This window comes from Myodes glareolus, chromosome 10, assembly GCF_982192425.1.
Source record: "Myodes glareolus chromosome 10, mMyoGla1.1, whole genome shotgun sequence".
Classification (NCBI taxonomy): Eukaryota; Metazoa; Chordata; class Mammalia; order Rodentia; family Cricetidae; genus Myodes; species Myodes glareolus.
Window position 1 is genome coordinate 30,367,206 of NC_142035.1, and position 72,089 is coordinate 30,439,294.

General features: G+C 43.3%; 1 long non-coding RNA gene across 1 annotated transcript; it reads right to left on the reverse strand.

Moving 5' to 3' along the window:
* Positions 1 to 33,783: 33,783 nt before the first annotated feature.
* LOC148120605 (uncharacterized) lies at positions 33,784 to 56,969 on the reverse strand. Its single transcript, XR_015739051.1, has 3 exons — positions 55,847 to 56,969; positions 35,274 to 35,473; positions 33,784 to 34,188 (listed from the first exon to the last, which is right to left on the reverse strand). It is a non-coding gene; the product is annotated as an uncharacterized LOC148120605 (long non-coding RNA).
* Between the last annotated feature and the right edge of the window lie 15,120 nt (positions 56,970 to 72,089).

Consider the following 72,089-nt stretch of genomic DNA (forward strand, 5'->3'; position numbering starts at 1 on the left):
AGTTGCTGAGGTCCCATGAAGGCAATATGACTTCTCAAAAAACCGTTTTGTTTTTTTTTAAAATAAAATATTTGAACGGTGTGTTTCTTTGTTGAATTTCAGGCACCCTCTCCTCCCTGAGTGATGATGGAAGTGGTAGTCAAGGGAGACAGTGACATCTGGACCAGCAGTAGGATTGTCAGAAGTGGTGCTCATGGCCCAAGCATGGGAGCTCAGGATAGGTTAATGCTGATGAGATGGCCAGGAAGGACATAGATGCAGAACTGTCCTCTAAAAGGCAAAATAGTCAAATACTTGGCCAATTTTCATGTGTCTACATGCTGTAGACCAGTCAAGGTCAAAGGTGGTTTCAGTGCTATCACTTTCCAAATGTGGTCACCTCACGATGGCTTCTGCACTCCCTCAAGCCTCTGCCTGATTTTCACCTCTCTGAGTCTTTCTTTCCGTGTGTCAGTGATACCCACACTTACTATTGAGTTTTAAAAGCATTCACTACTCAGGCTCCTATTGCTGTTTAATGGGCATCCGAGCGACTCTGAAATGATCTCATCCCTCTCAGCTATCAGCAATTCCTATTCTTATTTCCCCTACCCTGAGGACACAGATGGGTGCTGTGAAAATCCTCACACCCCAAACTCTGTTAAGATTATTAAACTGTGAAAACATAAGGGTAATGCCACTGTCACTTCAAATATATTTAGGCCACAAGCTTAGAGTGCATTCAGGTTAATCCCTATTCTTGGAGTGAATCTTAATATTTTCTCTCTGCTTTCACCCACATACTTCAACTTTATACCATGGTATGATTATCAGATAAAATATGATAAATTTGAGGCATAAAATTTTATAATCTGATTCACACATGCATGACAAGGTGATTTGTAGCGGGGCTAATGTATTCATGGACAACATACTTGATATAGCCAAGGAAGGAGCTGGGGAGGGAAGGAGCTAGGTACACTTAAAAATTACCTTATTAGGAAATGGTGAAATTATTATTTATAGTCATAACCCTGCACATTAGGAATCCAGTATGTGTCCGTCTTGTATTCTTTGACCGTATCTCCTATTTTTCTTCACCCTCAACTTCTGGTGACCACTATTGCAGTCTTTTTTTCTAAATACTTCCACTTTGTTCAAGGCTCTACATACAAGGGAGAACATATCCTATTAGCTTTCCTGGGTCTCCTTTGTTTTAACTATAACACGTCCTCCAAGTTCATTGATGGTGCCCCAAGAGACACAATTTTCATCTTTTAAAAAACTTACTGACACCTCTTGCACATGTCCGTGTGTGTACGTGTGCGTGTGTGTGCGTGTGTGTGTGTGTGCGTGCGCACACACACACACACACACACACACACACACACTCCTACACTGCATTGCTTTTATGTTCTCTACTGCTGATGGGCACATTCTGACCTCTGTAAACAATGCCCTAATGAATGGGAGAGTGCATTAATTCCTGACATACTGACTTTGCTTCCTTAAGTATATAACCAGATGTGGGGTTGCTGGATGAGATGAAAGTTCTGTTTTGAATTTTCTGAGGAATCACTGAACTGATTTCCATAATGGTTGAACTATGTTACATTTCCACTGAAGTGGGGAGGGCGGTCACTTTCCTCAGCATCCCTGCCAACATCTGTTACTCTTTGACTCTGTAATGATAACCCTCCTAAGAAGTGTGATGTGGTATCTCCTTGTGGTTTTGATTTGTACTTCTTGAATGATTCCATTAAACTTCTTTTTACAACTCAGTGACCATTTATACCCTCCTCTAGCAGAAAAAAAAATTTAGTCAGAGTTCTTTAACCATGTTTCAATTGTGTGTGAAAGTCTAATATTCAGTTTTATAAATTCTTTATATATTACTGACAGTAATCCCTTGTTTAATATGTTTCACAAATGTGTTTTCCAATCTGTAGATTAAATTTTCATTTCTCTGATATTTTCCTTTGCTACAGCTCTACTTCCTTGCTTTTCTCTCCCTAAACGTTTTACTTAAGAGCCAAGAATAAAAATCACTGCCAAAACCAGTGTATGGACAGAAGATTTTCCTTCTGTTTTGTTAGGTGTTTTGTAATTTTAAGAGTTAATGTTTAACACACTGGTCAGGTTTTCCTTGAGTTTTGTGTGTTCCACGAGACCAGGATACACTTTCATCATTTTGCAAGTAAATGTCCAGCTGCCCCAGTGTCATTTCCTGTTGTATGTTCCTGACGCCTTTGCCGCTAACTAGGTCAGCCTGTGTGTAGGAGTTCATTTGGGGTTCTTCATTTCGTTCATTTGGTCATCACATCCATGCCATGCTAGTTCTAAACTGTACTCATTCCATAGAGTTCTACTATGGAATTCGAAATCTCAAAGTTTGATGCCCCTTCCCTTTTTTCTTTGCTCTAAATTTCTTGGCTATTTGAGGTCTTTTGTGGTTTTGCATGAATTTTAGGATTGCTGTTTTTCTAGTTCTGTAAAAAAAAAAAATGTCATTGAAAATTTTATATAGATTACATTTAGCCTACAGTCTGATTTATGGGAATTTTGTGAACGTTAATTATTCTGATCCACAAACACAGAATATATTTAGATTTATTTGTGTCTTCTCCAAGGCTTTAGAGTTCTGTATTTATATTTCATGTCTCTGATTAACTTCATTCCCAAGGGGTTTTATGCAACTGTAAATAGGATTCTTTTCTTGATGTCTTCTTTGAGAAGTTTATCAATTCTTTCAATTTTGTACGTAGACGTTGTGTCATGAAACTTCATCTATTAGTTCTAAGTTTCCTGGTAGAGTTTTTAGAATTTTTTTGTATAAAGCCGTATGTAGCATGATTTCTAATTGGCCTTAATAATAAAAACCTAGAGTCACATATTAAGGGGTGACAGCTGAGAGATCAGAGAAGATCAGCAAACCACTAGTTCTTAGCTCTACAAAATCCTTAGACCAAATCGAGTATCCTGTCCTCAGACTGAATGGGGTCTCTAAAAAAATCTCATACTGAATGCAGTGAGCTCCTGTCTCCTCCCACCTTATATGTCTCTCTCCACCCAGTCATATCTCTTCCTGACTCCACCTTCCTGGTTCTGGGATTAAAGGCATGTGACCCCCAAGTACTGTGATTAAAAGTGTGAGCCACCACCATCTGGCTTTGACTCTCTTTTAGGCTGGATAGATCTTGTGTAGCCCAGGGTAGCCTTGACCTCGCAGAGATTCATCTGCCTGTGCCTCCCAACTGCTGGGACTAAAGGTGTGTGCCACCACTGCCTAGTCTCTACGGCTAACTAATGGCTAGTTCTGTACTCTGATCTTCAGACATCCTTTATTTGTTAAAGCACAAACAAAATATCGCCACAGTCATATTATCTAAAAACATACACAGATTCGCTTCTTTATGAATTTGGTTTCTTTTTTCATGTTTTAAAAATAGTTATTACAGCAGAAGTATACTTCTCATGACCAAAATTCACACTGTTCTAGGAAAACAAAATACCAGATTAGGAAGTATAAACATTTGTGAGAGTTGTCTTTCTCACAACCCTGTAGCCTGAAAGTCCAAGCAAGGACCAGCTACTGGGCCAACTTCTCCTACATGCCTTGCATGCAGATGGCTGTCCCTCTGTGTCTTCATGTGGTCTTCCATCTATATGTCTGTGTCATAAACATTCTCTCACAATTGCTAGTCATATTGCATTAAGACCCTCTACAATCCCTTATTTTAACTGAATTACTTCTGCCTAAATAGGTCACAGTTTGAGTTACTGCACACTCAGGTTTCAAAATGAGAATTTTTCCAAGTGTAGTCCAGGCCGTAACAAATCTCCATAAGTTAGCTCTGATTTATTTTCACAATCTTATAAAATTAGCCTTTGTTCCCTTTGCATTCACATTGGCTTGGATTTCTTCTATTTCTTTTTCTTGTGAATCTATGCTAGCGAATGTTTCCAGTATCATGCTGAACAGAAAAGACGAAAAGTGAGACTCTTTGCCATATTCTCTGTTGGTGTGATGGCATCTTCGTTCCTGCCACAGATGGGTTTTATGATGAGGTGTTTTCCTTCTTACTGTCTTAAACGTTGCAGGAGAGTTAAATGATAAGGTACCCCAGCCAAGCTCCTGTGTTTTTTTGCCTCTATGTCACTCCAAAACGGTCATAGGTTAACTAGTAAGGCTTACTTCTTTTCTGTCTTCTAGACCTGTCAATGACTGATGGATGAGTATTCAAGTCTCTACCTATGATGTTGGATCTGTTTCTCTTCGAATTTTTTTAATATTTTTTTTTACCTTCCATGCTTTAATGTCCCATTGTTAGTAGCTTGCATTTCAAGGACTTTAGTATCTCTTTGGACATCTTCTAAGGAATAAGAAATAAATGAGGCAATGCTTGAAGTTGACCTGTACCAGAATTCTCCCCATTTCTATAGCACAGTACTAAATACCCATATTCCCAGGTCAAAGTACAGATGTTGTGTTTGTGGACTTTAACACATCCTATTCAGTATCAACTAAGACATAGCTATATATTTCCCATCTCTATAAATAAAGGAACATGCAGTCATGGCTCTGTTGATGTCAAAAAACTTGTTCTGTTACATCTGCTGGTCCAGAATCAAAGTCCTGTCACTAAAGACAGATTCTACCACCATAGAATATGTGTGCTTTTTTAATTTAAATTTTTATTTTTTGGGAATTTCATATGTGAGTACTGCATTTACATAATTTCCATCCCTCTCTATCCCCTTTCCAATTCTTCTCTTATCCCTTACTCATTCTCAAATCCATTACTTCTTTTTCTATAATTATTATTGTTACACACACACACACAACCTACAAGATCTATTCAGTGAGGCTTGTATGCAGATGTGTTTAGGGCTGAGGACTTGAAATTAGATAACATATCAGGGAGCTCATTCCTGGAAGAAAATTATTTCTGCAACCATTGATTACCTGAGACATTTTATCCAGGGGTGGGAACTTGTGTATATTAATACAGAATACTAATACTTTAACTTCTCTTTTGTAACTCTAGATGTCAAGTGCACTTTGATTGACAGGCACCACATAGATTCTGAAGGAAATGAATGATACTGGGAAGAATTGAGACTGTTAAATGCCTGTTGGTCTCATTCAGATGAGAGTTTAATACCAAAATCTAAAATATACCTCAAATCCTTTTGATTACATATGCCTACATATATCAAAATAAAAAAATGTAACTTCATAAATCACAAAATGGATATTGCATGTTGTCTCTCTGTGGACTTCTCTACTGACAGGTGTCTTTTAGTTTTAAAAATTACATTGTTAGTACTTACTAAATGCTGGTGAAATTGTGAGTATATAGCTATGTGTAATCACACCCATACTTGTTTACACTCTAAACAGAACGCTCTTTCACATAGCTCACTAATCCTCCTATGGCTTGCATTGATTAGAGAGGTGATGTACTGTTGCCTAGGTTACACATTGTGCAAGGAACTCTGGCTGAGCGCTTTTCACTGGAAATTGGTGCTCATTGTGTTAAGCAGAGCTGCTTCTCTTAAAGAATGACAATGCTAGTTTCATATACATAATATAATTCAAATCTCAAATCAAACCGCAAAGGTCATTTCTTCTACTTAGGAAAGAAAAGCCATCCCAGAGGTAGTGTGTCTATTCCCTTTGGTACCATAGCTCATAAAGGGTGGCTTTAGGGTTTGATGACAGTCTTCTGACTCTGATCTCTCTCTCTCTCTCTCTCGCTCGCTCTCCCTCTTTTCCACCTTCCCTCCTTCCCTCCCTCCCTTCCTCTCTCCCTCTCTCTTTCTCTGTGAATACAAATCCCACAAATATTTCAGGAAATCACTTCAAAACATATCAACTAATATAAGCACAAGAAGCTAGGATGTATGCTATTGGATAAGCACCACCCTGTAAGGGCAGAGATGGCACCTAGCAGGTGTGTTTATGTGTGCATCAAGTTTCTTCCTGAGTCTACCTGCTGTCTTCTTGATTCCTGACCTGCCTCAGGACACCTTGCTGGCCTCTTTGTGGTCTTCTGAATGCCTGCTCATGTCTTTCTCGTGAATGTCTATGTTGAATAGCACTGCCTACCTAAACATAGGCTAAGCCTAGCTGCTGATCATACCCATCATTGTCACCAGCCATGTTCTACCCTACTGTAGTACATAGTATTGGCATGCATGTGGCACACCATTGAACTTGATAAAAGTCTGCTCTCAAAGGCCAGAAACGATGAGGCTTTGTCCCAAGGTTCTGTAGTGTAGCCATTCCTTTAAAAATTCATTGTTATTTTTGTTGTTTTAAATCATATATACTTATGTGTGTCTCTGTATGAGTGTGTGCACTTGGGAGTAGGTATCATGGATATCAGAAGTACTGAATACCCCTGATGCTAGAATTATAGACACTTGTGAGACAGCTCCTTTGGGTGCTCGCAACCTAATTCAGGTTCTCTTCAAGAGAACCTCTTCGCTATCTCTCCAGCCCTTAGATTAGCAAGTTCTGATATGTAGCTTAATCAAACCCTGCAATCGTGTTCATTCTCTGATTTGATTTTCCTTCTTGTGCAGGTGCATCAGGGGTGGGATGCTCTGAGGCTGTCCTGTGTTTGCTCTACACACAGTAGGCACCGACCCTAAGTCATGCCCAGTGCCGAGGCAACACTGCAGGAGCCACACCCTCAGCTATGCTTTGAATGAGAGACTAGATTCCTAAGTCCGAAGCCGTCTAGCTACCTGGGTCTTGCACCTCCATCATAGCAAGTGTGGTTAGTGATTGCAGTACTTTGACTTCTCTGCAACTCTCCTATACCATCTCATAACATTTTATCTTTCTTGATAATGCCCTCAGAGTCTGAATTAGAGAGAGAGAGAGAGAGCCAAGATGGCTAACTCTCGTATCTGGCTATTTTTGAATGGTGTTTACCACTTACCCCTGAGAAGTCTATGCTGCTTTGATCACGGTCTGTGACAACATCATCCCTGCTGAACTGTTCAGGGCATCACCATCATACCGTAGGGTGGCATCAGCCTTTGTCTTCAGTCCAAGCTCCTGACATCTAGTCTGTTTTGAGCTCTTGGTCCTGGCTCAGAGTCACACAGGGGTCATCTGAAGCTCCGAGGTGGTGGTTCTGCATCTGACCTCCTCTTCCAGACCTGTGGACATGCAAAAAAGATGCTCACCGGTCCTTGGGCATCATCACTGCTACATAGGCTGATACAATCTCTCCTTCCCTGAGCCGGGTAGGGTGGAGTGGGAGAGAATAAAGGGACAGATTGAGGGGGAAAAAAGACAAGAGGAGAATGGGACAGGATTCAGGAATGCAAGGGCTTAATGTGGGGAGTGAAACCTGGGGTGGGAAGGGTTGTCTTGGAGAGGGAGAACCTTTCAGCCGACTCTGTGTCTTCCGCCTCCAAAAGCCCAGCACCACTGCTTGTCAGAGGGCTCCTTGGGGAACTTTCAAGCATGTGTATTTAGCTATTTTAGGGGTACTGGTGTATTTAGTTATTTCCCTGGTGCTGAAATTATCTCCCAGCATCCTTTACTCATCTGCGAATCAGGCTGCAGGTGGCGTCCCCTTACTCACATGTAAACGCTGACATGGACTGGAAAGAATTTTGATGGAAAGGAGTGTCCAACGCAGATCACATCTCCATATTTACAAGGCAGAACTTTCCATTTCTGGGTAATTCGCAATAAGCAACGACTCTCTGTCCACCCTGCCTCTTCTGGGTGTGTTGGTAACTTGGTAAACGGATAATGTGCTAGGCTTGTTGTGGAAAGGGCATTTTCCATTATCTCATGAAGGCTTCGAAGAGATGGTGAGCAAGCAACCATGTTACCCTGGGTAACGGAGCAAGGATGGCTTCCCTTTGCAGGTCCATAGCACAGCCTCTTAAAGTAAAACAAAATAAAATTCTGGCCCTTCCATGTGTAGCTTCTAGCTTTTGCAAATTACTTATTTGGCTTTTAGGGGCCATTCCAATGATAAGGAGACACCCTTTCGCTGCATTTTCTCAAAAGAAAATAATCTTCCAGTTTTTAGTGTGTGGTTCTTCTCTGTAGTCTTGTCTTACTGTACATGGAATGAGACTAAGTAGGTGTGTGGCTTGGTTTGCCCACAGGAAAAGCAGGGCCAAGCCACAGGAATAAACTCACAGCAGCCAGCCAAAGGACGAAAAAAATCTCACCCACTAGCTTGAGGGTGGGGAAAACCTTCTATGTAAACAGAGTCCTGGTGATTCTTAGAATGCAGCTCTCCCTCCCTCGCTACTGCAAGGAACAAGCCAAATTTATCTACCTGGGAAGTTATGCTGTGAGACCTTAAGTTTTCCACCAATTAAGACTGAAATCGTGTCAGGTAGGATTGTCCATGTCTTCATTATTGACCTTGACATTGGTTAGAGAATCGTTATTATTCGTTCTCTGTTGTGTGTGTGATAGTCAGAGAAGGAATTTTCCTCTCTAAGGGAATTCAAGCAAAAGGCCCATGCTTGTTTCTTTAAGGAATGTCAGTGTCTCTAGCATGCAGAGTCAGAGAATGGTCTTGGATTCCTGTGCTGCCTATCACAATCAGGGCTGACTGATGCTGAGATTTTGGACCTTAACCTGGGGAGAAAACGGATTTGCGATACCCTAAAGGGAGAGCATGGCTGCTGTGGGCATTTCACCAGCGTCAACCTCAGCCTTCTGCGCATAGGATGGAAAGCTTTTCTTGTTTAGCTGTGTTAACAAACACTGACAAAAAATGAGTCTTTTTCTAATACTAAGTACACAGACACTATTTGTAAAATACTGATGGGCGTTTTTGCCTTTGTGTAGATTCTAGAAGCCTTTGGGCTGATTAAGCCAGATGTTTGCAGAATGTAGCTTGGGCATGGGCTATAGTACAGACCACTTAATTTCTTGGTTATATTGTTTTGCAGTTGAATGGATGGCTTCACAGTTTCCATAATTACTGAGAGCTTGACACGGCTCTCTTCTGATGCTCTAGAACAGGACGAAATGTGAGCAGTTTCTTCTCCACGGTTCTCTATGCTATAGGAGCAAGGAGAGTTTCTGAATTTCATAGGGTTTCTTTGAAGCTCTAGATCCTGACCAAAGAAAATAAACTTAGCAGAAGGACAGACATTCCGAACCAGAAGGGCAGACAACACTGGACCAGACGAACAGCCAACACTGGATTCAATGAGAAAGAAACTGGCTGGTCTGGCTGAGCAGATGGTTTTCAGACAGAAACCACTGAATGTGTCCAGTCCCATAAATCCCAGCCTTCTGTCATTACTTTCACCAGTCTGGTGAGATGGTGGCTTTCTGCTGGTTCAGACTCCTGCTTTTGTTAAAATTAATTATTATTTCTTTACTTCTCACTATAATTGTATAACTTCTTTATTCTTTCAAAATCAGCTGATATGTTTGGGCAGCATAAACTAATAAGTTTCTTCAGTTTTCCTTTATTCCATATTTTACTGAAAATTATCATAATGGTAGGATGGTATCTCCTGTAGGTTTTGAAAAATATTCAATTCATCTTTCAATTTTCATGTACATGGATATTTTGCCTGCATACTGGTATGTGTAGCACATGCATGCCTGGTGTCCTACGACGCCTGAAGAGGGCATCAGATCACCCTGAAACTGGAGTTAGGGATTGTTTTGAGCTACCATGTTGTTCCTGCAACTCAAACCTTAGTCCTCTGCAAGACCAACAGTGTTCTTAACTGTTGAGCTATCTCTCCAGCAACAGCTATTGAAAAATCTTAAAAGCAGAACAAAATAGCTATATTCAGTTTTAGGCCAATCTGTGACTCAGTAGGCACATCCGGAGCAGGTGACTGAGACAACGTCCCTAAACCCAGCCATCCTTCTTGTCTGACGTCATCTATAAGCTTGATATCTCATTTTCATTTCCTTCCTTTCTTTTTTCTTTCTTTCTCTATTTATTTATTTATTTATTAGTTTTTTTTTTCAAGACAAAGTTTCTCTCTGTAGCCCAGGTTAACCAAGAATTCAGAGATAATCCTGCCTCTGCCTCCTGAATGCTAGAATTAAATTGGTGTGCATCACCAATCAATACCAGGTTTTTAATTGCTGCTATTAGGATAAAATTAAGATGAGTTTACTGAGCACTTGGTAGAGCAGGTTGTTGGTCTTCTTTATTATTATTTAAAGAAATGTTCATACATTATACATTTTCTTTGCCCTTCTCCAAACTTCTCCCAGATCTCTCCACCTCTCTTCCCACCCAACTTCAATCCCCCACATTTAAAACAAAACAAAACCAATATGACCAAACACTCAGACGCACATGCTCTCTCTCTCTCTCTCTCACACACACACACACACACACACACACACACACACACACACACACACGGGATCTGTTTTGGATTGAGTTGGCCAACTACGTATGAGTACAGGGCCTGCCCAGAGTGTGGTTGATGCACCCAATGAGGCTCCACTGAAGACAACTGATTTTCTCTTCACAGCAGGCACCAATTGCAAATAGCTTCTTTGTTAGGGCGGAGCTTTGTGTTCCCTTCTACTTCTCAGTGCTGGGATTCTGTCTGCTGTCAACTGGTGCAGCCTTGTGCATGCTGTCACAGTCTCTGTGAGTTCACGTGTGTATCACTCCTGTAGTGTCTGGAAGACTTAGAGCGGGCTTTTCGGTCACCATCTCACTTAATTCTCAGAATTGGCTACTCTTGGCCTGGTGACTATGTTTTCCAGGTCTGTTATTAGACTCAGAGGTCGCCATCTGTGTTGAAAGCCACACAAACTTGTTGCAGAAGAATCCCTTCTGCTATGGGATAACCTTTAGACACAGAGAAAATTACAACTGTGTGATATTTAGTATTTTGTCAACCTGACACAAACGAAGGTGAGTCGTCAGAGAAAAGAAAACTTCAATTGAGAAAATATCTCCATATTGGCCAGTGGGTAAGTCTGCAAGACATTTTCTTCATTAATGACTGATATAGAAGGGTCCAGCCCACCTTGGCAAGTGGTCCTAGCAGTGGACAAGTCTCTGGCGGCATTTTCTTTATTGATGGTTGATATGGAAGGGTCCAGCCCACCTGGGCATGTGGTCCTTGGTGGTGTAAGAAAGGACAGTGAATGTGAATAAGGGGAACAAGCCAGTAACCAGTGTTCCTCCATACCTCTGCTTTGATTCCCATCTCTAGGTTCCGGCCTTGGGCTTCTGCTCTGCCTTCCCTGCATGATGTTTGATGCCCTGTATGTAGGATAAGACAGTAGCTGAAACAAATCCTTTCCTCTCCAATTTTATTTTGGTAACAGAAACCAAACTAGGATGTTGTGCTTTGAATAAAATTTTAGGTATAAAAACCTCCATCAGTCATGAGCCCTCGGAGATGGCAGAATGCCACAAGATGCCAACTTTGCTTAGGGCTTGTCCTGACTGCTCTAAAAGGCCATATTGCCAGATGTGAGACTGGAGTCTTCTTGCTCTCTCGCTCTCTCTCTCTCTCTCTCTCTCTCTCTCTCTCTCTCTCTCTCACACACACACACACACACACACACACACACACACTCATATAGTGGCGTACACATGCCTGTGTGTCCTCATGAAGAAAAAAAATCCTCTCAGTCTAAGTGTCAAGAATACATTACGATTGTATTGCAATATGGGAATGGGTTACATGAATGCCTGATGCACAGTTATTTCATTGAATCAATATGATTGGGCATGGTGTGGACTCTACTATGAAAACAGGTGGTTTCCTTAACAATTTCCCGTGTTCAATTTCTGTCCTCTGCCCCCATATACTGTTGTGTCTATCGACTTGATACAATCATCAGGAGAGCCTTACTCTTCTGTTACTGTATCTGTGGTTATTGTGGGCATCCCTCCTGCACCATATTATAGATCTGAAGGATGAGTGTAAGGGGAGAGACTTGAGAAAATACCAATGCAGGGCCTAGGAGACTCGGCCAGGGTACCACTGCAAACATGTCTTCTGTGGTTTCCAGGAAAAGCATGGTGTAAAAGGCTGTCAGCTAATGGAAAATTGCTGGAAAGTTCATTGCCCATCCATCATCCAGTAAGTAATTACAAGCAGCTCCTTCCTTAGCCTGTGGCTCTCTGTTATCCTGGGATTTGCAAACAGTCCTTGGGACCTTTCTGTCTGAATTTTAAAGCATCAGTCACCACGTAGCTATCCAGTGGCCATGGCTGGATTCCATGGTATGCATTCCCACAGTCAGCCTGCGCTATGGCCCATACCCTGAAGGAGAAACAAGTTTAAATTGGGGGCGGGAGGAGGGCAGCCAATAAGTAAATGCTTCATGAGAATTTAGTGGCTATGGATAAACAAATGGTCAGGCAGGAGACAGGCCAGGGTAGATCTATGACGTCAGTGTCTGTAGTGGATATTGGATTCATTATGTAGTTTCTTTTTAAAATGTTCATTGCTAGGATTGCTAGAAATAACCTTCTACCTTTGTCGCTACCTGCCCCCCCTCCACCCTGGCTTCAAGGGCATACCTCTTGCAGGCACACTCCCACCCAATGTCTGGTGAACACGGCGATCAGCGCTTTTCCTCAGCCTCAGGACAGCTTTGAAGGGTTCTTTGGGATCCAGAGATCACTATGTGGTGAACTGAGCTTGCCCTTAAGGCCATCCCCTGGCTCAGCTCCATCCTCCACCTGGTTCTGCTTCTCGTGTTGCTGTCCTTGTCTGTGTGTGTTTATGTTAAGTTTTCAAGAATCTGAATCTAAGTAAACTTCCTGAATGCATTCTCCATCTGGGAACCTGCTTTTCAGCAATTTAGTTTATGGTGATATTACTGCAAAGCACACATATGATAGAAGATGCCCTCGCTTAAACCTATGCCTTTCCATACCACTTCATTATCAAGACACTACGGAGGGACACCCAGTATTGCCAAGATGTCACGATAAGTCTCCCTCTCTAGCCATGTTGTGCACTCGTTTGCATTTTACTTGCCTACACTCCATCACACCAACCTTGCCTCCAGCCCATATCATTCCTGAAGTCTGATGATGTTTAAATGACTACATGGGTGAACATACTGAAGACATGGGATTGTCACTTTTCAAGGACTTCTCTTCAAGCATGTAACTTCTACATGCCTTCTAGATCCTGGATGAACCTCCATTCTTCAAGTAAATTGTCCATGACCCTCAGGTCAGATCAGGATTTATGATCTCATATGACTTGTTTATTCTCCTCTATTTCAATGGCCACTATGAACTCTGCATTTCTCCATGGTGTAAGAACTGAATATGAAACTAGACTTCACTCCATTTCTAGTTGAAATGCTGGAGATTCCCAAGGGAAGGACTCATGCAGCCTCATCTCATAACTCCCCATATGCCCAGCACAGTGCTTGGCCATGGGGTCTTAAACCAGTGTGCACTGAAAGTGGCTAGAAGGACAGAGTGAAGGGAAACAAGAAAAGCCACAGACTAATGATTAACCATGACTCGTTTGGGCAGATTTCATATAGAAAGTGTCCTTGGAAGGACTTTATCTGGTGGTTGGCAGTTGCATCGAACTTTCTAAATAAGAGGTAAGGAATCTTGGAAGGGTACCCCATTGTTCTAGCACCATTTGCTGAAAGGACTACGGTTCTTTTATCAGGATGCTCTTGTTCCTCAGAGATTCAGTTTGCTCTACTTAGAGGATCACTCACCTGTCCCATTGTTCTTTCTCTACTACTACGGTCTTACACTTTTACAGTCCTCCAAGCATGAAGGACATGCTGCCCTTGTCCTTCACTATTGTGTTGATATTGTGGTGTTTTGCCTCTCTATATAAACTTTAGAGTCAATTTTCCAGTATCTATGAAATAACTTGAGGAGTTTTTTAATTAGCATTCATAAGATCTATGGATCAGATTGGGGAAAACTGACATCTTGGCAATGTTGAGTGTTCCTCGGCAGGCATATAGAATATCAATGCATGACTTATTTCTTTGCTTACTTTGATCAAAAATTTGAATTATCCTCACACAGTTATATATATTTCCTCAGATTTAGACCTAATTATTTCACTCCAGAGTAGAAAATACTTTGTGTGATTTTCTGGTTGCTTGCTTTATGGTTACTTGGCATGGTGGTTAGTCTTGTTTGGCAATTTGATTGGATCTAGAGTCATTTAAGAGACACTCTTCTGGTCAGATCTGAGAAGGTCTTTTATGGAAGGATTAACTAAGCAGAGACTACCCAAATGGACAACACTCACTAGTGATGTTCTAGATATAAAGAGATTTGAGCAGAAAGCAGGGATACCATTCCTGCCTGCCTTCATTCCTTGTTGCCTTGCTGGAGCGTGTGCCCACTCTGCTGCCGTTACTGTTTCTGCTGCTTCCATTTTCCACTGACATCAGAGCTCTCTAACCTTCCAAAATAGATTAGGGACCAGTGGCTCTACCGGAATTCTCCAGGCCTTCATCATTAGATTGAGGTATCCAGCCTCATGTATGGAGCAAGACGTGAGTTCTCTATGTCTCCAGTATGGAGAAAACTATCAAACCAGCTAATCCATACAATATAAACCAATAATGAATTCCCTTTGCAATATATATTTATTCAATAAGTTTTCTTCTTTTACAGAACTCATGTAGGTCTGGCTAGTCTTAAACTTAGGACCCCTGATCTTTTAGCCTCCACTTCCCCTTTGCTGGGATTACAGGCACGCACCACCAGTTGTGTGTCGGCATGTAAGAAAGCTATTGACTTGCAGACATTACCTTAAATCCTGCAACTCTGCTATAACTGCTTTCATTCTCAGAACTTTTTGTCAGTTTCAGTTTAATAGAACTGAAAATAGAAAATCAAGTCATCTGCAAGCAAAGCTAATTTTCCTTATTAATCCCTAGTGTATATGCTTTTTGTTTCATTTTCTAATATCACTGTGTTAGTTAAGGTTTCTGTTCAGATGTTTTCAAGGATAGTGGGAGGTGACATCCTTGCCTTGTCCCTGATCTTATTGATAAAGTTTCTCATCATTAATTCTGATGTTGGCTAAAGATTAAATAGCCCTTCTTCTTTTTCTCCTTCTCCTTCTCCTCCTTCGCCTTCTCCCTTTCTTCTTTTTCTTTCATTTATTTCGTCTTGTTTGTTTTAGTGCCTGAGATAGAGGTTCACTGTGGTGGTTTGAATGATGAATATCACCCATAGTTGAAAGCATTTGAAAGTTGGCCCCAAATGGTGGTGCTGATCAGATATGTTTAGGAGTGTTGGCCTCGCTAAAGGAAGTATGCCACTTGGGGCAAGTTTTGAGAGCTTAAAGACTCGTGCCATTTCTAGTTTGCTCTCTTCTTCACAGTTGAAGGTTTGATCCCTCAGCTTCCTGCTCCTGCTCCCATGTCTTTGCTCTAACACGATGAATTCTTAAAATCTCTGGAACCCTAGTTCCAAATAAACTATTTCTTCCATAAGTTGTTTTTGTTATGGTATTTTATCGCAGCAATAGAAAAGTAACTAATAACTCACTGTGTAACCCAGGCTGGCCTTAGGTTCCCAATTTTCCTTACTTCGGCCCCTGAAACGGCATGATTGTAGGCATGTGCTAGCACGCCTTACTTTTGTAGACGTTATTTATTTAAGTTGGATAAATGAAGTCCCTACTGATCACATTTTTTTTAAAATCATGAACTGTTATACTTTGTTTCTCATAACCAGACATGAGGTCCTATTTTGAAAATGCATTTGTAGAAGGAAGATGATCTCATGCCACTGTTTATGCTAAACATTGACTCAGAAACATCCTCTATCTTGTTACAAAGAAAGGCTTCCCCTCCGCAGCATTCTACCCACATAAACAAGCTCAAAGATCATCATGCTGCCAAACCAGGTTTTCTCACATGAAGCAGCAGGGACAATAAACTGTTGATGAACAAGATACATGTGGCCTTTGAGGTACGGCTATATAATGTGAAACCATTCGCCTGTATGCAACACCAGCATTTCATGGGTACTGGGATGAGCAGACAGCAATCTGTGACTGCACACATAAGGTGTGTGTGTCTGTACCCTAACATCTCATTGCCATTATTCCTATCATAAAGATGTGTACTGAGTCCAACAAGGATAGTGTCCTGTTTTGTTTGGCTTTTGTTTATCACAAGCTTGCAGACGCTCATTGAAGTGAGGGGGAAATGGCCAGAGCTGATGGAAACTCCCCAGTTCCTGTTGCCAGTGTCACTCCATCTCACCTCGCTGGGGCACACACCAGTGTTTGCTCACTGCTCTTGCCATGGGGAAAGAGCTGTGTGAGCCTGTGTTTGATTGATTTCTTCATACTTAGCTTTCTTTGCCAAGTGGGCATCAGGTTGCTATGTCAAAAGTTAACCCAAATACTAATCCATTATCATCTTAATGATGCCGGTTAAGGAGTCACTCGAAAGGCTTTTAGCAACAATTGCTGATTATCTCTTGTGGTTAGCTGGCAGTCATTTGGTCTAGGCTAGCTTGGTGGGCATTTGGCTCTCCCCTACAAGTCTCTAATATTTTCCTTAAGACTTCCATTTTTTCTGGCACATTCTTGTTGTAGCAATGGCCCAGGTGCAAGAAGGGGAACAGAAACAATCACATTGTTCCGTTTCATAAAGTAAATACTTAACACCTACTGTTAAGAAATGGAGAAACATGCCCCACCTCTGGAGGAGGGACTTCAAGGCCACACAGCAAAGTTTGGCTACCTCGAGATATGAAGAACCTGCAAACCTAACTTCCAAGAGCATCAGTGAGGGGCAGCACATCCTACAAGATATCCTGCCACTTCACTCCTTCAACATATACAGATTCCCCACTAGTGGCCTAACTGCTGCCGGAATGCAGTGGGCTGGATGCTCTGAGCTCAGGGCTGTGCCAGCACTGACACGCAGCTGCCTCTAGGACAAGCTCCATGCTCTTCACACAAATGGACACACCCAGTCTTCGTGGCTGCCTACTAAGTTAATTAATACTCTTAGAACTACTTTACAGACCAGTAAATGGATGCTAACCATTGGTGATGTGATAAGCAGATCTTAATGACTCAACTATGGAGGACAGAGGAGAGGCAGCCCAAAGGTTAGTGCCTCCCCAAAGAGCTGTCTTCTCCAAGAACCTTAAAGATGCCTTCTTCCCTTGTTGGAGTACACTACTGACACTCGGACCATTCAAGCTATACAGTCTCCAGATGGGAGAAACCTATGTCAAGAAGATCATCTATACCTGTCAAAGCTTTACATAGAGGAACAAGTAGTGTCTTCGAAGGATCATGCAGAGTAGCCCAAGTCTAAGGTCTGACCCACAGAATATCTTACAAGAAAGGGGAACAAGCTCAAGGCTTGCGCATGTGAATACTGCCCCTGTTGTGCCTGGTTCAGCCTGTGGGAGTTGTTGGTAACACTCCACACCTGCTATGGCCCAGGTGTGTTTCTTAAGAGACCTTCAGACATGCTCTGTAGCCTGCTTCATACTGACCCTCTCGATCCTTGTCTGCCAGAACAGCAGAAAACAAGGGCTGCGCTCCTCGCCGGACGTCAGCTGGTATGGTGCATGTATTAGTTCGTTGTCTTGCTGCCCTGACAAAACACTTGACCAGAAGCAGCCCAGGGAAGGAAGGGCTTATTTTGTTTTATAGTTCAAGGAGATGGAGTCCATTATGACAGGGCAGGCAAGGCAGCAGGCGCTTGAGGCAGCTGATCACATTGAAATAATCGGCAACCAAAAAGCAGAGGAAGTGAATGCTGGAGCTCAGTTCACTGTCCTTTTTATTCAGTCCAGAATCAGGTTTGGTCACCCACACCTTTAATCCCAGAACTCTGGAGGCCAGTCTAATCTCCACAGTTAATTTCAAGATAACCAGGAGTAAAGAGAGAGAACCTGTCTCAGATAGATAGATAGATAGATAGATAGATAGATAGATAGATAGATAGATAGATTAGATTAGATTAGATTTGTCTCTTTGGTCATTGTAGACCTTTATCAAGTTGATCATCAACATTAACCGTTACAGCGAGGATGAATGAAGTTGTCCTAAGTCCTACACAGTCAACAGCCTTGGCTTGATCTCAGCCTCCAAGCAGTCACATGAGCTGATGCACAAACTCAGCATCAGAACTGAGCTGAGGCCTCCCTACTCCAGTTCCTCATCCCCCCCCCCCAAGTGAACTTTGCACCTCCCACCTTGTGACACCCTAGGAAGCCTACTTTCTGAGGGCAGCAGCATTTCAGTAAAGGTTAATGAGGAAGAAAATAAAATGTAGGGGTTTTCCTTTCCACCCTCATGTAATTGGAATGTTTTCTTCTGATAAGTGTGCTCTGGCTTCCCACCTGCCAGGACAGTCCCCCAGGAAAGTAGGAGATGACTCAGCCCTGTCTTACAGACCTCAGCTGGGGGGCAGAGGTCCTTTATTCCCCATGACGCCAGGATGGCTTTTGAACCTCCTCCTCAGGATCTGTTTATTTGTTTTTGAGCCGAGCTCTCATCAGGAGCTTAGAAAAGGCAGGAACTGCAGCCTAGGCTATTCTAAAACCCATGACCCTTCTGCTCGTTCAGACTGCCCAGCACTGGATTACAGACATACACTAACTACCAAGCCTAACTCATAAGGAATCTTCAGAACCGAACATCTGCCACAACAGACTCATTACTCCTGACCCTTCAGGTCCATTATAATTTATACTTCAACAATGCTTCCCTCCCTTTCCTCCGTGGTCTGAGAATGCCTGCTTGTCCCACCCACAGTGGGGCTTCTGGAAAGGAGCAGAGGCCTGGACAAGAGCCTTCCTAGGGTGTTTTTCTTGGGAGAGCTGGCTGTACTTCCTAGCCCTGAAAAAGGAATCAGTAACTGTCTGAGCGAAGGCCCGCCAGTGGTGCTGATGTTGGGGCATCACAACCACAGAGATCAGCAGGCAAACTGACTTGTCTCAGGCCCATCTCTCAAAGATTTGACTGTACTCTCTTTGTGGTGTATGCCTCTGGGAAGAGGGCCTGCCCTCAGTAGTGGCCACAGCATGGAGGTAGACAGAGGGAAAGCCCAGGGAATCTCAGTCAGCTACACCCACAGAGGAAGCACACTGTTGAAAAGATCCTCTGAGGTCCTCAAGGATCCACCCATATTTGCAGCTGCAGAAACTCTAGGGAGTGCACAGAATGTTCCATAGCCTCCCTATGTTCCCAGAGAGGTGGAGCAGGAGACCAGCAAGGAGGAAGGCACTCTGTTTGGGAAGTGGCCATGCATGCCCCTAGGGTGTGAACAAGGGAGACAGAAAAGGGAGGGTAAACCCCTCACCCTGCAGACAACTGAAGTTCCATTCCGCAGGAGTCCCAGGTAACTATCTTTAGAGTTTCGGGACAAACAAGCATGATCTTCACCCACCCTCGCTGTGGAAGAATTACTCCTGGGGCTGGTCCTCACTGAAGCTCCATCCACACAGAAGCGAGAGAACAACCTCAGACAAAGATGGCCACAAAGCCTTTGTACACATATGTTTGCGGGTAACCTCCAGAGGCCAAAAGACATGGCTGGAGCCAGGCACCTTCTACCATTCCCTTCCTTTTCTCATCTTTACAGATGAATACAAAGATGTGAAAGGATGAAGATGGAACTAGAGATCAATGATGTAGGTGCCTCACCCTCTCAACTGGCTGTCTTTACATTGGAGTCCTCATCAAAGCAGAAGAGAGAATACCTGACATTCCTATGACCCTAGAGTACACCTACACACTGGAGGATACTGAGCCTAGTCCTTGCCATCTTATTGGCACCCATTCCTTCCATTATTTTTGTTTTAGTACTATATTCTTATTTTTTGAAATATTTTGATGTTTTTAATTGAAATAGAACTGCATCTCTTTCCCCTTCCCTTTCCTCCTCCTAGCCTTTTCCAGAAACCCTCTCTCAAACCCCTCCCATGTTACCCTTACTCTCAAGTTGATAGCTCCTTTTTCTTTGATTATTATTGCATACATATATGTACACACACACATGTATATAACCTGCTGAGTCTGTTTTTGTTTGTACGTTTATGGTTTCAAGGCTGAACACTCTGAACTGGACTGCAAATAGGGGGTTTATCCCTGGGAAAGACTAATAGTCCTTCTCCCAGCAGTCAGCAGTTGTCTATTGTTCTGTGTCTAAGGGTGAGACCTTGAGGAGAAAATGTCCCACTTCCACATCGATACGTGCATTGTTCTAGTCTTGCTTACACAGCCACTTCTAGGAGAGACTGTTGCACAGCAGACTTCTTGGTATTTTGGTTTTTATAATCTCTCTGCTCCCTCTTCGCAGGTGTTCCCTGAACCACAAAAGCCAATACAGAAAATTAAACATTGATGTGTATTGTGTGTGTGTATGTTTGTGTGTACTTGTGAGTGTGTTTGGCCACTTAAGCTAACAATGGCTCCCACAAGAACCACAGACTAACAAAAACTCCAGCCTCAGACATGAGAAACTTCCTTTCAAGTACTTGCTTAGGGAAGCCCAAGTGACTCCCAAAACAGTATAGATTAATGATATCACCCATGGTTGCCTCTCAGGGGTTGAGGGTGGCACTGTATTGATGAAGACATGGTACACTTAGGACAGGACACAAAAGATTTGAGCTGGATATGACCTGAAAGATTCTTGTCTAGCTTCCGTGGTTCCAGAAAATACTATGCAAGCTGCTAAGGCGAAGAAGAAGTAGAAATTGAAGAGCCCCATCCAACAACAAAGTTTCTGAACCAGGACAGTTACCAGCACGATAAGATATGCATAAAGGTTCACTGAGTGCCACATATCAGTGGCAACCAACAACTGTCTAATTGGACTTCATACCCACTCAACAGGAGGGAAATTATGCCTGACACTGGAAATCTAGCTGACTTCCCATGGCTAGGGAGGCCATGAACCTTAGAAAAGAATTAACCAGCACCGCTTTGCTAGACTTGCATAATTCCTTACGGTGTTCTAAATCTTATTGTTATACACCCAAAAATGTACCACTCCTCAATGAAGCCTCTCTTCACATCACAGAAAACCCAAACTGGGCAAAGTTCAGAAATCCATGGATCATGGGGAGCCTAGCTGTGAGGCCCTGTCCTCCCTGTTCCTTGAGGCCAAAACACAGGATGCAAGTAATGTTTACTCTAACCAGCTAAGCTTCCTGCTAAGTTCTGTCCTTGCTTCTGCTACTGCCTGGTGCAATAGCCTGAGGGGTCTATTTTACTTTAAAATGGTAATTTCTCAACCTGCCTGAAAGAAGCTCAGGCCCCAATGCCCATCTTACCTGTCTGACACTGCCTTGCACCCTCAACCACCTGCCTGAGGAGAAGCTCTCACTGGCGTCAGTTTTCCCAGCCCCCTCTGGGTGGGAGGAGTTTTTCTTTACTGGGACCAAAAGTATTTAACCCTGGATTAAGTTGAATAAATGGGGCATTCTCTTCTTGAGGATGACTGGAACTCTGTATCTGTGTGTGTGCGTCTTGTGTTTTAACCCCTAGGACAATATGGAACTCGTGGGAGGTGGGTGGCATGGAACGGCAACCCCCACACCTAGCTTCAATGGACACATCGACATCACCCCTCCATTTTTGAAGTTGAAAACAGTCTCCTTTTTTCATAGCTACCCAATCCATAGAAATAGCAAATAATCATGTTCATGTTTTGGTAATGACTGCTTGGAGCTCAAGGCCCCTCCCTGGATTGGTGAGAGTCAGTGCAGTATAGGGAGTGAGTGACTCAAGATCCTGCTGGGAAGCAGAGGGTGAAGGGTGAAGCATGTACAGAATCTGACCTGGTTCCTTGCCTCCTTTTTTTTCTCAGAAACAGAGTTCTGGGAAAAGGACACATACTGAACATATTTTGGGGAGTACAGGAGACAGGGCTTGTCTGATACAAGTACTCTAAGGTCAGAGAAGTCACCATGTGCCAGGCAGGTGTGGCCCAATCTATCCTGGGGTGAAGGCACACTCAGTCGATGTTTGTGGAGCTTGATGACTCTATAACATCAAATGGGGGAAGCCATAGCATGGAAAGAGGGGCAGAAAAGCTTAGGGATGGCACAGGCTGGGCTCATAGTTTGGCTTCAGCTGATCCTAACTCTAAAGACTCTATTAGAAATCTCCTGACTCAGACTCATATTTTTGCCCGTGTGAGTCTTCTCCAGCCCACTCATGAAAATACAAACCAAATTTTGCATTGGTTGATGGTCAAAATCTCGTGGGTGTCTAGACTGAGTTCCCAATGGTGCTGGAGTCTGATGAACATAGTTCTTATACTAGGTTTTCTTGGGGGTCCTTGATCAGCATTGTACTGCATGCTTGATTCTTTATCACATGGAAGATTTCCTTCATGGTCATCTTTCAGAATTTTCTCCATCAGGTGATGGGCAGATAGGCTCTAAGATCTCTGTGTTGCTGGGGGAATAGGTCCTAACACTGTAACGGTCTTTTTGGAGGAGCAGAGCAGAAGAAAAACAGCTCCCTGGGGAAAGACAGTTCAAAGGCTGCCCCCACTTTAGTCAAGATAGACTATAGATTTGCCAAGAATATGCCCCAACTTCTTTATCCAAACCCACTCCGTGTCCTGAGATTCAAGTCCAGTGCCTGCTCCTGCTCTATAGGACAGCTTCTTTTGGCCAAGGGAGTAAGGGTCCACCTATGATGCAAGTTTTAAAACAGTCTTCTTGAAGGAGTGTTCCGTGAAATTGACTCGGAGTCATCAAGAATTCCAGGCCACAAAACATAAAGGAAGATGAGAGTTCCTCCGTGTTACCGGGGCCAAGGGGGTGTGAGCGCTCTGCAGCTGGAGCCAGGCTCTGTTTCTTCTCAGATGCTATTGGGACCATGAGTGAAATATGAACAGGGTCTGTAGATTAGATCATAGGCTTGTGTTGGTCTTAATTTACTGATTTGGATAGTGTTTAAAGTTAGTGCCAGAATGTTCTTGTTTTCAGGGACACACGGGAACATAGAAAGAAGTACAGTGGAGAAATAGAAAGATGGTAAAAAAAATATATATATTCTCACTTGGGGAATCTGAGTGAGAGCCAGATACGGCATTCTCTGTGCTTCCCCCCTTGTAACAATTTTATCAGTCTGAAGCAATGTTATTTTTTAGGTGTTTCTCTATAGAGCCACTTTGACCATTTTAACTAACGTAACACTTGCAAGTATTCATAGGGTACAGTGTGATTATTTCAATAGAAATGGCTACTTTCAACAAAGTGGCTTCTTTATCCGTTGCCTACTTTTGTCTCTATTATCTATCCTCCTTTCAGCAGGTCTTCAAACTTCACTCTATTTCCACGTCTTGAGCTCTCAGGGTTTGCCAAGCTGTGCTGTCCATTGGACCCGAGTAAGCCATTTGGTAAGTCATGTGCCCCCCTTTTAGGGCTGCTTCCACTGCCCCATTCTAGCTCCCTGTGCTGCCTGCTGCCCTGGGATTTCTAATCTCTGTCAACGACAACATGACTAGTCACAGCTACTGCCCGTGGAGGAGCCATCCAGAAGGCTAGATTAGATGAGGGCCACTACGCCCTGGTCACTGGGGCGGGGGGGCTGTTTATCACTCCTCTTCCTGTTCTTGATTCTTTTTCTGCAGTTGATAACCTGAATTCTGCCAGTTCCTGGGCTGTGTTCTTCCTCCAGAGCCACGGCCAACCCTGCACTTTTCTGTGAGTGGGAGGAGGTTTCGTGGGATCAAGGAACAACCTGGAGAGTACTACCTAAAGTTGTAAGCATGTACAGGGAAAGGAGAGGTCCCAGGTGGGCACCAAGAGCAGATGGCAAGTCTCTGCCAGGTGATGGTCTAGCTGGTTTCATAGTCTCAAGGACCAATCTGGACACAGAGATGACCTTATGGATCCCAAGTACTGTCATCTCTCCCTGTCTCTGCATTTAATGGTTTCCTTTTAAGCTGTTGAGCTCTAAGCTGCTAAAGTTAGGTGACCTATGCCATATTTGTTATAACATGATCCTTAATGGATGCAAAGTCCATGTCTTCATAAGCCTTGAACTTGCTCTGCAATCAACCGTGGCCATTTCTCATGACTGCTGACCAGCCTCTTCTCCCTGCTACCCCATCTTCAACCTGATTCATCTCCTCTGGGATGCCCTCTCAGTCTTCTTTACCAGGCCTGGCTCCAATGTCAAACCCTATCCTTGGTTTGTTCTATATCTCCATCAGTGCCCATCCTCCCAGGGAGCCTTCTGAGCTGTTGCAGAATTCAGCTGTCATATCCAGCAGGGTGGTAACCTCCAGACGGAATAGCAAACCTGCACCACAGAGCAGAGCTGCCATTGTGGTCTGTAGCTCAGATAAGGTTAATTAAATCTCATGCTCTGTGGTTCGGAAAGCTTTCTCCCATGCTTGGGGCTTCTGAGCTGTCTGCAATCAGCCAGCTGCTGGCTCCATGGCTGTGGGAGGTTCAGCTTTCAGAGCTACCCATGCCGAGGGGGGAAATTCCATCCCATAAGGGTCAGGGAAGTCAAGTCCATGCTGTTCATGTCATGTGATCCTGTCTGTTCCTTCCCTCCAAGCGGCCAGGGAGTCAGTAGTGTCTGGGGGCTGGGAGGGGGAGGGAGATGGGGGAGTATGTGGGTAATGGTGAGTCGGGAGAATCCCCAGCAAGCTTGCCTGAATTCAGAACATCTGGGAATGGTTCTCAAGGCCAGCAGCTGGCCTAGTCCTGCTGCTGGGGAAGCTCACACGGTCTCTCTTGTTTCATAGGTACATGGAGTCTCTGGGTGAGAAGAGCCCCAGTCAAACTTTATGGGTTAAGGTTGTCTAGCATAGCAGACCATACATTTACACCCTATATAAGCTCCAAATGGAGCCTTTGTAAGTCACCATGGGGGGAAAAAAGCTTATGTTTGCAAAGTAAAAGCTGACTATATGCCACACATTTTATTACCTTATTTAGGTTTTTGTTCATTTTCAAATGAAACTGGCGCTTCATGAAATGAAGTAGTCAAAACCTACGTCATCCCCTGAGAAGTTCAGAAATGTGTATGTGAATACCCTTTCATGTACACATACTAATACACATACATGCACACACATGCACACACAGAAAGAGAGAGCAGTTGGGGGGAGTTAAATAACTTTGGAGTGTTCTTATTCTCCCATTAAAACAAAATTATGGAGACCATTCCTCTTCCTGTATCATTTATTTGGGGACTCCTACAAAGGTAGCTTCTACAATTTCCTGTCTGGTTCAAAATTTTTTTAAAGTGTGGGGGCATTCAAATGGCCTTCAGGCAAATCCCCTTCTTCTGCAGTACAAAAAAATCATTAAATCAGATGGCTCAAGGGCTGTGCTACCTGGAACCTGGAAACCTTCACACAACAACACCACTTCTCTTTTGCTAAAAACACCTCTCCAGGAAGAGCAGGTGACGGCCAGCAGAATGAGCCTGATCTCGAAGCCTTAGACCCACAACACACGTTACCCTGGGAGTGCTGGAGACTTTAATGCAACCATTTTTAGTGTGTGCTGAACCATCACGTGGGCCAGACCCTGTCCTTGTAGTCTAGGGCTAGAAGTACAGCCATTAGGAACATCTACTTTACTGTCTAACGCCATGAAGTCCCAAGCTGTCTGCGTCAGTAACAAACCTAGGCAGAGTACAAAGGTTACGCGAGGCATGTTGGAGATAAACAGTTAATGAGAATAAGATATATTGATAAGGATGAATTGTAAAGCTAGCTTATTCATAGGAAAGAACAAAATAAAAATTAATAATAATAATGATAATAATAAAAGTGTCACTTTTAACTTTCCTGCCATAAAAGTGTGAAAAGTGATAAAGCTTAGAAGTATACCAGTAGGTTTCTTTACAACTTTGCCTATGCCTGTATCCATACAAATTGTTGTAACTGTGTCAATAGTAGCAAATGATAATAATGGTAATTGAGACTCACGATATTTACAATCACAGTGTGGTATTTTGATACATGATAAATGTGCAAAGATGAAGTCAGGACAATCAGCATATTATTTTCTCAATTCTTCATCATTTCTTTGTGTTGGGATCGCTTTTCCAGCCATTTTGAAATACACAGTGAGCTACTGTTGCCTATAGTTACCCCACTGTGCAGAGAACACTAACACTTCATCCTCCTGAACACCTTTGCATCCCATCCCCTCATCATCTGCAGGGATGGAGACCTCTGGTCTACTCTCTCCTTCTGAGATAGTTTCCTAGCAGAATTAGAACAATAAGTCCCATCCAGATCTGTGTCTTCTGTTTCCCTTCAGCATTCTAGTAAATATTTTCCCATGACAAGATGAAGATTTTTCAGCAGGACTAAATTCCAATCTAAGTAGCAATGGAGAAACACTTTGGCCTTTGAGATTTACTTTGATGGGAGGCCATTGTTTCCTGACCTGCACCATGTCCATGACATAGATCAAATCCATCACTGCACAGAGAAGAATAAGGCATTGCTCAGCACCTGCCGTCAGCACCTGCCCTCAGCCCTCCTTGCTGCTTTCTGACTAAGAGAGCAAGTCAGTAGGCAGGGCTTACTTGGTGGTGCAGTAGAATTTCATTTTTATTTTAATAAATAAAACTTGCCTGAGGTTCCAAGAATAAAACATCCACACTGGCCAGCCTTACAGACCAGGCTGCAATAACGCACACCTTTAATCCCAGTAGTCACACTAGTTGCTATAGAAACCGGTTGGTGCATGCCTTTAGTCCCAGAACTAGAGAGGATTATAAAATAGGGGGGACAGCTCTCAGTATCAGTCTCATTCTGAGATTCCTGGAGGCAGGATCGCCATTTGGGACTGAGGCCGAGGTAAGAGCCAGTGTCTAGCTGTTTTGTTTTTTGAATCTCCAGATTAAACCCCAATTTCTCTCTCTGAGCTTTTATTAATTATGCTTCACAGTGGTTCTTCTGTGTGAGGTCAATAACATCTCATTCCCTTAAATACAGTAATGTTCTCACATGTCTGGAGAGTTCATTCATTCATTCCCTTACTCATCATTAAAAACAAACTCATTAAGACTGTAATCTTGTCCCAGGAAAGACCTGGAGTTACCATGAAAGCGGTCTCAGTCTGTGCCCCAAGAAACTACTTTTGCCTAAGTAATACTGTTTAGGTCTATTCATTGCAAAGTGACAAAGAAGACACACAAACTCTAACATACAGCCTTAGAGGCAGTCTGGCCAAATTGTCTCTTACCATAGTGAGAAAAACAACCCAGTGACTGTGGGGACCTAGCCAGGGTCTCACAGTTAGTCCTAGCACCTAAGAGTCTTCAGAGGAGGCAATAACTTCTGAATCACATATATTGTTTATTTAGAAGAGCAACCATGCTAATAAGTATGGTTCCATACTTATTACTTATACTTATGGAAGTATACTTCCATGGAATATTCATTGAATGGAAAAGAGACACGGTAAGAGGGGCCTCCGTGATAAGTTTGGCATATAGTGGGTTAAAAGTTAAACAGAACCCTCCCCTGTAGGACTTATGTCTATGTACAGTATGTTCCATCCTGGGGAGGAGGTTATGCATCTGTTTCCCAAAAGTATTTCACGGGACATATGTAAAACACAGTTGGGAGAGCCCTGTTCTGAAATTGCAGCTCAGCTACTCAAACTCAAAGAACATTGCTGAAAATGCCTTTTGAATGACAAATTGCTTAAAGCCGAAGTCACTGTTCTTTCTTAAGAGCACAGCAAGCAATTTCAAATCTGCAGCCCTGCTGTTCACATTTGATTAATAAAGAGCCTTTATAGTCAGTAAAACTGAGAGTCTGTTAGGAACTAAGGTTAGCTGATGAGTGTCTAAAGGAGACTAAGTACATGGTCCGCAGTGGTACTCCATAGTCTTCAACTGACCACCCGATATTTGCCCCCTCTTCCTTCCTCTTATTCATAAAACCCTGGTCTCCAGACACCTCCCAGCCTCTCCTGCAGCTGTGCAAGGCCTTGGGATGCTATTCTGACTGACTGGTGGAATTGACTGGAGTTAGTATGTGTGCCCTCCAGGTCTCATCCTTCAAGGGAAATGTTTATGTGTTTTCCTTCCCCTTCTGTGTTGATCATCTCTCTGGGCAAGAAAGAAGTAAGACTCCCGCTCAGAGCATCTAGATCTACCTCCTCACTAGCACACTTCTCTCTCGTTTGTATATTTTAAAATATTCTTGTCCACCTTGTCTTGTTTGTGTCCTTTGGGTCTGGCCTGTGGATATTAGAGAACTTACTTTGAGTCATGAAAAAGATCAGTTTTGACAGTTTTACCATCTTTTATCTCTTCGGCTCAAAGCACATATGATCTGTATATTTTTAAAAATCTAACTCATGCTGACTTTGTATGGAGTGTGCATTTAAATCATTGCAAGCTATCTTCTCTGACTTCAACTCAATTTTGGACTCTCCATTTCCTGTTTAGTTTTCTTTTTTAATTTTAAGTCTCAAAAGAGCTTTAAATGCTACACACTGGAGCCAAGTACTAATGAGGGTCCATTTGAGTCTCCCTTTCTCTGTTTCTTAGCCAGCTTTTCATGCTTGCTAGTGAAAGCTGATGTGGTGTTTTTCTCTAATAACTGGTTCATATTCCTTAAAGCCCTCTCTTGGCTCATCAAAGTGAGCTGCAGCTGCTGGACAGCTCATCAACGCCTTTTATTTTATCTCGCTTTTATATGCACTATTTATCCAAAGCCAGTTCTACCTTTAATGGAGCTCTGTGCTGGTTTTCATCTTCCAAATTAGAAACTGTTTTGGCCCCTCATTTAAAGGGTAGGTACTACAGAATATTCTGGAGTCCATATCATGTTCCCACATTTTTCCAAAAGGCTCAGTGGTATCCAGAGAGAATGGCAAGATTCTCAACCTTGTGGAGAAATTGCTTATGGCCAAAGAATAAAGGAGTCTCATTTCAACCCACAGGACCCTTCCTTTCACAGTCTGCTTGGCAACTGAGACATGGTCCAAGTGAGTACAATTTAACTGTCCCATGTTGGAAAGTGTGTCATAATGTGTCCATTTTGCCCAGTGAGTTTCTCAAACCAACACTCAACAGCCCTTCCACGAGATGTGGTCCACACTCAGATACTTCCAGTAAACTCTTACATCAGCTGGTGTGCTGGTGGACACTGTTTGGAATATCAGCCTCCTTTTCAGATCTAGACATTTTATCTACATACACAAAGCTTAGCCTCATTGGTTTTATAGACTTCCTACTACACAGAGGCCATCACGGTAGACTTCAGGCTGTTCCTTCTAGGCCCTTCCTGGAGACTGATTTCTGTCCCTGGTCCAGGCCTGCTACAAAATGGCAGACTTCAACTCCACACATGGGGAATGAGGAGAGTGGATGTGTTTTGTATTCAAACCACCTCCCTTTGCTATCTTAACTCAAGGCCAGGGAAGATCTCTGAGCTTGTTTTGTGGCCCCTCCAGATTCTAGGCTGTGTGTGGAGGTTTCAGTTTCTGTCCTTTTCTGCTGTTTTACACCAGAGCCTTAAGGATCCTCCCAGCTGCCCTTCACCAGGCCCCTGTATCTCACACTTCCTCTCTTAGCTCCACCTTCCTGTTTCCCACAACCCAGTGACAAACAATATGACTCCCAGTTTTCTGCAGCTTGCTGCCAAGGGCTTTTTGCCCAGGGTATATATAACTGTGAAGAACGGTATTCCTTGATGGCCTAAAGTCTACTGATTTCTGTTTTGTCATAAGGCCTCCCTGTGTTTTACAATTTTTCTTGAGATACCAAAATCTGATTATTCCCCATTTTCCTAAATTCTTCATCTTCACTCTATTCCATATTTTCAGTCAAGTCTGGGAAGATGGAGGCTGGGGACTGGTGCGGGAGAATTGTCTGTATTCTGTCAATTATATTTTAAATAAACGCTGATTGGCTAATAGCCAGGCGGGAAGTATAGTCGGGAAAACCAGACAGAAAGTAGAGGTGAGGCAATTAGAACAGGAGTATTCTGGGAAGAAGGAAGCTCTTTCTGCAGTCCTGCCCAGTCCACCAAAGAAGCAGGATGTGACCTGCCCCACTGAAAAAGGTATTGAGCCACGTGGCTAACATAGATAAGAACAATGGGTTAATATAAGTTACAAGAGTTAATAAGAAGTCTGAGCTAACAGGCCAATCAGTTTATAACCTAATATAGACTTCTCTGTGTGATTTCTTTGGGGCTTACTGGCTGTGGAAACTGGGTAAGACAGAAACCCTAACAAGCAGCCCCTCCTGTTACGGGGACACGTCATTTTCCACCAACACCTCTACAGTGCCAAGCAGGTCTTGGGAGTGCAATCTCAGGCACCACTTTATGGTCACCATATCATGTATGTGATTCTCTTACCCTCCCAACCTCTTCGACAGTTTTTTCCATGTCCTGCGCCCACTGTTCATACCAGAAGCCGGGAGAACCACCTCATTGAGGAACAGATTTCTAGTTTGCTCTTTTTTCACATATTGTTTCCTTCAGAAGTTATCATTCAGTGTTATTACACAGAACACAAATGTGTGGTTATGCCTCATCACGCACCTTGCATCTTCAGGTTTAGGCATGTTTGGGAAGCACACTAGGTTTCCACCCGTTCAATGCAGCCCTGATGGAACATCTCTTAGCACCAGGGATGAGACCTGCTGCAACTTCATGCATGATACTTGATACTCACTGCACCCGCATTTATGTTGAAATCTAAATCCAGGATTCAAACTGCTGACAACAAAGCTGTCTGTTTCCATGAACCAGTTCCCTGGACGTCCCACCAAACTTCCTTTACAGCTCTTTGAATGGCACAGAAACTGCAACAGGCTTCTTCCCCCTGCTCTTCCTCTCCAGCTTTTCACTTCAGTGGCACAGACATTTCCTCTTTCTTACAGTTTTACAGTTTCGCCTTCTTCCCTTCTAAGGAACCACAAACCAAAAGCATTCAATGGAAACTTCTAGAAACAACTTCCAAGTTTTAAATTGCGTGCCACTCTGATATTGCGGTAAAATCTCCGGGCATCCCACTAGGTTCATAAACCTCCCCTTTGTGTTGTGAGTGAGCCCACATGTTGTCCTCTACCCTTCCATTAGCAACATACTTAAAGCCGTCTAATTATTGCAAGAATTGTTGTGATATCATAGTGGTTGTGCTCAAGAAAACTATGTTTCACTTTAAAATGACCCCAAAGAATAAGCATGGTTATATTGGCAATTCAGATGTACCTCAAAAAAAAAAAATTCTTGTAAATGAATGAAAAGGTAAAAGTATAGTAAGATATGGAACAAGAATGACAAAATTCATTCATGTTGCTTCCCTTATGGTATATTTTTACAATTATCTATTTTATTATTATTGTTAGCCTGTTTCTATCTCAGACTATTAACTGAGATTTACTATATACAAGTATGCTTAGGTAAAACACAACCCGTGTGTGTGTGTGTGTGTGTGTGTGTGTGTGTGTGTGTGTAAGGTTTGACACTATTTGCAGTCTCAAGCACCTGTTGGTAGGATGATGATAAAGGTGGCTATTGTTCCTGCCTGATTATTGACAATGCTCTCTAATTATCTTTTCCTAGCAAAAAAATTTGCCCCCGGGGCCACATAGAGAAGAGGCAAGTTGAGGTCCATGCCTGAACATCTGTACTCCCATGAAAAGTCAGAAGGGAGCACTGCAGAACCCATTAGCAGGGAGGTAGGTGCAGCAGCCACACTCAGGCTGCAGGTCTGTCTCTGTCCTTGCCTGCTAGCAGAGGGATTAAAGCAGGAATGTCAGTGTACCTGGTAGTTGCTGTTCCTCATGGGACTGCTTTTGCTCTCTAGGCATCAGCTCTGCAATTGATGGAAGTCACTGGACTATTTGGGAGCATTTAGATGCCAATGAGTAGCGTCAGATGATCAGATGCAGAGAACAACCAGGAAGATTGGAGAGCAGCATCGACACTCGGTGAGCAGTGCCGGCCGGACAACCATGGAGTGGTTGAATATTGAATTCATGGTCAAGAAGGCCTTATCCTATTTTTCAGCTGGGAAGTGTGGTGGCAGTTTTTGGTTGTCTAACTGAGTATATCTGAAATGACCTACAATCCAGAAATGGAAAATCACACACCTGTGAGAGACTTTTCTGCTTGGTTTGAAGTGGGTGAATTCACTTCTAGTCTGAGCCTTTGAAGCAAGAAGACACACATCTTTGATCTGGATCTTGAGGCAGGAAGACATAGGTCTTTAATCCAAACATTGAGGAGGGAAGACATACCTTTAGTATGAGCCGTACCTTCTGCTGGAAGTCTATGTAAGGACATAGAAAAAGGAAGCTTTTGGTCTTTATCTGCGTGCCCTCGCTTTGCTGGCACATCCATTCCTTCACTGGCATTGGAGCCTGCTTCTTTGGAACTCCAGCATATACAGAAGACCAGCTGAGAGGGCTGTAAGTCATTCTAATAACACACACACACACACACACACACACACACACACACACACTCACACACACACACACAAACATTCATTACATAAGTTTTGCGTCTCCAGAGAACCCTGACTAATAAAAGAAATCTTAACTTTTCAGAAAATTTTAGTCACAATTAAGATCCCCCACACAAGGACCAGTGGAGAGTGAATCAGAGACATGACGTCTTTCAGACTCTAGTACCCCATAATCATAAACTGATTATGCAAAACAGGGAATTAATCTTGATAGCACATTTCTGCTTTATTGATGACCCCTATTCAAGTTTGTTCGGTTGTATGAATGCAATCTTTGGCAGGGAAAATATTGCAGAGCTGGAATGACAGTCTGGAACTCTTTGTCTTGCACCTTCTATTGCTGTGAAATTCCCTTCGGTTTCCCTGACGCACGTGACCTTGAGAGTTTTGAAGCAGGCAGGCTAGTCTCAAACAGGCAGGCTGGTAGGATGTCTCTTAATTTGGGTTTATCCAATTTAGGTTCAGACTAGATATCATTGGTGCCTGTGTTATTCACTCAGATTTCTAACCCTGAGTAAAACTCCTGAAGAAACAAACACCTAAAGAGAAAAGGGTTTGTGTGGCTGAGTGTTTGAAGGTTCCAGTGTCTATGGAGAGGGAGTCCATCATATAGTGACCATGTACAAAAGAAAAACAGCCATAGAGAGAATAAGGAAGGAGCATATCCTATAATCTCCTTCAGCTGCATGACCCCAGTGACCTAAGCAGTTCATTCACCTAAGCTCTGCCTTCCAAAGGTTCTAATACTTCCCAAAACCTTCACTCTGAGGGCCAAGCCTCTAGCGTGTATGCTTTCGGGTGCATCCAGAATCCTGTTTACAGCAGCAGGGCCCCTACCAAAATGGTGCCAATGCTCCACATCCTCCCAGGTATGGATAGTTTCCCTATAGTCCACAGCCAATAGCTTCATCTATTTGAGGGCTTTACCCATTCCAGACCCATCACAGTAATTGCCAGGGTCTTATCTATTATGCTTGTTGTAATTAGATAAATAGTTTCTCTTCATGGGACCCAAGAGAGAGAAGAGTAGAAGAAAGCTTTATGGAATTCCAACCTTCTGCCTCTGATCTCCTTTCTCAAGGTCAGAGGCTCACAGTGTGGTCTCACAGTATGCTCACAGGCCATAGCTGTCCTAAGGCTGGAGGCTCACAGTGTGCTCACAGACCATAGCTGCCCTGAGGCTGGAGGCTCACAGTGTGCTCACAGACCATAGCTGCCCTGAGGCTGGAGACTCACAGTGTGCTCATAGACCCTAAGCACAAATCACTTTCCCTGGTGACTAGCAAGTGGGTTTACCCACTTCAAATTCTTCCAGGCCTAGCTGTTCTTCAACACAGAACACATTGTCAGTTTGTCAAGATTTTGCTCATTTGTTTTCACTGTCTTTTATAGGAAAAATGTGGATAGCCACTAGACTTTGTTCTAAGAAAAAAAATTTTCCTTGATTTTAAAATTAAGAGCCCCCCCCCTTAGGAGTGGGAAAATGGAATCCAACATGGCTCTTGGGCTCTGAAAATCAGCAGGAGCCTACACCTGATAATTTACTCACAAAGAGAACATTTCCAACTGGCCTGGTGAAAAATTCATGTAATGTCAAATGATAGCCACTCAGAAAAACTCACCATCTAAAATCTCATGCACTAAAATTCAGCTGGCTCCTTGGTTCCTGGCATTCAATTAGCAAAGCAACATTAAAAAAAAATTCTTTGGCTTGAATCTTGGAAAAGTGTACAACTGTCCAATTTGAAGCCAGACGGTATGGTTGACCCCAAGGCTAGAGGAAAAACACAGAGAATGGATTGTTATTGGGATTGTTATTGGGACTGAACCCAAAACTCCCTCTCCTGTTGCTAGCAGTATACTGATGGAAGAAGTACTTCTTGGATTACTTTGGGAAACAGAAGAAAAAGGTTATATCCACCGCCACACCCAAAGCACTGAATGTGAACACAACTTTTGAAGGTCTGCCCTGGCATCAACAAGCTGAATTCTGGCCATACTGGTGCCTGGCATCGGGAAGGATTCAGCAGCCATCAATGAGGGAATGTATTGGCACATGCCTCCAGTGTCAGAGACTTAATGACAGGGTAGTAAATCACTAAAAGGAATGGGGTCTTCTCACACAGAGTGGGGCCTTGACACTGCTGTTTGTGGGTACAAATAATTGAGCCGAGCATTGTGAGTGCTAAGAATGTTCTGCTCACTTTGCTTGGTGCAGAGGAACAGGACTAACCAGAAAAGCTCCCTACACTGGAGGGAGACAGATGTGCAAGATACCAAGTTGGAGGCAATGGCAACAGTTCTCAAGATAAAGAGTGAAGAACTGCTGGGAGAGGCAAGGTCAGCCTCTGGAATTAGTCTCGTAGAAGAAATATCAGGCTGTCAGCTGTTGGCTTAACCCTGTCCAGCTTCTCTCGTGAAAGAGGTGTTTAGTCTCCATGTTCATCCTAAAAACCCTGTCCCTTCTGCCAGGACCAGTGAAGCAGAAGTATTGCCCTGACCCAAAGGACCAGTCAGTATTCTTGATCAAACAATAAAGCAATCAACTTACATGGGGGTTAGATCCCCAGGTGCCCCCCCCTGCTCAGGCCCCATGGGTGCCTACTCTGCCTCCTGAAATGGGGCTCTGTAAAGGCTCCTATGCTCCACAAGACACCCTAAGGGTATGTCCGTCAATCTCCAGAGCTGATTAGGATTGTACAAAGTTGAACTCTGCAACTTACAAGCAAAAACTCAAACCTCTGCTAAGTCCTAGGAGAAAGAAACACAACTGGCAGTTGCTTCTTTCTGTTCACAGGACAGTCACTGCCCTCCATGCCTGAAATTTTATGTATCACCTGAAGTCACCGCCATTCTCACCTTCACAAACAAATGCAAACACGAGACCTCTGCTGAGTTAAAGCAACCAGAGTCTACCAAGAAATGGGAGCCAAGGAAGGCGAAGCCTGGTGTGGGAGCATTCTTGTCATTCTGTCACCATGGTCCTGGCAGCAACTGGGAAAGACACACATCAAGTTGTTCACCAAATGTCTTAAACTCCAGAGATGCAGATGTGGTTCCTGTAATGGAAAGAAAATGTTGCACGTATTCGATAAGGTACTTGAAAATATTTTTCTCCTGCCGTGGGGTGTGCCTACAGATGAAGGACTGTGTGGGGGTGAAGGTGGCAGCGTAAGGACAGGGAGTGTTGTGGCAAAGACTGAGAAGGTGGAGGAGGAACAAGAGCAAGGAGTGAAGAGAGACGCTAGCCCTGGGTGGAGGGGCACTGTTCCAGAATGATGAGGTTCCAGTAAACAAGGTCCCACAAACTCTACAAATAGCCTGGAGTGACTCGCCAGCAACAAGAGCCAAGAGTGACCCTTGGAGCCTGAGCCCAAACTGCCCCATTCCTGAGATCCACGACTGTGTATCCCAGGTCCCTGAGTCCAGAGAAGACATAATGAGGCCTGGGTTTGTGAAAACATGGGGCTAACCAGATGTCTACCATGTCAGTCCTGGTGTCCTTTCTGAGTTAAGCATTCATCTTTATACATTCATGTGGCTCATTCTCTAAGCATCTCTGGAGTTTCCAACATGATATAGGATTTCCCACTGTATGCTATGAATGTTTTATTACCATTGGTTAATAAAGAAACTGCTTTGGTCTATGGCAGGGCAGAATATAGCTAGGTGGGGAAACTAAACTGAATGCAGGGAAAAAGAAGGCAGACACAGGCAGACGCCATGTAGCTGCTCAAGAAGTGAGATGTGAGGAAACAAACCACAAACCTTGTAGTAAAATATTAAATAATAGACATGGATTGATTTAAAATGTAAGAGCTAGCTAGGAATATGCCTGAGCTATTGGCCAAATGGTATTGTAATTAATATAGTCTTTGTGTCACTATGTGGGTCTAAGTGGTCAGAAAACAACAATAAAAATATTTACACCAACAAGCCCTTTAACCCATTCCTTCCCTAAGACATGGAAGTAAGGTTCCTCTTTGACTTGAATTTCTGGGGTCCATGAGTCTTAAAGGATACATTTTCATTTGTTTAGGTTATACTTACCACATATTTGCCAGTCAGAGGACAATGATGCCCCTGAGATAGCCAGGCCCCAGTAGCCTTTGACTCAACTAACATTCTCCAGGACTAGAAATGATCCAAGTGCCAGGGACCAGAAACAGCTGAAATTCAGTTACTCTCTATCAGTCTCCCCTCTGAAAGATGAAGGAAGGTGGGGAGACACCCAGCACATGGAGCTTTATAGAGCACATCTCTATACATCTGTGTATAGATGGGGCTAAGATGCTGTGTTATAGCCACTACTGCTGCAAGCGAGACTCATCGGTGGGTATACATCAGAAGGTGGGTGTGAACTTGAACTCCCTTCTTGCTGCCCAGTAGCTGTGTGACTGAAGGAAACATTTACTTACACTTATTTCACTTGATATAAGATACACTTATTTCATCTGTAAAATAAGCTTGGTGATGCCTGTCTTTGAGCATTTTAAGACCTTTGAAAGAAAAAGTAAGCCCAGATTGGCACTGATCATAGAAGGGATTCAGCAAACATCTTGATTTCATGTTCACCCTAATAAGGTATTTCAGACCGTGTGATATGTAGCTGAACAGATCAAAGTAACTTTTGCACACTCTAGTGCCAGTGAGCTGGAAAACACACTAGTCGTTTCATTCATTGTTTTCTCGGTTTCTGGGGGATCCAGAGTTACTTTTTACATGTTTTCTCTAGCATAGAAGAAAGACTTTTAACAACTGTTCTCCAACTCCCAACACAAAGCCACTGGGCTAATGCCAAAGATCCAGGCAGATGAAGGCAAAGAGATGATTCAAAGTTGGAGCCAGAACTGAAGGTACACCGGACCATGCAGTGTCAGTGGGTGTTGTGAGCTTGGCGTTAGCTTCCAAGGCTGAGATTGATATCCAACAGCATAATCCTACAGATAGTGATAAATCCATCTCATTATTACCTTTTCTCTCTAGAGTGGCTGAGCAGATAGACTATGGGAAACCCTCATGGTCAGGACAAGAAAGGGAAAACTGGAAGGTTCCCATGGGGATTGACAGGAATCAGCAACAGCAGGGAAGAAGAGAAAAATGCTTTCTGCAAATGGTGGAAAGTCATTCACCTTCTCCCTTGAAACACTTTTAGAACCTTGGTGATGAGGTGTCTTCTTACAGATGAAACAAATCTTGCCCAACAATGAATTGCCTTGACTGTGTTCATGTCCCCATTCAGTTGTTTAAAATTCTTTCTGCTCCCTGGTCATAAGTCCAAAACACTATGAGGTTCATAAAATACCTGACACACAGCAAATGTCCCCTACATTAGTGCCCATGTGGCATCCATGCAGGGCCCTGGAGGCCATAGAAGACCCTCTTTGAGAGGAAAGAAACTTTAAGTGGTCTGTCATTTATAAAATGACATTGCTCTATGATAAGGCTGGTACTGCTGTTATCTCTGGACACCAGGTCAGTATCAGTCATAATTTTCTAGACGCAAATTGAGCTCTAGAACTAAGATGGAAAGCTACAACTACTCTAGTCCTGGCAGTAGCATCTAGAGTCACACATAAAGGTCATTCATTGTAAAGCCTGGGGTCAAAGCTGAATCTGAAAGTCTACGTCTTAGGAGTCTCCTTTGAATCTAGTCAGGTCGAGCTGGTAGACTATGACTGGATCTCAGAGGAAAGATGTTGATGAACAGAATCACAGGTGCATTCAGGATGAGCTTTGTAGTTTTGACCTTCAGATGCCCAATGTGCCCACTGTCCTAGATACAGAAGCCCTGCTGATGAGCAAAAGTCATTCTGCATCAGGTCAGGCAATCTTCATATTTTGCACTACACTCTGTAGCAAGGCTATGGCAGGCTAATTCAATCTTCCTGTTTGGTCCAGTCACAGCTTCAACATCTTTCTTAGCAAGTTCCTAATGGTTGTGGCCCGGGGAACTATCCATGGTGCTACCCTAGCCCCTGACCTCAGAGTTTTCCTCTTAGACTGGCAGAAAGGAGATTACCAGGCTATAGCAGCTGTCAGACTCCGAATTTGGTGGAGTGATCCTTTCTGTGATGTCCCAACAAGTCCTGTTTTAGCTTATCGGATTCTCAGTTCTTTGTTTGGTCTATGGGGTCCCTCTTCTGCACACCCATTTTCAGACTGTTGTCCTTCAAGCCTTTCTTAAGAATCCTTTATCCGGGGGTTGAAGAGGGGGCCCAGCAGTTAAGAGCACTGGTTTACAGAGGACTGGGTTGAATTCCCACCATGCACATGGCAGCTAGCAGATATCTGTAACCCCAGTTCCAGGAAATCCAATGTCCTCTTCTGGCCTCTACAGGGGCTGCACAGGTGTAGTGTTCAGTCATGCATGCAGCTAAACACTCACACACATAAAAATAAATCAAATCTAAAATCATATATTTAATTCTAGTCTTTCCAGGTATATTAGCTACTTGACTATATTTTCGAGCTCACGTGAGCAATAGCTGTCCCTCACCTACAATGAGCAGGGCTTCACCCTCACACTAGTACCACATGGGCAGATGCCTAGAGCAAGCTGCAGGAAATCATAGCTGCTGGTACACCCAAGGCAGGTGTGGTAGGTGAATGCAGTTGGTCCCCATAAGTCATCGTGAGTGGCCCAAGTAGGAGATGTGGCCTTGCTGGAGGAAACGTGCCACTGTGGAGTGGGCTTTGAAGTTTTCTAAGCTCAGAATACTGCTGAGTGTCTCAGTCAACTTTCTGTTGCCTGAAAGATGTAGGACTCTCCGCTTCTCATCCAGCAACATGACTGCCTATATGTGGCCATGCTCCCCATCATGATGATAATGGACTGAGCCTCTGACACTAAAAACAAACCACGTCAATTAGATGCTTTCTTTTTAAGGGTTGCCACCATCATGATGTCTCTTCACAGCAATGAAAACCCTAACTCAAACAGCAGATTTCTCAGTGATGTGCCCAATAGCACACAGAAGAGTCACATCTGGCAACATCTGTCTTCTTAATTGCCATGTACTGCCCCACAACCCCATTCTATGCAGGGCTTGGTAAGATCATGTGTAGCTGTCTATGTTCGTCTGTTTTTTGCTATTACATCAAAGTATCTCAGATGTTCAACTCTAAAGAGGAAAGGTTTTCAGTAGCTAACAGTCTGGGACAGTTTTGTTCACAATCAATTAGTCCAGTTGCTGTGCAACCATAGTAAATTAGTATGTCTCAGTTGGAAATGCATGGGAGAGGAAAACTGCAAAGATTAGCATCTCAATGCCTCCTCCAGGGGCACTCCCCAGTGATCGAGGACCTCCTACAAGCAAGGCCCAGCATCTTAAAGCTTTCTCTAACTTCTGAGTAGCACCAAGCCATTAGTGACACAGGCAGCCCTATCTGGAACATTGTAGATCGAACTTGTAGCAAAGTTACCCTACCATGAAGCTAAGCAACCATTTGGAGACAAGGGCCCTTGTTTTCTCCTTGTGCTTTGATCACAGTAACAGACAAACCTGAACAGTTCCCCCCATGCTCACCTCTATTTCGCAGCCCACTGAGCTCCATTGCCGTGAAACTGTTCAGCTCAGCCGGATAACTTTGTTCCTTGACTTGCTTGAGCTATCACAGCTTTATGTAGCTTTACAACATTTTCCTGTTTCTGAAATCTTCCTCCACCACTCCCCACACACACGTTCAAGAGATGTTTGTGTTCTGTAGAAATTCGAAGCTTTGAAAGGATTCTAGATTCAGACAGAAGGGTCTAAAATAACTCCTGGTGGGCGACTGTGAAACCATGCCACAACAGACACACAGACACAGAGGAAATAAAACTTCTCCTGGGAAGTAAGTTTGACAGGAGCCCAGTCCCGGTGTCCCTGACTTTAGATTCCATTGTCCTTAAATACTTCTGTAGAAGTAAAGCACTAAGCTAAGGTCTATGCAGTTATCCTAAGTGACAGTTTCATGAGGTTTATATATCTAAGTTATTTTAAGTTCATGGTAACATTGAGGTAGAGTTGGTCCAATAATACTTGCTTAGTGTACACATTGCACTGAGTTTGATTCATAAAATAGCCATTTAGATAAAATAGAGAGATAGACAGATAGGTAGACAGACAGATAAATAAATAAATGGTAGTAACAAGGCAGGTATAATCCACATGCCCCATGAAGACTAAGGATTACAGAAATGAATCATTGATCATATGTTACCCAGATCACATGGGGGAGGGGAAACACTGTACAACTCATATGAGGAAGAAGTAGACACTTCTTTATCCTGTGGGAAGATGAGCAGACACTTCCCAGGTTGTGTGAGAGGGGCAGACACTTCTCAGGCAATGCTGTAGAGGAGCAGACATTTCCCAAGTCTCATGGAAGAGAGGAAGACACTATTCAGGTCCCACGGGGAGGAGCATGTACTTCCCAGGTCGTGTAAGAGAGTAGCAGGCACTGCCATGTATGTGGGGAAGGGAATGCACTATCTACATATGTGGGAGAAGGCTAGACACTACTCAGGCCACATGAGAGAAAGAATGGATTGGTAGAGGCAATCTCCTGCTATGTACTAGGCTCTCCAGACCTCTCCCCAGCACATTATAACAAGATGTTGGGAACAATTTCGGGAGGTTTGAAATTAAGTAAATTGGCTGTTTTAAGTAAAATAAGTTGTTAGTAGAATATCAAATGTAGTGAGCTCTGTTTGGGGTAGAACAGAATCTGATCCTGACAATAGGAGATCACAGGCCCAAAGCAAGCCAGTTCTATGAACGCTCCTCCATAACATCAGGTTGAATTACAGATATAGGGCTTTTTGACAGGGCTTCCAAATTTTGAGTGATCACGTGAAGTTCCACTTTAATAGATCCAAGGTGGTTTAAAGAACCGGAGAGCTGGCTCAAGGGTTAAGAGTACTTACTGTTCTTGCAGAGGTTTAGTTTCCAGCACATTGGCCTACAGCTATCCGTATCACCAGTTCCGAGGTATTCACATGCACACATGCACATGATGCATACACACACATGCAGGCAAGCACTCATACACATAGAATAAAAACACTTTGTAGTATTAGTTCCGCTTTCACTGCAAACCCTGTTCTTTGCTGGTTAACACCGATCCTTGAGGCTCTTCCTTCTTTATGTGCATTCCAGAGAAGCAAAAATAGGGGACAACCAGCCTCTAACAATCTTCTCGAAGGACACACCCCCAGATTGGTTATTCTTGTTCCTGTGATCACCAGACTGGACAGACACACCTTCCTTGGGGAAGGATTTGCTTTGGCTCATGGTTTTAGAGGGCTTCAATCCACCATGGCAGGAAGGGAAACTGAACAGTTCAGCTCACGAATGACAGGAGCACATAGATAATGGCTCACATGATCATAGACCAGGGAACAGAGAACAAGACAGAAAGTACACAGAGACAATTGATCCCCAAGAGCTCCCCCATGACCTGCTTTCTCAAGATAAGAACTATCTTCTATATAAAGGTGGTACAACCTCTCAAAATATTGCCACCTGCTGGGATGCAAATATTTAACACTTAAGCCTCTGTGAGGGGATGGCGGGGTTTAACATTCAAACAGGAACATGGCCAATGATGTAAAGCCTCCCACCAGGCGGGCCCTTGAAAAGTTCCACTACCTTACAGCAGCAAATGGCAGCAAAATCACAACTGATCCAATGTCGAGATCAAACAATCATTCTGGCCTGTGAATTGCTGCACTGTAATAAAGTCCATTGCAGACATAATCCTGAACTTGAGGTCACTTCTAAGCAACTTGTGAGTAAGACCCCCAAGGTCTTGTTTAACTTGCTTGACTAGGAGGAAATTTTAAGTTAGCTAATCTCCAGAGTTCTGAAATCTGTGTCCTGTGATGCCCCCTGCTCATCTCTTTCTTTCTTTTCTTCTCTTCGAGAGCTTTCTCCTTCCTGTCACTGTCTCCTCCCCAACCTTCTTTCTTTTGTCTCCCTTTCCTCATCCTTCTTTCCTTTCTTCTCTTCCCCTCTTCCTGTGCCTAACAGCATGGAATGAAATTGGCCCAGCCCACTAACCACACCCACGAGGCTTGGTCATTGAGTGACTTCTTAAGGTGGATGTATCTTTGTATTAGTAGGCCTTGTCGAGGATACTGCCATGCTGAATCCAAATCTGCCCCTTTTATCTCATAGCAGCCACCCATCCTAGCCTCTGTCCTTTCTTCTGGGCTCTGGTGTCCCAATTGATGCCCTTACTTCCTCTTGCATTGTCTGTCATTCCATTTTCCTCACAGGCATCTCTGTGCTTTCCTCAAACATTGATGCCTTCATTCTCCAGGGCTGACCATTCCCGCTAGGATGGACCCACATACCACTCTTTATTTACAACCCCTGCCTGCTTCTCACACTTGAATAAACTTGGGACCAAATCTACTTTATCAACATGAAATCTGGTGGACTCTGTGAGGTTGCCAGAGCACACCAATAAAAAAAGAACAGTTTTTTCTTTTTAAATAGTGATGTTAAGAAAATTCAAAACTTAAGGAAATTCAAAACCTGACTAATTGTCAGCACCTGTAGGCAGGGGACTATAGATGATGAGAATACAAAAGATGCCTTTCTAGAAGAGAGAAAAGGATTTTAGAACATGCCCATGAAACGGCACCAGTGAAACTGTCACTAACTAAAATTGCCTTTGAGGGAATAAAAGGAAAGGGCTAAGAAAAGAATTAATCCTTAACAGGCAGGCAGATTTTTTTTAAAAAAAATTCTGATTATGAGTCATAGCCAATGCTCTGTGAGTGCAAGTGTCCCTGAGTGCCTCTCCTTTGCAAGAGCGGTTATTTCGAGCAGTCCCCACCTCCTTGAAAATCAGTGGCAAGCGCTGCAGAATTCAAAGCCCAGGTCCCATCAGTGTGTAGTTTCTCAGACACTGGACATTCAGAGACCACAGCTGGGAGCCATTAGCCACACAAAAGAGAGCTGACCATGAAATTGCTGGCTGCCCTGATGGCTCTGCTACCCTGCTAAGGCTGACTTAGGCAGCTGCATGCCAAAGGCATCCTGTTTTTTCAGGCTGAATTTGTCCAAATGAGCCTGAATTTCCAATGTAAAAGATAGGCTCCTACACCCCAACAGAAGCCAGGGGGACAATGACTAGAACCAAATGCCATGACTCAGCTCTGTGACTTGACACCATTTCTTACTTGAACTTTCCTTGAGGGTCCACAAAAAAATATCATTTCCCGACATATAGGGAAACATAGGGTGTAAAGAAAACAAACTTGGAAAAATGAATGGAAAGTAAAGGATTGTGGAAGCAGCTGGGAGTAAAAGCTACATAGAGTAAGGTTACAAGTGTGAAAGCAATGAGCACAGTTTTACGTCTGAGTTCCCCAGTAGCACATGCAAAGAGAAAAGGCACATGAATAGCATCCCTGGCCACCACTTGACAGTTTAGCAATCCCACCACGGACCAGCCTTCTCTCCCCTAGGTCATCTACACACTGACCCAGCTGGGATGTAGATTAGGTTCAATGGGACTTAAAAAAAAGCACCATGCCCTCAAGCACCATGCCCTCCAGCTAATGTTCTAATCCCTAGCTAATCTACCTGGCAGACGTGATTCTGCTGGGTTCTCTACCCTGTCCTTCAGTTTTGATGTTTTAATGAATATGTGCCCCTCAGCATCTCTAAGGAAGTAGTTCTCGGAACTCCTGAAGGATATCAGAGGATGCTCAAATCCTTTGCATAAAAAGGTTGTATTTGTACATAATCCCATACATATCATCTCAAATACTTTTAATCTCAAAGATTCCCTATGACACCTAATACAAATCTTGTATAAACACATATTCTACTGTATTGTTTAAGGAACAGTAAGAACAGACATAACCACCATAAGTCCAGCTAACTTTCCCCTTGCAGCCAACTGTGTACATGAATCTGGATCCTGAAGATGCAGAGGATCACGAGATGCTAACACTACAGAACTTTTCTTAAGTTCCCAGAATACTTGGAGGTCTACCGCATGATACTAGTGGCTAAGTGTGAGTGAGATAGACAAATCATACCTGTCCACCTTCAGGGGACATAAATGTGTGTGCACTAAAAACACGGTAGACTCCATTTTATAGTGGTAATAGGTGGTCTAAGACTGGGTCCCTCCAGAAGCCAACAGTGATTTAAATATTTAAAAATAAGCATTTTGTTGGGTTGTCCCATGAAACATTAGAGGAGAGGAAAGTACATCAGGAAGAAGGACAACTCAGTGTGTGTCCCAGGATGAAAAGGAAGTCATCGCCAAGCATCGCAGGTAGAAGAGAGGAGACTTACAATCAGAAAGGAATATCCTTTGCTTGTCTCGGTTTCCCCATCAGCTGCAGTGCCATTTCAAATTACGATGTCCACGGAGAGAAGAAACAAAAGTACAAAGTGCCTGGGAACCATGAAGCAGAAGCTGGCAGGATGATTGGGCTGGCCGCATTAATGGGCAGGGCAGGATGGCAGTGAGAGTGAAGTCTGCTAAATCTGGGACAGGGCACAGTCAATGCCACACTCTCAGGACCTGCCATCTCAGCCCTTGACAGTGCCTGAGTACATTTTTATAACTGCGCATGCTCAAATCAGCTGTTTCTGTAATGGGCTCCTATGAAGACCAATTCCTTTTGTATCGTATCGTCAAGGAAGAAAACACGTTTTTCTTTCTAAACACTTGGCAAACAACATGACATTCTTTCTGTAAGCGGCTGTTATGGACTTCCTGTCTTTGACCACGCTAACATTCTTTTGCTCTAGTTGCATGGCCAGAGCACGACTCTCTTTATGGTTGTTTGCACCTCAGTGCTTTGACATCGAGACAAAGATGCCCCTGGAGGAATGAATGGTTCAGCATTTGGACAGGTACAGTTCAGGCTGGGACCTAGTGGAGTCTGCCAAGTCTAGAGTCCAGGTAACAACTTAACCCAAAGTCTTGGTTTCTTCCAATGTAAATGACTATAAGATCTTTATCTCAACACAGGACAGTTTGATAATTTAATATATAAAGCACTCAATTTGAGCATTAGAAATACAATAAGGGCCTAATAAATTTTTTAAATTCTTCTCACATATATTACATCCCCACTGCAGTTTTTCCTCTCTCCTTTCCTCCTAGTCCCTCTCTCCCCCACCTCCCCTCTGCCCCAAATCCACTCCTCTTCAGTTTTCCTTCAGAAAATGACAGGTCTCCCAGGGATATCAACCAAACATGGCATGTCAGGCTGTAATAAGACTAGGTACATCCCTTCATATTAAGGCCGGATTGTAGGCAGAGACTGCTTGTTCATTTCCCAGCTGCCCAAACCCAAATAATCACACAGAAACTGTATTAATTATAACACTTTTTGGTTTGGCTGATGGCTCAGGCGTATTTCTAGCTAACTCTTGCATCTTAAATTAACCCATTCCTATTAATCTGTACATTACCACAGGCTGTGGCCTACCAGAATGATTCCGGCATATTTTCTCTTCAGTAGCTACATAGTGTCTCCTTGACTCTGCTTACTGTCTATATATATCTCTGTTCCGATTTCCCGCCTGGCTTTCTTCTGCCCTGCCACTGGATGAGGCACTCCAGTAGGAGGAGGAAAATGGTCCCCAAAGCAGTCAAAACCAGCCCCTCCTCCACAGTTAGGTATCCCACTAGCACACCAACCTGGCACCCATAATGTACATACAGAGGACCTAGCTCAGACCCACACAGGCTCCTTGATTGCCAGTCCAGTCTTTGAGAACCCCTATGAGCCCTAGTTAGCTTATTCTGTGGGCCATTTTCTTGTGGTATTGGTGTCCTTGACCCCTCTGGTTACTACAATCCTTCTTTTTCCTTTTTGATGAGATTTTCTGAGCTCTGCCTGGTGTCTTTGGTTCTATCCTAGGTCCCTGAACTATCCAGAATCTTGTTCTTAACCCTATGGACAGTGTAAGGCATGGCCTACCTCTCATGGAATGGGTCTCAAGTTGCACTAGTCACTGGTTGGCCACTCCCACAAGTTCTGCATGACCTTTACCCCAGCACATCTTGCAGGCAGGACAAATTGTAGGTCAAAGGTTTTGTGGATGGGTTGGAGCCCCAGTCCCTCCACTGGAAGGAAGCCTTGCCTGATTACAGGAGATGACTGGTTCAGGCTTCATATCCCACATTACTAAGAGTTTTCACCAGGGTCACCCCTGTAGATTCCTGGGAGTTTCTATTGCTCTGGGTTTCTACCTCTACCCAGAAATGCCCCCACCAATTTCAGTCATCTATCCCAGTATTCTCTCTGTCCATCCCCACTCCTGTTACCTCCTGTTCCCATCCCCACCTGCCTCCATTCCACTCATGAAATCTATTCTATTTCCCCTTTCTAAGGAGATCCATGCACCCCCACCCCCCGCCTTGAAAGAGGCTGGATAAATTTGAGTGATATTCTTGGGTATACATGAGGATTTTAGAAGTGGAAATACCCCATCATTCCATTTGATTATGGTTAATCTTTGTGTTCCAATTTAAAGACAATGAAAGAGCCATGGAGATCCAGTCCAAGATGGTGATAGAGAAAGAAAAGCAGACACCAAAAGCAGTGAGAAAGCAGCAGGGAAAGTTTGGATGAACTTTTCACAAATAAATGCAGATGTTAAACGCTGCCGCCATGCTGTACTGCAGCACCCTGCACCACAAGCCTGCAGCTGCTAGAAGCAAACATTTATAACTCTTTTCTGGTTTTCATTGTCCCATGTATGGTCAGCATGTGAGGCAGGCAGGGAAAGTCCTGTAGAGCTAATTCTGCACAGGAAGAAGTCTGGGACAGCGATGGAGCCCGTGGATGGAGATCAACACTACTCCCTCCATTATGTAGGGCACCATGAGACATCCTGCATATCATCCATGTCAGGACCCCGGCAGGACTGAGCCTAGAACAGCTGGCTGGACATCAGCACACCCGGTAATGGTTTTCTCTCCTGGCCTTTTGCACAGTTCCCCTTTCCCCAGAGATAATCATGGAACTGGTGTCACTTCTAATCCTGAAAAGCATAACCCCAAGCACCATGGCACCAAATGTTGAAATCCTGAAAGAGAAAAATCCTCAAAGCCTAAAGTCACTAAAAATCACAATCTCAAAATTCTAAAATCTGGCCAGCAAAGTGACTTGGGGCAAAAGTGTCCATCGCACAAGATTTAGAATCCAAGATGGCCCCCTAGAGCTTAAGTGGTGGTGTGGGAGGTCCTACTGTCTATGTGCTACTTTTATTGATTAATGAATAAAAAACTGCTTTGAGCCTATAGCAGGGAAGAACAGAACTAGGTGCGGAAAGCTAGCTGTATGCTGAGAGGAAGGAAGTGGAGTCAGAGAGAAGCCATGAAGCTGTTGCCGGTTGGAAACTTGCAGGTAAGCCACAGCCATGGGGCGATACACGTATTAATAGAAAAGGGTTAAATTCATATGTAAGAGTTAGCCAATAAGAAGCAAGAGCTAATGGGCCAAGCAGTGATTTAATTAATACAGTTTCTGTGTGATTATTTCGGGACTAAGGGACTGGGACGAACAGCCTCCTGTGTTGGCCTCCTCCAACACAATGGAAGAAGAAAACTGTCCCGAATCTGTTCTCTGATCTCCATACACACATCACAGTAAGTGTGTGCCTATGGAAGCATGTTGTATGCAAGCACACATGCGAAAAATAAATGAAATAAAAATTCAATCTACAAGCCTCATCATCTAAATTATGAAAGCTGAAATCCTAAAAACTCATTTCTATGAGAAAAAGTGAAGACGGGAGTACAAGAAAGGTAGAAAGCCAAGCGCTGGGAAAGAATTAGCCAGCTGAAAATGAATCATTTGTCTGCCTTGGCAATCCTTCCGGCTGATGAGTTCCAGGAGCTTCTAATGAACTAAAACCACATTTGCCTAAGGGGGCCCAGCGAGCCACGGGCTGGTTGGAAAATAATTATGTGCCTGGTTGGATGAGAAGAGACTCACGCGGCTACATCACCAGGTCAACCTCTAGTGCCGTTTCCACTAAGTCTGTGGTCTGCATGGGAGAACATGGGAAAGGGCATCAATCATCCCAGAAACACAGGAGATAAAACAAGTAAATCAGGAATTCTCTATCAGTGCACAAGGATGCACACAAGAGTAGTAGAAAATGTTGTGGGCTAGTCTCCTAGAACAGAGATTCTCAACCTGTGGGTCATGACCCCTTTAGGCGCTAATGACTTTTTCACAGGGGTCACCAAAGATCATCCTGCATATCAGATATTCACCTTATCATTTATAACAGGCGTAAAATTACAGTTATGAAGTAGTCACAAAAATAAATTTATGGTTGAGGTTGAGGGTCACCACAACTTCAGGAACTGTATTAAAGGGTCACAGCATTAGGAAAGTTGAGAACCACTGTCCTAGGAGAATGTCACTTTAAAAGAAAAGAGCAGCAATTTCTCAAGAAGGGAACCTCCAGAGCAGTTAAAAATGGTCAACTTTCTGGACAGCCTGCACGAAATTACCCATAGTCCATCCCTGTGATGGACTTTCTCACGTGTCAGATTTTCTTTTCACTTGTTTCTTTTCTTCTTTTTATTATTATTATTTCCAAGACAGGGTCTCACTACATAGCTTTGGCTATCCTGAATTCACTGTGTGGACCAGACTGACTTCAAACTCATGGACATCCCCCTGCCCCTGCCTCCCAGCTGCTGGGATTCAAGCTGCATACCATCGTGCCTGGGACTTTTTCCTTTCCAAGTTATTTTCTTACTCTGATGGTCTGCATTTTTGTTTAAAATTCACTACGCTGCACCTCTGCTCTCCTTCAGATCCTGGAGGTGTAGGTTGTGTGAGGACGCTTACAGAGCTCAGGCTCGTTTTCACGAACTTGACTTTGTGTGGCCTCACTATGGCAACGCTGATTCGTGGATGTGTGTGGACAATTGCTGAAATTCCCTCGGTAATTAAAGAGATGCTTCCTGAGTCCATCTGCATCGGGAAAGATCAGCTTCCAGAGCTCAGTTTGGAGCGTGGGAAGTGGAGGCTTCCTGGAGCTTTTGACCATCTCTTCTATGGGACGTAGGATGCTGATCACAAGGCTTCATATGTCTACAGTGTCCAAACCGGGTATATAACCAACCACAGCGATCTGCACTTACATATATCAGCTTCTGGCCAGTGTCCTAATGGGTAGAGGAGATTTTTGTTCCTGACTTTAATACCATGGAACTATCATTAGTACATCTGAGTATTCATGCTTGCAAAAATCTGTATTTTTAATATTTGTGTATTTGTTACTTCTTGTAACTGTGACATTATACATGACAGAAAAGCTTAAGAGAGGGAAGATTTATTTGACTTATGGTTTGAAGGACTATGATTCATCATGGTAAGGCTGGCAGAGCACTTGGGCTTTGTCCTTAGTTAGTGCATCATAGAGGAAGTAGAGGACTTGGGCCAGAAGTGTTGCAGATCATATACCTCAGTGGCCTACATCCACCAGCTAGGGTCTATTTCCCAAAAGTTCCAAAATGAAGCTGCTTTTGGGGGGCCAAGTGACCAGATACATGAGTGTATGGTGAGCATTTCAGGTACAAACCCTGACAACACACAGCTGTCATTTAGTTTGTATGAAAGTTTATGTTTGTCAAGTACATATATGCTGCTAATGCCTATGCTATTCTATATAGTGACTTCTGGAGTATTCTGTCATGTTTTGCTCAAGTAGATTCTTGTTAAAATTTAAATAAATGGCATGTAAAGAATCTTCTATAACTTTCACAGAATTATTTTTCACTTTAAAGATTTAGATCTTTTAATATTTCAACATTTAAAAAATGGTATTAGATATTACATCCATAGGATTATATTACACACATATTGAAACAACCTTCCAATTAAATGACTTGTATCCGAATCTTCATCTGAGTCAACTTTATGAGGAATCTAACAAAGACTGATAATTACCTCAGTAAAAATATTTCAAATGACCAATATACATCTGGGTTGAAATGTTATGACTTGAATATAAAATGTTCTCCTATAAGAAGTCTGCATAAGGATGGCTTGGACCCTAGCTGGTGATGTTATTTAGAGAGTTTCTGGAGATTTTAAGAGAAGAGGGGATTGGTTGGTGGAAGTCCGTCTTTGTGATGTGTCTATGAGGACTGTTTCTTCTTAGCTCTCTCTCTCCTCTCTCTCTCTCTCCTTCCTCCCTGCCTCTCCCTCACTCCTTATCTGGTATCTTCTCTGATTCTTTTTCCTTAAATCAGTGTATCTCTTCTTAAGCCTGTCTTCATCTCTGACTTGCTCCTTGTCGCTCTGTCCTTCTGACATTATTTTTGTCTCTGTCTCCATCTATGTCTCTCCCTCCATCTATCCTTGTTTCTTTCTTTCTTCTGTGTATTTTGAGGCAAGTATCCTCTGTAACAGGCTCCCTCCACCATGATGTCCTACCTCATCATGGGCTGAGAACTCACAAAGGCAAGAACTGTGATCTCAAATCTCTGAAATCATGAACTAAAAGAAACCAATGCCACTAGCTGTAAGATGTATTTTGTCACAGAAATGTAAAGTCTGAATAAAACAATACGGGTGAAAACAGCATTTTTCATCACCAGCAGAAATAAGACTGCTCAGGTGAAAGTTTGCGTAGAATAGAATTTGTTGAAAGAAAGTGATCGTTTTCCCATTCGTATAGCTCATGACTTTAGGATGGGAGAATAATCAAGTTAAGTCCAGCTGACTTTGGGGTATTCACTTGTAATCCATAATTTGAGAGGCAGAGGCAGGAGGGTTACAGTAAGTTTGAGTCTAACGTTTCCTATATAGCGAGCTCCAGACCAACCATGACTACATAGCCAGACTCTATCTTAGAAACATAAAATAAATTAGACATGGAGCACAAGGTACACACTTGTAATCCCATAACTAAGGAGGTAGAGGCAGAAGGATTGTAGTAAGTTTGAGCCTAGCCTGGTCTATAGAGTCAACTCCAGGACTGTCATGGCTATATAGCTAGACCTTATCTAAGAAATATGACCTAAACTAGACATTGAATTCTGTACTTGGCATTAATTCTTTTGCATTATTTCAATGAAATATAATTTGCACCCAATAAATATATACATTTTACAGTTTGATAAAGTTTGTCAGATGCATACTGTCTGCCTGTGGAAACACTGGACCAACAGCGCCCACATTTTTATAACCTTGCAGTCAGTCTTCACCTATTCCCACCCCAGGCAAATAGATTCGCTTTCTGTTAGTGTAGTTCAGTGACTTTTGACCTTTACGCATGAATTCAGCCAAAAAGGTGAGAGCAAGATTTTAGAAAGTACATTGTTATGCCATGATTCATTCCTTATCAGAATCATTTGTAGTCATCACTTCTGTGAGTCAGAGAGAAAAAAAAGAAAGCCAGTTTCAGAACTTAGGAATTTTCTCTCAACCTTGCTAAAACAGGGTAAAGGATAGAAAAGGAAAAGCAAATAAACGGTGGGATTGATTTGAAACTTGGAATGACTTCTGCTGTCAAAGTTCCAGCAACACAAACCTGAGACCATTCATGAAATGTGAGAAAACACTTTTAATATAATTCGATCTTTCTTCTAACTTGTTAGGCTTTTAACAGTCATATTCAATTACAGCCAAATCTTTAACTCTTCTGTGTGTAAGCCCCAGGACACAGGGCCTGTGAGGGACTTGTTCAGTTAGTACTTGTATGGTCATTCCATGTACTGAGTGGTGTCCTGATCTTGTGATAGACAAAAAAAGGTCCCTATTCATGGAGATACATAATAAAAAGTCAATACACAACAGGGACAAACCTGTGCTGCCATGGATTTTAGTAAGGGACATAGCACTGGAGACAACAGGAGAACAGCCCTGAGAGAAGGCTGTCTGTAAGCTGATTCTGAACGACATGAATTAAGCTAGAATACTACCAACTGAGGGAAACACAGAACAGGAGAGAATCATCTGTGAGAAGGCCTTGTGGCTACAACAATTGACCAAAGCCAGAGAAGGAAAGAATGGTTTGATAGGGCAAGGTATGGGGAGTGCAATGTATACAGTCTTAGGTCCAGTAGGGGACAGGATCACAATGTGACTGACTATGGGAAGCAGGATTTCAGGTAGGTTTTTCTTTTCAAACATTTGCTCGTCAGGTACCATGAGGTGGATCAGGTTGTTGAGCAGTGAGAAGCAGAAACCAAGTAACAGTTACAGTGTACTGGATCTGTGATTGCAGACTGGTCAGCAGCACATCCACTTGGAAATAAAGTTAGAAGACTTAGAAATAGCAGCCACAGTTTATCACCGGATATATCTGAAGTCTACAAGGAGGTGTGCCAGAAATGCAGGTCCAGAATTTATTAACTTGTGTGCTCTATAAAAGGCAAAGGACTGGAGGTGGTCAGCCAGGTCAAACATACAGAAGGAAGGAGAGGGTGACATTCTGCCTGTACAAGACGAAGAACCGTAGAAGCCAGCAAAGGTCACAGGAGGGGTGTCCAGTGGGCTTGGAGCAAAATTAGACAACCTCATTGCAAAAACTGAAAAACAAAACAACCCCAGAACTATTTATCTGGAAAAGTAAATCTCAGGGGGAAATGTTTGTAGTGACTAGTGACCAGCAGTCACTGGCTGGGGTGGGGAAGGACACGAATGACATTGGTGTAGCCTACCAGGGGTAGCTGTTGGGACGCTTAGCCCTGTGGCACCATCTTGTTCAAGTCCATCAGAGACGGCAACTCCCCACCTTCCCCTTGCTGCCCTGTTTTCTGCTTTGCACTGAGGAACATGTGGTTCCCTTTCAGCATTTGCTTGCCTTCCATCTCTTATCCACCTTCATAGCTCTAATGAAACAAGGCTTGGCAAAGTCACCACTCATCAAATTTTTGATCAACTGCAGAATTCATGATGCGGGCTCAGTTCAAGAAGACTTGAGTTGCAGTGTGTGTGCTTGTTGGGAGAAAATTCCCCGGGTGGGCTAAGGCTCATTCCTGTTTCATTGTACATATTTGTTCTTAGGAAAACATCCTCCTAAGCAGCTCAAAACCAACAAATATAATATATCCCAGGAGAAGTCACTTGGAAATAACTATGGTTCCGACATGTGGTATCGTTCCCAAGCCCTGGCATTGGGTTCTTCCTACATGTGGGTCTCAATTCTATAGAGCTTTCCTCATTTTCTCAAAACCCACTTAGGCTAAAGGACAAGTGCTAGTTAAGAGCAGAGCTGTTGTTGTTTTGTGCTGTGGTGTGAGATGGGTTTCTGACCATCACTATCTAGAATGTGAAGTTTGCCGGTGAGTTTCCTCTAACAGCAGTCTTGTTTCTCCAAGTTTCTATCAGCTTTGGAGAAAAAGGACATTTTTAATTATACAGAATTCACTGCTTACTTTATTGATTGTCTTTGTCCTTTAACTGGTGACACAGCTATGTGATGTCATGGCAGAAGAATGCTCACCTCCCCCAGGGAGCTTCTCAGCCATGTTTGAGCAATTGGAAACAATCTTGTCAATATGATTCAACTACAAAAAATTAACAACACAAACATTCCCAGGGGTGGCCTCTGCCCTTGCCTATGGCTTGGCCTTTAGGGAGGAATGTGATAGTGGCTTGGTACCCTGGGAAGTTACAGGCAATTGTGATACCTTCAAGCCAAGAGAAAAAAAGGCAACAAACACATTTTCGTTCCAGCTCCTTGGTATTTCCTAAAGTCTCCTTTCTCACAGGGCTAGGTTGGGCTGCCTCTTTCATTTTATTTGTACAGCAACTTGCCATATGATGTATAAAGAGAGAGATGGGTGGCCAGTGGCCAGTCATCATCCAGTGCAGTCTGAAAGAACAGAGCCCTGTTTCCTCCAGTGCTCTCTGATGGTACTGGGAATTCCCGGGTATCTGCTTTTCCTACCTTCAGCTACCCATCCACCTTCCTGACACATGTCCTTCCCATCTACCCCCTCCCATCCTGCCCACATCGGCCTTTCTGCCCACACACCTCTCAGTGCTATGCGTGGCTTCTCTCCAACATCGTGGTGTGTCACCAAGTGGCATCCCAGCTTTGATCCCTCTCCACATCTGTTGTAGAAAAGTGTCAGTGGACCATGCTTGTCTTCTTAAATTATGTATTTGCTCAGTCATTTGGATGGGCTACTTTCCCAGCATTTTGTTGCAAAGCATGATGGGCTTCCTTAGCTTGTTCTTTTTTTCTTCTTAAGAAAAGAAACCCTTGACATCCACACAGGCTGCTTGTCACCCTGATGGAGTTCGGCACATTTTCCAGTTTCCATTATTCTCCAAAATGGCCACTAACGTGGCATGTTGTGTCACAACAGTCCTGGCGACATGTTTGGCAAAGGTAGAGGCCACACCATGCTCAACATTCCAGCCTACTGCCCAGTGTATAGAATGCAGTCGGTAACTAGCTGATGAGTTTTTAAGTGGGTCCCTTGGAAGGGCATGAAAGAGCATGAAGGAATATGTTTTCAAAAAGGGAGGGGACCTTGAAAAAAATAAAATGTCCCAATGTCCTCTCTGTGAAGGTGGAAATGACATGGTGTGGGGTGAAATCATTTTGGGAAACTACAGAATATAGAGTAAAGAAATATGAAAAGAGGGCTCAGAGGGAGCAGTAATGTGGTGGCCTATTGAGCCCCATGCACCAAAAAAGAATATTTAGAATTGCTTAATATTACTCAGCAATGCTCTTATATAAGTTGATTGCTAAAAATGCCCTGTTTCAGGCGATGGTGGTACATACCTTTAATCTCAGCACTCAGGAGGCAGAGGCAGGTGGATGGATCTCTGTGAGTTCGAGGCCAGCCTGGTCTACAAGAGCTAGTTCCAGGACAGGCTCCAAAGCTACAGAGAAACCCTGTCTTGAAAAACAAAAAAAATAATTAAAATAAAATAAAAATACCCTGTTTTTCTAGAAATATGATATCAGAATGCATTGACGTGGAATTGGCCGCATTGGAGCTAAGAGCTGGCACAACCTTAATTTGCAATAATGAGAAGTTAGTATGGATTCATAAATTTTAATGGCATGTTTGCAAAGTAGTGATAAGGTACCTTTAATATAATGTAACATGTCCATTAACTCATTGACATATATCTATATATCTATCTATGTGTAGCTAGATATGAGACATATGTTATCACATATGTATTTTCACTCTCATACATGTATAGACACATATTTATAGGAATAAAAAGACTACATTTTCAGGGAAGAAAGGGCATAGAGGGAGGATAATGGGGAAAAAAAGAGGGGCAAATACCATGTTTTCTTTTCTATCAGAATCTAGATTTAACTATTTACACACCTGCATATATAGGCCATGAAAGCAGAAGAAGACTATGGGGGAAGAAAGAGAGCCACAAAAAGGAGAAGGCGAAAAAGGAAGTGAATTTACAGGCCAGTCAGCTGCAAGGAAACAGAACCTACCTGGGAAATTCTGTGCTTGATGCCAAGAGGAAGTCTGGCTTACTCCTCACCACACCGGTAAGGCAGCACGCAGTCCTCTGAAGAGATGTTGAAGGACTATAGTTAAAATGATGGTTGCTCCTCCAGTAGCCAACACTGCCATGAAGAATTAGCCAGAAGAACAGGAAGCTTCCAATTGGCCGTTTTAATAGCTGATTCTTGGTCGTGTAACTATAAACAAATGTTTTGTTCTATTTTTTTAATATTGGGAATTAGATCTGCATGTTTTGCCAGCTCTGTACCATGGTGCTGTATTCTGTGAACTATAACTCCGGCCCTTTTGACTTTTGCCTGGAGAAAAGGTTTTACTAAGTTGTCTGAGCTGGCCTTGAATTCACTTGATAGCCCTAGATGGGCTTGAGTTTGCTATTCTCTGACCTCTTCATCCTTCGTAGCTAGTGTTACCAATTCATGCCATTAGGCACAGTTTAAGTGCCTTTTTATAGAAACCACAAGGCTTATTCTTCTCTACAGTTCTAGGAAGTGTTCATACTGTACCCGTTTCAGAGCTAAATGTGTTGTTTGAGGTCATGCATCTGTGAGCGAAGTTGCGAAGGATTGTCGTATCACAGAATGGGTTCTAATAGGAAAATCGCTTTCCTGGGGATTCATTCAGCACGGGTAATTATGCTTCATCCACTCTCTGCTCTCCCAGGTTTCCACCTTTCCCTGCTCCCGCCAGAAGCTACACAATTTGTGAACATTTTGTGGGGAAAGTGTTGAAAACTAACCAACAAGAGCTCTTTGAAGTGTCTCCAGCTTCTGTACTCCCTAGTGGACAGCCGCTGACCTCACTCAATTCTGAATTCTCTCCGGGCTCAAAAGTTGGCAGCCTCTTTGATGTGATGCTGATCCTGGAACGCTATGAAAATTTTCTCAAGAGGTTGATCTGGACTACACAGCTTCTGAGAATCCATCTTCCATACGTGCACAGAAGGCCTTAAACTCAGTCCCGGCTGGGGTCTGCCCTTGGCTCCTTGCAGCTGAAAACAAGTACATAGACCAAGAGAACTCGGTTCTGGGTCCACACGGATGATGAGGAGTTGACAGTCAGTTGGAGGGGTCCTTATAAGATACTATGAGGTTTGAGAGGTGGATGGGAGGAGTCTGATCTCTAAGCTTAACTAGTCAAGGAAATAGACAAGCAGAAGGGTCACATGACTCATTCAAAGTCCATAGCAATAGAAGCACAGAACCAAGGTCAGATTTTGAGAAACTCCACTTCCCACTCAGCGCTGCTGATAGATTCCCACTCACACAACCTGACCTGCTGAGGTTGTGTTTTTCCCTGTGCCGATCAAGATATCTTTGCTTTGGCAATGTTAGAGTAACATTTGTTATGGCTGGTGGTAAAATGTGTCTATTTTCTTTCTCTCTCTCTCCTGGACTATTCTCAACCTCCCACAAACCTCCTGTCACCCTCTCTCTGTCTGGAACAATTCCCACCCGAGCTTTATACTCCCCCTCAGGTGTTACCTCATTTCCTTGCTACGTTTAAAAGAAACCTCACTTTTCTCTCGAGCATCCTCAGCACAGCATGCAAGAGCAAAGCTCAGAAATCCCTGCCACCTCTGGACTTCCATGCACTCTTTTTCGACACTTGAAATAGAACAGCCTGTGTTTCCATACATGATGTCTGTACTGTAAAGTTCATTGCTGGGTTCTGTCTCCATTTCTCGACTTCCAAGCAGTTCTGGATACTGTAAACCATGCCCTGCTCCTTCAGCATCTCTGATGCTGGGCTTCCAGTTTCTCATGTCCCCTTCTCAGGTTAATTTGCTGGTTTTTCATCTTTCCTCCATAGCTTTCTGGGACACTAACTTTCCAGGTAATGTCTCCAAACCTTGAAAATGGTCTGTGTATCAATAGTTCCTGCACCTCTAGATCCATCTGTTCCTTCCTTGGAACTAAAGCTTACATAGCTACCAACTGTCCAGAATCCTCACTGATGTCCTGTAGGCACAGGGAGCCTCTTGCTTACTCCACCAGTCTCTCCTTTTCTCCTTTCATTGACATTGCTGCCCTCTTCCTCCAGTGGCTAACCTTAGCAGTCTCAGTATTACTCCAACACGCATCTCATTTCTTGCCCTCAACAGACAGCAGAACGTGTGATCATGTCCCAACTTAGTGATGCCTTTGCTACCCTATGGTTGTGGTGGTTTGAAAGAAGATGGCCCACAAAGAGAGTGGAAATATTAGGAGGGGTGGCCTTGTTGGTGTAGGTGTGGTATTGTTGAAGAAAGTGTGTCACTATGAAAGCAGGTTTTGATGTCGCATATATACTCAAGCCATGCCCAGCAAGACAGTTCACTTCCTGTTGTCTTTGGATTGAGATGTAGGAATCTCAGCTCCAGCACCATGTCTGCCTGCCTGCTGCCCACAGTTGTCAGGCTCCTCACTGTGACGATAATGAACTAGACCTCTGGAACTGTAAGCCGCCCCTGCAGTTAGATGTTTTCCTTTATAAGAGTTGTTGTGGTCATGGTGTCTCTTCACAGCAATAGAAATCCAATTTAAGATCATGGTTTTCTACCATATTCTCTATGATTTGTGCAAATGAAGTCCTAGCTGGTCAGCCTGGTAGATCACACCTTGCATACTTGCATTCATGTCCACACAGAAGTCAACCTGGTCCCAGAGAGATGGCATTGCTGACATGAGACTCCTGAGCTCATTTCTCTGAGGTCTATGTCTCTCTCTCTCTTCCCCCCAGCTGAGTATGACATGGAGGTTCTATCCCTCTGATCCCAGCAGCCTCTCACCACATCTCACTCAAACACTCTGGTTCAGGGTGCTCACGGGTCCCTAGATACACTGCAGTTCATGCACTCTGACCCTTTGTAGAAGGTTCCCTTCCTTCAAGTTTCCATAGAAATCAAGCTTTCTCAAAGAAAAAAAAAAAAGCTTAAATTCCCGTGTTGAATATTTTTCCTATATTCAACATCAGTGTTATCATGTTTTGTTTGTTTGTGGTGTGTGAGTGTGGTATGTGTGTATATGTGTGTGTGATTAGTATATGTGTAGTTTGTAAGTGTTATGTGTAGTTTATTATATGTATGTAGTTTGTGTCATGTGAATGGTTTGTGTCCTGTAGTGTATATTGTGTGGTGTGTGTATATGGTGTGTATATTCTGTGTGGTGTGTGTGTGGTTTGTGTGTATCTGCATATGGGTGTGTGTAGTTTGTACACATGTATTGTATGTGTAGTGTAGGGTGTCTGTGTGTTGATTGTGTATGGTGTATATGCTCTGTGTGGTACGTTTGTGGTTTCTGTGGGTGTCTTGTGTGTTTCTTTTTAATGTTCAGGATGGTGTTTTGTGTGTGTAGTTTATATGTGTGTGTCATGTGGACTATTTGTGTGGTGTGTGTGTGTATGGTGTGTATGTTCTCTGTGGTGTGTCTGTGGTTTGTGTATGGGAATGCTTTGTGTGTGTGGTATATGTGTGTGGTGTGTGTGTGGTGTATGTGTGGTGTGTGTGTGTATGTGGTGTGCGTATGGTATAAATGGTGTATGTATGTTTGTGGTGTGGTGTGTGTGTGTGGTGTGGTGTGTGGTGTGGTATGTTTGGTATGTGTGGGGTATGTGTGGTGTGTGTGTGTGTGTGTGTGTGTGTGTGTGTGTGTCTGTGTGTATGTGTGCCTGTGTGTTATGTGTATGGAGTTACAGCTTCTATTATCCTTGGTGGAAAGTCCCAAGGTCTTGGATATTTTCATAATTTCTATGTACAATGTATTATATGATTACCCCATCAAAGTTTTAATTCAATAATAGTTATATTTTAATCAAGAAAAAAAGAAATTAAATTTCCTTTTCTTCAGGTTTGACTGGAAATGTCACCTTAGCAAGGCTACTTCTGCTTGCTTTATTTAGAAAGGTAACTTCCAAACCTTGCCTCCCAGCTCCCAAATACTCTATTGCCCTTCTTTTACTTCATAGCATCTGCCCTATCTAATTAGATAGGGCACATGTAAGCCAATAAAGACTGTGTCCCTGACGAACTGGCCTTCAGCTACCATATTAACTCTGTTATGTCAAATCTCTGCTCTAGTCCCTGCCATGCTCCTGGCACCTGACAGGGCACCTGCCTGCGACAGACTGGTCCTGGCACCTGACAGGGCACCTGCCTGCGACAGACTGGTCCTGACACCTGACAGGGAATCTGCCTGCGACAGACTGGTCCTGGCACCTGACAAGGTACCTGCCTGCAACAGAATGCCTTGGTGCAAAAAGGAAGTTGGAAAGAGAACACAAAGATCAGCCTCCATCTCTCCAACAGTCTGACTTTAATCCACTCTTTTGATACATTGTCCCTATTTTGCTTTTACTCTTTCAAAATTTCCCCACACATGCTCTCCCAGGCATGCACAGACTGCAGCTCATGGGCCATGTGTAGCTGAATGCATGTGGGAAAAGCTATTAAAACAGTCCCAAATAAAGCTTTAAACCTAAATAGAACATAAGATGGAGTTTCTGCACAGGTTTTTGTGACTCTCTTGTATGATTCTTTAGTGCCAACTTTGTTGGGGACCACAATGTGTCAGAATATCAAAAGGTTTTACACACCTGAAATAAGCAGTATTTCTCATGTATTTTTATTATACGTTATAACTTATAACTGTCATGTATCATTTTGTGGTTGCATGATATTCTACTCTGTTGATCTATAATAATTAAATTTGGAGTTTCTTTTGCCATTATAAATAATGCAAACCTCTTTCTACAGCTGTCTCCCACATATCTTTATGTATGCCCTTAGGAGAAGTTCCTCAAAATGGAAATTTCTAGGCCAGCAAAAGGTAACATTTAATCAATGTTCTGTATTAGGGTGAAAATTGAATTGTGGGCTAGATGGGTAAACTCACTTCCACTTTCTGTTGCTTCCTGGATGTATGATTATCATAAGAGCCAATTCACTGTCATGGCCTGTGTGGATTTCAAAAGGCTGGTGTGGATTCATTCTTTTTCGTTGTGGGTCAAGACAAGAGCATGGATCCATCCACCCAGAAATCATTCCTACATCACAGGTAAGAAAGAGTTTCTGATAGGCCTGTAAGGACACACAGTCAGAAGGGCGGTTGTGGCCTGCTGCTTACAGGACTGTAGGAAAGCGTTGAGTGACTTCTCTGCATCTCCATGACCCTTATTTTAAAGGACCAGGTTAGAGTCAGGGATTAAAGAACCGAGTTCCCTTCCAGCTCTGAGAAGCAACAAGTCTGCGGAAGTTTCAATGTTCCAAAGCATCCCACTGTACTTCTTACAAAGCAACAACCCTGTACTTCTATTGGGAATCTCCTCAAGAAAAAATGGAAAGCCCATGTCTGGAAAAAGTCTTGGACAAAGAATGTTTCTACCAATTTTATTGATAATAACCCAAAAAGCAAGACAACCAAATGCCTATCAATGGGTAGATTCATTGGCTTCTGTGTAATCCCTGAGGTACATGCACTGATACACACAGCCACATGCATAAATAGGCACACATGCAAATGTGCTGAGTGTCAATCTAGATGGAACACAAATACCTTGTAATGAGAAAAAAATGCCTTACTAAACTGTAAGAATATTAAAGGAGGTTGAGGGAAGGTGAAATGTTTAAAATCCAAAGCTAGTAAAATTGCAAAAGCTATTTTGAAGTAACAATCCATGATCACAAGGTCTAATAACAAAAGATGCCAAACTGAAGCTGAACAGACAGGTGCTGGGCAGACATCCCTGCAAAAGGGTTAGCTCGTTTTTTAGGTAAAGGCTGGAGTGGTCTTTGAGTCAGCCTGGGGTTTGGAGAGTCTTTCGTGGTAATTTCCATCATCAGACGGCGCCGAATGGTAATGCATCCTTCACAGCCCCCTTGTTTTATTTGTTTTTGTTTTCATAAGACATGACAGAAACAACTTATTTTGATTCTTACAACTACCGCATATGTGAAAGGAAGCCTTGAAACCTTCTCGTGTAAGTGAAGCAGTAGAACTGCAAGATTGATCTATTGGTGCTGGAAGTCAGAATGTGCTTGCCATGGGTCAAGGTAGGAAATTTGATTTGGAAAAGACTCAGAGAACTGCCTAGAATGATGTGAACATTCCTCATGTTTTACTTAGTGGTGATTATTCATAGGTGTACCCACTGACAAAACTCATTGACTCAAACACTTGTTTTACACATATAACTCTGAGTTTCTGTTTTAAGCATTGAGTACCAGGGGAGGCTAGAGAATTGTGTTGAGGAATTCAAGACATACGATCTGCAATTTGAAGGCTGCATCCAGGGCTTCAGGGAGCAGAACACTGTGGCCAGGAAACGGAAAGTTCAGTTTGATGTTCTGAATCTGTGCCAGATCCAGGCCTCCCTGTGTCTTCTGAGCAATCTCACTATCCTGCTTGAAAAGGCTTAGGTGAGAAATAAACACCACCTTGGGGCTAAAGAACAGAACCAATGTCTTTGGAGTCTCCCATTAAAATCCCACAAGAAACACCAAGTTTAACCCCAGCCCAGATGTTCAGGGCAACTGCACCAGGCTGTGTCCCTGACTGCTGGCTTGAAGATGTCCTGAAGCTGCCAATACACTTTATCTCAGTTTTACAAGAGCTAAGTGCTGGGAACCACAGCCAAGAACAACCCTTTCAGACTAGAGAAATGTGTTTTCCAACTGATGGTGGGATGAAAGCTTCCTATCTTTTGGGGGGAAGTCAGCACAGCTGCGCAATTATCTGGGTAATCTCCCCTTCCTAAGAAGGAGACACAGAGGCCAGAGATAGAAATGCTAAACAAACAAATACCAATTGGGGTATTTCCAGGAGTCTGGAAAATCCACAGTGGGTCTGTGCTCTGCCCTCTGGGAACGGAAGGGCCACCTGGCACTGATGCAGGAGATGCACACCTGTACCATCGTGGTCAGCTCTATCATTGTCTGCCCATAGACCATTGATTTGTAGCTTCTATATCCACCTCTCCAGCTGGGCCACGTGGTTTGGGTTTGCTTTACAGATTTCACCCTAATTTTAATTCACTTGGCTGCATGTTTATGTGTATGTGAGGGGCCAGAGGTTAGCATCAGGTATCTTCTTCAGGCACTATCTACCTTATTTCTGAGACAGAGTCTCTCTCTCTCTCTCTCTCTCTCTCTCTCAGCTTATAGCCATTAGTTGATTTGATTGGCTGACCGATGAGCTTCAGAGGTCCTCTTGTCTGTCTCCGTAGCACTGAGATTAGAGGCGAATGCCACTATGCCTGGAGTTTTACTTGGGTGCTGTAGATCTGAACACAGGTCCTCATATTTACACAGCAAGCACCTTATCAATTATATCATCACCCCAGACTGAAGATAAATTTAATGTACCCAGTCTACCAGACATCATAGTTTAGCCTAGCTCATCTTAAATATGACAGAACTCTGACCTGGGTGGAACCATTAATACAAATACTATATTATAATAAATATGGAAGATCTCATGCAATTCACTGAAAGCTTGTATCCAAAACTGCTGTCAATGCGGTGTCTATCCGTAATCAGATCACTGACCTTCATACCTCTGTGGCTGTCTATACTGCCTGGTCTACACTGCCTGACATCTTCAGGGAAGTGTGGTAGGAGATGTCACTCGCTGAAGAGAAGACCCACACTCAAAATGTCAAGTACCATGGCTATTAAAAGTGTTTTGCTTTTGAACCATCACAACAGGAAAATTTAAGTCCAAGTAGAATCAGCTGATCTAGGCAGTCTTCATTAACATGGAAAACACTGCCGTATGACAATACTGCTTTTAGTTTTCTTTTCTGTCAATTTATCATAAAAGTTTCCAAGAGAAGACTTTTGTTAGAAGCAAAGTGTTCCATAGTATTATCAGTTACTTTTTCAGTCTTCTGTTACCTGTTACTAAAAATAGACACAGGATACATGGATAGAAAATGCTATTTATTGATTTTTTTTACATTTTTATTGTTTCTTTTATTTATTTATTAATACTAATAGTTATATTGTAATATGGCTATACTAATATATAATAAGAATATAATTAATCAAATATAATGATAAATAAATTGAATGTATTTATTATATATTGTTTGTGATTTTATTATCATTTATTTTAATTAATTAATTTCTCAGCACCATCTGTTTCCCTTCCCTCTTCTCCTCCCAGTCTCTCCCCCAATCTATCTCTTTCCTCTCCCATCCACTCCTCATCTTTTCTCCTCAGGAAAGGGCCAGACTCCCATGCATATCAGTCAGCTATGGCATAACAGGTTGTAGTAAGGCTAGGCATCTCCTCTCCTATTAAGGCTGGATTAGTCAACCCAGTCGGAGGAGAGGGCCCCAAAAACAGATAAGAGAGTCAGAGACAGTCCCACTGTTAGGAGTCCCACAAGGAGTCCAGACCAAGTTGTGCAACTATATCATCCTTGCAAGCTCTCTGGTTGGAAGTTCAGTCTCTTTGACCCCTTATGATCTCAAGTTAGTTGATTCTGTGGGTTTTCTTGTGGTGGCCGTGTCCCCTCTGTCTCCCACAATCTTTCATCCCCCTCTCGCACAGGATTCCCTGAGGTCTGCCTAATATTTGACTGTGGAAGACTAGATTTACTGAAACAGAAGTTTCTTTTTTTTATCCACTTAAAGTGATAGATCTAGATGATCCCTAATTTAGCAGTATTTATGAGAAAAGATGGAAGGTTAGGCCAGATTTCCCGATCTCCCTCCTTTTAGAACTTACTGCTATATACATATCTTCATCATTAAAGTCACTAGCATCATCACAGAGCACAAGCCCCTGAAATGAACCCCTCCTAGCAAACTGGCCTTCCCCTCAAAGATGGAAGTTGGACTGAAATACACCTTTGTGCTCCATCCAGGGAGAGCAGAGGGAAACAGAATCCCGAACACCCAGAGGTTAGTTAGATCTTCAGTCACCAGCAGCTTGTTAGCAAAACAAAATGGCAAGGCAACTGCAGGAGACCACACTGTTTCCTAGGTAACAACAGCACTAGAGATGGACAAGGAGGCAGAGGTTTGTGTGATAGGCGTGTTCTCAGGTCCTGAGGGGCATGCAGGGCTCTGTGACCACAGACTTGCTGAGAGAAGACCACTCTCTTGAGTAAATACAAGGAAACAAAAGAGATTTCAGAACTCCAGACTAAGTTCAGGTCACACTCACATTCGTCACATTTGCCTGGTGATCCACCAAGGACAGGTCATTGAGAAGCCACAAATCAAGTCAGAGGTAGTCTGCCATCTCTCTCGGTCAGCAGATCCTCGTAAAGGTCAAGCCCAACACATCTAGATATTCTTGACATTGGAGAGTGGGTAAAAATCTCAAGGATGGCTGGATAACTTCATTAGTGTGGGTATTTTGCCAAGATGTTGGTGAACATGACTAGTTAAAATGAAACGAAGAGATGCTGTGCGGACCTGTATAGTAGGTCTTTCTTGTCAGACTTTCTTTGCCTCACCAGCCCCCAAATAATGACATAGAGATGTATCATTAATTAAGAAAACTTAGCTTTTAGCTTAGGTTGTTCCCAACTAGCTCTTATAACTTAAATTAGCCCATTCATATCAATCTCTGTTCTGCCATATGACTTGTTACCTATCCTCCATGATGTATGTCTGACTTCTTCAGTGTCTCGCTGGCATCCCCTCCTCGCCAGATTTTAACCCAGAGTTCCTCTTTCTACCTAACCTCTCCTGCCTAGCTATTGGCCACTCAACTCTTTATTAAACCAACCAGAATAAAGCAGTGACACATTTCACACAGTGTAATCAAATATCCCATAACAGGACTTGAGTGGCAGCATTTGGGAAGCTGAGGCAGAAAGATTGTAAGCTCCAAGACAGTATAGACTTTGCAGTGAGAAACTACATCAAAATAAATTATAATAAAATGTAATGCCATTAGTAAATTTAGAGGGCAAATGATAAACTGAGGAAGTTAATTGTGACCAATTAAAATTCTATTTTTTTAACTTACAGAAAGTACGTATAAGTTTAAAGAAAGACACACAAGCACACCCATAAAGTCAAATGGGGGATAGATACAAGTAAACATAGAAAAAGAAATGCAAATAACTTATTAAAATACTGGAAGCGACTTGATCTCTCTCACTCACAGTAAAAGGAATGCAAGCAATGTCCATACTGTGCCATGTAAGAGATCTGACAGGCTGAATACATAGGGAGTTTGGCAGTACGGTGAAAAATTTAATCGCCTGTGCCCTCATCCACTAATATGCCCCTGATGTTCTGCTTATCCTACGGAATGTTTGCTTTTGCAGGACGCTTTAGGAGAATTTCTTGCTTTAGGGATGTGAGCAGAGTCTAGAATGTTCTTAATTCCTAATCACTCACATCATCCAAAGCTTTATAAAATACAAAGCAATTTTCTAAAACTGATTCATCCTCACTGTTTTCCTACATGCCTCCTCTCTCATCTTCGTTTTCTTGTTCTTTCTCTCTCTCTCTCTCTCTCTCTCTCTCTCTCTCTCTCTCTCTCTCTCTCTCACAGACACACACACACACACACACACACACACATTCTTCTTGGGGGGGGGGGGGGCAGACAGTGTCTCATATAGCCCAGCTAGTGTCAAATTCACTATATAGCCAAAGATGACCTTGAACTTCTGATCCTCCTGCCTCTACTTCCCAAGTCCTAGGATTATGGGAGTGTTGTGTGTGGTTCTTGAGATGAAACTCAGAACTTCATGCATGCAGTGTAAGCACACTACCAACTAAGCCACATCCCAGACAGACCCTTTTCTTTCACATTTGTTTGATGGGAGGAGCTACAGTAATAAGAAACCATAGCACCTAGCACAGGTTCAGTAAATGACAGGTAGTGTTTTTCACCTATGCTGCTTCATGTTGTGGATTGTGCTTTAAGTTTCTGTATGTGATTGATAGGCTTGTTTCCCCAAAGAGGTTGTGAGCGAGTTTAATCCTGTGTATTGTCCTTCTTTATCCTAGAATGACATGTGATGCTTCTGTTTGAGGTAGATACCATTTTGGTTGTTTCTCAATACAGATTGAATGAACATGATGTTCTTTTGTTTCCTCTATTGTGAGGTAAATAATTTCCCCTGAACTACTGGATAAGTATAATGAGATATAAATCAGACACTTCAGAGCTATGGATTTGACTGTCACTAGGAGCCTTTAACCCTTTCTGTGACAGTATCTCGATGATGGCAAAAATACTTCATTTCTGGGCTTGACCACGTGACTTAGGTCAGTCAATTCAACACATGAGCAAGTATGATGAAAACAGAGCCCTCAAAAACTTGCATGTAGGCCATGGTGTAACTCAGATGAATGAAGGACTCACTGGAGGACCGTTCATCCGGCGACAACAGAACAGAAATCAAAAGAAGCGGGTTGTGGGAAGCCAGCCAACGTTGGGCTGAATTATTAGGGGCAGTGCTTCAGGAAGCACAGGCTGTTTCTTGCAGGTGGGATGACTGTGAGTCAGAATCCCTGGCAGCTGGCTGGTCTTCTTGCTATCCTTGTAGCTCCTGGGCTTGGGTACTGCTGCCTACAACTATAGCACGATTATTAAAAACCCAGAAACAGATATTGTAGCTCAACCTGAAGGTCAAAAAAGCAAAACAGTCAGCCACTGGCTCTTAACTCTACCTCAGTCCAAAATGGTGATCTTGCCTCCAGGAATCAGAATAAGGGTGAGAGCTGTCTCCTCCCATCTTATATTTCTTTCTAGAGCTGGGATTAAAGGCGTGCACCAATACTGCCCGGTTTCTAGGGTAAACTAGTGTGGCTGCTGGGATTAAAGGTGTGTGTTACCACTGCCAGGTCTGTAAGGCTGCCCAGTGGATCTGTTTTACTCTCTGATCTTCAGGCAAGCTTTATTTATTAAAATACAAATGAAATATCACTACATACGAGTTTTGGGGGCACAATGGGAAAGACTAGCCAGTCTCGCTCAGACCACAAGCACCTCCAGGTCTCTTCTGTGGGATTAGAACAACTGGATGTTGTCCTTGGTTCTTCTGGTACACACTTTTACTTCTAGGGTTGAAAGGTAGAACCATCAAAGAAAAAAGGCAGTTGAAATAGGAGGTGGGCATTAAAAGCAAGCATTTCTCATCAAATCTCCATGCCCTGTGACTCACCCAAGAATGGCTCCTCCGGCATTCCTGAGCTGCTCCTGTGCTGGGACAGGACGGACGTGTTCTTGTGAACTTGCTTATCAGAAGCTGTGTAAGCAGCCATTTCTCTGCCCTTGGAAATGCGCACACCACCTCTTGCCCTTTAGAACTTCCAACCCACTTACCACTTCCCTTTACTCCCACAGTCTTCACGTCATGATTTGTGGACACCCACAGGAAACCCACCCTCGCCAAATATGACTTTCACTTCATCCTGTATAGTCACCCTGCTGATATTTTGTCAGAGCGACACAGAACTTCAAACATGCCTGCCGGAGCACGGGACCACCTCCTTTGTCGTCATCTCCTATTCCTTTCTCGTTTCCTCTTAACCCTTATTCTTTATTGCCACGGCAATACAAGCTCAGGCCTACTCACACATTCTCACAGAAGATATACATGCAGAAAACTGGATGCGGGATATGTGTCTACTCAGAGATCTCGTTACTGACTGTAGTTTCCCACTATGACTGCCCCGGAGTTTTTGCAACTTGCAAATCTCTTTGCTAAGTCATAGCTCCCCGGGTTAATGCCCACCCTCTAGGTTCAATGCTTTCCTGCCTCTGGGAAGCCAATGTGAGTTAGCTCCTAAAATCCAGAGTCGCCCTAGGAAGCATAAACAAGCTTCTAGAAACTGAGGCACAATGCAGCAACCATCACTACCACTGCCTTTCCAACCTTGGCTTCTGGACCCTTCACACCCAGCAGTCTAGGGCTAGATTTGCTATAGTTCTCTTATTTTCTGTCTGCTTCCAGATAGTTCCATTCATATAAATCCAGGTACTCCAACCTAAACTGATGAAGACTCCTCTATCAGGCTGATTTTAATTGTCAACTTGACATAACCTGCAATCACCTGAGAAGGGGGTCTTAATGAGGATGTGTCTAGACTAAACAGGGGGGTTTTCAAAGTTGGGTTACTTAAGGTGGGAAGATTCACCTGAATGTCGGTGGCACCATTTTATTGACTGGGCCTTAGAATGGTGGACAAAGAGAACATAGGCTAAACACTGGTGTGTGTAAACTGATTGTTCTCTGCTCTTGACTGTGGATATAATGTGGTCAGTTACTTCAAGTCCCTGTTACCTTCCTGTAATATTAGGATTGTGGCCAAATAAATTCTAACCCCATTAAATTGTTTTATTTTTATTCAGGATATCACAGCAATAGGAAGTGACATAAGATGCTTCTTCATCCCAAATCAATCCAAGCAACTAGCCCTAGGGAAGCATCTTCAACAGGTACCACACGCCTGCCCGCCATCTCTCCACATCTGTCCATCCCAGACTCTACCTCAGAATAACTGAAAGTTACATCTGGCTGCTGAAACTGTCTTTCTTCTGCCCTCCCACACGTAGCTTCTGCCCCGCTCTTTCACAGATTGCACAGAAATTATCTCTTTAAATCAGGCCACTGCTAAAGTGTTCGGCATCTCCCCTCTCATCAGAGGGAGCTCCAGTTCTCAGCAGTTTCTCAAACTCTCTGTAGTCAGACCCATATCTGCCACTGAACTCGTGTGTGTGTGTGTGTGTGTGTGTGTGTGTGTGTGTGTATGCGCGCGCGCATGCGCGCATATATGTGTGTGCATATATATGCTTAAGAGTTGTCAGTCTGCTGATCACACGGGAGCCTCAAGCGTCCTGATCCACGGTCTTGTTTTTCCCCGTCCTACAACTCACTCCTACATACAGGTCAAATCTCAGTTAAATGCTCCATTCCCCAGAGACCTACCAGATCATTGCACTGCAGGGAGTTTCTGTACCTCTGTGGTGTGCTTCAATAATTCCCAGGTCAATTCTTGTGCTCTGATACAAGATCCAGCATGCCCAAGTCTCCACATTCCCCACACATATACTGTGCACTGTGCCTATAGAGAATAGGTTCAAACCAAGGGCCCAGCAATTTAAGCTATGGCACTGCCATTTCCCAATGGTCCAGACTGCTGGGTGTGGTGGCACCCATCTCTAACTCCAACACTTCAAAGACTAAGGAAGGAGCCTATTAAAAATACCAAAACCCCTAAACCAAGCAATAACAAAAAACAGATAGGCACGCTGGGAATCAGTCTCAAGGGACAATCAGTCCCTTGAGACTGATTCAGGGACAAGACTTTGATCCTACAGGGTCACAAGTGCCAAGACCTGCATTTCCTGCAGGAGGGAAGTGTGTGTGATCACAGTGGCAGGAAGGGCTTCAGATTTAAGATCCATCCTCTCATCGAGGGGTTGATTTTGTCTGGAAGTCAGCTCTGGCTTTGGGTGGGAGGGAGGATTGGATTGTAACCTGGCAATGACCCTGGTATGCACAGTAGATGGATTGTACTTTTCTCTGTACAAATACGTTTGGAAGTCATTAAAGCAGCATGTAGTGTTGACCAAGAGTTTAACAAGAGCCCGGTCCTTCCTTTGCCTTTTGAATAGGGCACCCCCTTTCATGACTTTTATTGGTGGGCTCCACTGGGTGGTCCTTACTTCGCTTCCACTCCAAACTCCTGCTTTATCATATTACACTTCGCAAAGCTTGGGACATGTGTCCTTAGGGTACCGCTCCCTCCTTGTGAGGCCTCTCAAGAGTGCGGTTGGATGAGCCATCTTCTAATAACTTCTAGAGAATAATAGCACATTGTCTTTACCTCTCCTAACAGTCTGTGAACTGAATGTGCTCTGAGAGGCCTTGCCAGCAGCTACCGAGACACACTTTACGATTCCCCTTTGTCCATTTCTTTTGGGTTTTCATCTACAGTGAAGCATTGTCGGAAGCTGCCAGGAGCTCTGCTTTAAGAGCGGCAGCCTCCAAGTCCAGAAGAATATGCTTCAGCCTATGCGGTACTTTCCCAAGGACTTCGGAGATCTTTCTTGAAGAAGGAAAAGCAAGCCGTTTCACCTGTGCCTGCAGATAGCTAGTGGAACCGTTCTGCAAATATACACTAGACAATGGCCGTGCTGCATTCTGTTGTTGCTGCTCCGGTTGTTTGGTTTTTTTGAGCCAGGGTCTCACTATGTAGCTTGGGCTTGTGTGAAACTCACAGCAATCCCCTTGCCTCTGCCTCCATAATACTGGGGCTAAAGGTACGTGCCACCACAACTGGTCTACCTGGCTACCTTTTGAAGCATCCTTTCTTGGAGATCACGCATTCATCTCTGCTCTTCGAGAGAAGTTTGAGTCTCATAGGATATCAGGAATAAAGAATTTTACTCCTCAGTTTAGCTTAATCTGAAATTTACTAAGGTGGCATTTTCTGTTTTATGCCAGAGAATGTAGTGCTATAATAAAGTAGAGCTTCCCCTCTTGCCTGCAATCAGTCATAATTCTTCTGGTTCCTGGAAGATTCCACGGCATGACCAAGAAAGGAAAAGTCACAAAAACAAGCTTCGGAAATTCTGGGCTCTCAGATGTAACCTGCATACATACCCACCGGGCTGCTGCTTGCTAATGGCACAATGCAGCATAATACCACCCACAGCAAGGCACATCTACAATACGACACACATCGCAACCCTTAAAACCTGACACATACCAAGATCCCACCTACAGCATGACACACAATATGACACACAGTACGATGTCACCTAGAGCATAAAACACCTACTTATACCTAAAGCACGTGCATGACACTATGCGCAGCACCACACCCAGGATGACGCCGTCTACACAGTCTTTCCACAGCATAGCGCACCAGCATCAAGAGCTTAGCCTCACATTAAATGAAACAACGCACAGCGCGCACCTGCAGCCCCCTATTTCTATCACTGCAACTAAATACCCAAAGGTGGATAACTGCGTAATGGAAGAGCTTGATTAGTCCGTAGTTTGTAGGGTTCAGAGACATGGAGCTGGCATTGGCTTGGCTCCAGTGGGACCTAGAATGGCTGCTGAAACAATGGCATTAGCACATACGAGAGGAAGAGACCATCCCCAAACAAGAACCCAGAAGATAATACAGGGGCCGACAATCATGTAACAACCCAATCTCATGAGAACAAAGGTAGGATCCCACGAAAATCACTCCCTCTGAGGGTTGCACCACTAAGGACCTGGGGGCCTCTCTCTAGGCTTCAT